Consider the following 72,089-nt stretch of genomic DNA (forward strand, 5'->3'; position numbering starts at 1 on the left):
AAGGGGTGCTCACCTAGCTATTGGCCATTGGGCTTTACCCCAACAACCTCTTAGTTATAGGCTAATGCACCTTTGCCAAAATTTCCCTAGTCCTTCATGTCAAATGTTTCATGTAATCTTTTGTTTAGTGTATCCGCATCCACATGAATCATACTCATAAGGCTACTATCCATGATTGACTTCCTAGCAATCAACATGTCATCCACATGAATCACAATCATAAGGCTACTATACATAGCCTTCCTATAGTACAAACAATAATCAATCTCACTTCTAATATACCTTAAAAAGACTAAGTAATAAGCTTTTATGTAGCTTACACACTAACTATTCCTTACCTTTCACGAAAAACCCTTAGTAAATTTCCATGCAAGAAAGGCAACTTTACATGCATTTGAACAAGCTCCATCTCTTCCTTGGAACCAATACAGGTACTATATGAAGGGTGGTCATCTTGGATACTAGTGAGAAGATCTCATCAAAGTTAATCCTCTTCTCCTATTTGAATTTCTTGGCCACTAATATTGCCTTGAACTTAGGTAATGCATCAACTAGAGATAATTTCAACTTAAAGACTCGCTTGCATGGTAGTGTGCACATTTGCCCTTAGGAAATGAAACTAACTCCCAAGTATCATTTTTTACCAAAGAATCCATCTTTGACTACATAGTCATCTTCCACTTATGAGTAACATCCCTAATCCTAGCATTAACACAACAAGAAGACCCATCGTAATCTATTAACCATGGCATCTGCATGTATCTAGTGATTTAGAAAGCCATGTAGACCATTGTCAACTCGTCAACAAGAGCTTGTAGCTATCTTGCTTATTCATGTCATAGAACATGAGGTTTTCTATGCCTATGGAACTCCCACCTCAACATTAGTTGGCTATCCAATCCTTGCATCATGTGGAATAGGCTGTACATATAGCTAATGTGATGGCTATCAATCCTCCTAGAACATGACCATGCGGATCTCAAGGTTTCAATGGGATGTTTATGCATAGTATTCTCATAAAAAATGACATTGTGGTTGCATACTACCTTCTTAGACTCAAGATCCTATAAGCAATAGCTCATTTCTTTTGACTTTCGATATTGAAGAAAGATACGTTCTTTGGACTTAGAATCAAGTTTACTCTACTTGTCTCGAGGTAGATGCATGCTCCACTACTAATGATATGAAAATTATCATAACTAGGACTATTTCTAGACTATAATTCCATTGGGATTTTGCTATCAAATAGCTTAGTAGGAGACCTATTAATTAAGCACATTGCCATCTTTACAACTTTGCCCAAACCCCATTAGTGCAACTACATTGGAAAGCATGCTACAAACCATTTCCAAAATGATATTGTTCAACTTTCTAGCCACTTCATTTTAAGTAGGCTTTTCAAGATTTGTCAAATCTCTTTTAATACCATGGCTTGCACAAAAGTTTGCAAAGGCATGAGCAATGTATTTACCACTGTTGTCACTTCTTAAGCACTTAAGCTTTTTGGTTAATTGATTTTCTACAAATGCCAATAACTTTTGAAATGTATATAGCACATCTCTTTTCTTATAAATAGGGTAAGCCCAAACATTTGGCGTTGTGTCATCTATAAAAATGACAATATATGAAGCTCCATCTAATGAGATTGTGGACATAGGCCCACAAAATCAGAGTGAACCAAGTCTAAGCACTCAAACTTTTTGCCTAATTGATTTTCTAGAAATGCCAATAACTTTTGGAATGCATATAGTACATCATTCTTCTTATAAAAAGGGTAAGCCCAAACATTCGTCATGTCGTCATCTATAAAAAGGACAAAATATAAAGCTCTATCTAATGAGACTGTGGGCATAAGCCCACACAAATCACAATGAACCAAGTCCAAGCATTCTAATCTTCTAGTATCATTACCTCTCTTATATGAAAATTTAGCTTTTTGCCAAAAAGACAACGCTCACAAAAACCACAATCATAAAATGACAAACATGGAAGATAATTCAAATGGCACAAAGCTTTCATTCTAGTAACTAACATGTGCCTTAAACAATCATGCCATAAAGAAGCGTATGAACTTTTAGCAATAGTTACAACATTTTCTTTAACCCTAGATACATGCAAATGATACAAAGTACTAGATTTAGGCCCTTTGGTCTTCCATTTGTAGTAATCCTTCTTTATATGCCTTTTCTTAGTATGAAATAAGCATTCCATATTTTTATTTTTATTGCTACTAAACTTACTTTCTAACTTACCTCTCTCACATGACAGCTTCCCCTAGCATTTTACCTTTCTCTTACAACAAGTGCACTAGAGTTCTTTAGACCTACATTATTTTTTATATTCATCTCCATGGTGAGTAAACTACTCTCAACATTAGCACTCATAAGACCACCTTCAAGTGTAGAGCTACTACCGGTTGTCTTGAACATCCATTAGGTAGTGAGATAAATGTATATTCCATATACCAACAATGCCACATGCATAGATTATCGAGATGGATGTATTCTCATCTCCCAGCATCATAAGTAGCGAACCACTCTTTATGCGGAGTGACATGGAATGATGCTTTTGAGTCCAAAAGCCAATTTTGTGACATGCATTATCTATGGTAACTAACAATGCATCATCAAAAGAGAATATGTATTATCTTTGCCTTGCCCTTCTTTTCTTTTTTGCTATAATCCTCATTATGCTTTTTGCTCGCCCTTTCTTAGTATAAAATAAGCATTTTAGATTTTTCTTACAACCAAACTTACTTTTTGACTTACCTCTCTCATGAGAGCCCCCCCTAGCATTTGACCTTTCTCTTATAATGAGTGCATTAGGGTTCTTTATATCTTTACTATTCTTTCTATTCATCTCCATGGTGACTAAACTGCTCTCAACATTAGCACTCATAAGACCATCTGCAACAAGTGTAGAGTTACTAACAGTCATCTTGAAAGCATCCCAACTCTCAAGCAAGGTGATCAACAACAAGAACATAGCCTTAACTGAATCATAAAATTGACCTTGTATGATGTCAATCGGTTAACTAGTATACGTATGAAGCAACCCTTTCTTTCTCATAGAAGTCACAAAGTTTCTTCCATATACCATATGTACCACTTGTTGTGTACTTTACATTAAAGAAAACAAAAATTGAGAGATCAACATGATAATGAGATGTGCCAACTCATCCTTTTCTTCATGTACATCTATACACATGCCCTTATGCTTAGCATTGTTGCATTTGATTAGCTTTACCTGCTTCTTTTCGACTAGTACATTATGGATTTGCTCTTCACAATAAGAGAAATTGGTATCACACAAAATTTCAATATTAAATTATGCATTTTTAGAAGTAGATGAGGAAGCCATAGCGATTGCAATATGGTCCACACCAAAATACCAAGACATGCCATATTGTAAGCTCAAAAGAGACCAAGCAGTTTGAGTGTTCTGCAAAACTAAACAATGGCTATACCAACCTCAAATGGCCCAAAACTAATGAATTATAGTGTTCAAGCACTCCCAAAACATATGAATTTTGTGCAAATATCACTATTTTTTGGACTATTTTCCAAGCATTAAATAGCCACCCAAAACCAAATGTATACAAATTGCCTTTACAAATCCAATGCAACTAGCATAATCAGTATAGTATGAGCATGATATAACAAAAACATATCCCCAAGATGATCAAATTATCGATGTCAATGTCAATATGAAAGCCAAGAAGATGCTTCGGATATACTCCAATGTGAATGGGACTTAAGTTGAGTTGGATTAAGCCTTAGGGCTTAAAGACTTAGGAGAAAAAGCCTTAACCTTAAAAAAAAGGGGGTGGGAAATGACCATAGGATACAAGTGCAAAAAAACAACATCCTCTTCTTTTGATGAGTCGATTTTTGCTCTAGGAAATGACTCTTGGCACTGGTCAGCTTGAAAGAGAACCTCAAGCTCTACATAATGAGCCACAAAAGTCATTCTTTCTTCTCTTCTCTTCTCTTGATTATAAATACATAAGAAAGCCCTCACTTGTAAGCAAGCCCCTTACTTGAGAAAGCTTTATGCTTGTGGGAAGTAGACCCATTACTTACAAATGACAAGCTGCCCTTGCTTAATTAGGTCCTCTACTTGCATACATCAAAACCATGTACCAAAATCTCATTCTAAGCATTCAAAGGCAATGAATTTTGCATCAACTCTAGCCACTAATAACTACCTAAATAGTGCTAAAATGGGCTATTGTAGCCCACAAATTGAGCCTCAATAGCTCCTCAATTTGAAGTACTTGTTTGCCTTAGATGTAGAGCTTGTTGATGAGAATAGTGCCTATATTAAGATGTGAAAGCACAAATGTCATATAAGAATCTTGAATACTCGATCTTTGTGATGGAGCTCCATTGCTCACGCTCCTTGCTTCAAGCCAAACACAAGCTCCCATGAATGTTGCTTTGATACTAGTTGAGAGGAAAGCAATGGTGGGATAAGAGATAGAAGTTATGGAGTGCTAGAGGGTTGAGAGAGAGAGAGAGAGAGAGAGAGAGAGAGAGAGAGAGAGAGAGAGAGAGAGAGAGAGAGAGAGATTTTTGTGGGTATAATGAATGGTACTCTTATTCTTTGTTATCTTTACTTATATATGAGTATTAAAGGGAAATTTTGGACTCACTTTTGGGCCTTATATGAATTACCATATCATCATCCTATTAAAAAAGGGGCTCATAGATAACTATATCTGCTATGCCTCAAAAACTATATCATCTAATATATAATTGAATGAGAAGATTCTAATGCACCAACCTCCAACAAATTTGGAGTTTATATGGTCAATCGATGGCCTCTCAACCAAAAAGTAATCTCAAAAGTCTCATAATAGTAGCCTTGCCCTCATTTGTCCGTATGGAATATTCCCTAGAGTTCCAATGAGCTTAAAAGATCCAACAAGAAGTCCAAATTTTTCTAATGTGACTATATAATGTGTACTTATTGAAGAGTATCCTCGACTATTGGCCATTGGTCTTTACCCTAATAGAAATGAATGATACATTTGCCCTTATGCATACAAATACCAAATTTGAAGGAATGCAAACTCCAAGAAGTTTATCATAGGGCACATGTTTATAGGAGGTGTAGCTTCATAGATTTGGATTGTAACCATGTATAGCTTCTTCTACCATTGAGGTCAATTATGTTATTGCCATTGAGGTATGCAACAAAGGTATATGGCATACTTGTTTAGTGGGAGATTTTGGCATTATAGGAGAGGTGGCCATTTTGCATAGTCATGGTCAACATACCATCTAATTGGCAAATAATCCTATCTTTCATGCAAATATAAATTACATTGAGGTGAATTACAACTTCGTCATCGAGTGCTTAACAACAAGTGAATTTAGCTTATCAAGATTCGCACAAATGACGACCTTATAGATTTACTCATGAAGAGCTTACTTTGAATGCCTTGCACATTGCAAAATGCTGATGGGCATCGGTCAATATCTTCACTAGTTTCTATCTCTTTAAGGCACATTGGCCTTCAAGTGGGAGGTTGTTATGGGAAAGGCTAATGGCAAGAAGTTGAGCTACCACCCCTTGTATATATGCACATTATATATTCATGTATGAGTGAAACTAATGAAGAATAAGGATATCTTAGCACCCACATAAACCTTGGTCAGATCTCTCTCTCGCTCTCTTATGCTTGTCACTCCTCATCCTATCAATAGAGTCACCTTTATCCACACGTTCTCTATCTAATTGTTTACACAAGAACACGAGCCTCATTTTTTCCTTGATACAAACATCCAAGTGTTCTCGTGCTTCTTTAGTTGTATTGAATGAGCAAATATGTGGGTCCATGGTATTTGAATAGATAACGTAGTTAAAGCATGAGCCCTACATCTTTGCATCCCAATGGATCTTCTTAGTAATTGGTGATGGTACTTTAGTATCAACCATAGTGGGACTTTTATCTCCCACATCCTCAACATCACCTGTTTCTAATATATCTTGAGCTTTCATAGCCACAATAAGATGTATATCAATTCCTTGCACAATGTTTCAAAACTCTTCTGCAACCAACACATGATGTATCAGATAAGCACATTGTGAATAGTTGGTTTCATCCAACTTGTCTTCAATAGCCAACATATGGAATACATAATTGTTGCTAGTCATGGCTATTGATTGCCCTTGATGCTTAAGTTGCTTGTATAAAGGAAAATCTTCATAAAAGCAACTTATTCAATATAGCACAACACATAGTAAATTGTAAAAGCCCTTACTTGTAGAAATGATCATTATATAAAAATTTGCACAAAAGAATGGATATATCCTATATAGTACTGATTGTAGTGCCAATGGACCATGAAATGGACATGAACAAAAAATAATTGATGCCATCTAGCCCTAGGGGCTTGAAAACTTGTCCTAATCAAAGGAGATGAAGTGGAACGTGTTGATGACTCTAAGAGGTCGAAGCTTGCTTTAATGCCACTTATTGAACTTAGGGCTTCAAGAATACAAGTGCATACATACACACATACCTTAGAGAAAAAGAAGCTTGAGAGCACACAACACAAAGTATATTGAGTAATATTAAAGTATATTACTTATAAGACTAAGCTTACCTTAAGTGAATGTGCATATATACAAAGCAACAATGAATAAATCTCTTAGTGAGCCAAAAAAAGTGCCATGGTTGTATGTATGCATATATCTTGAATAACATATACATGTGGAAACTTTAGTTGACACATTCAATTTAGACCTTCCAAACCCAAACATAATTATGTGAAGCAATATGCACAATTTAGACCTACACACGTGCATAGCCCTATATTCTCCAAACACCCATGTCAAATATCTCAATTGTGTATAAAAACACATACATGCTCCTTCTAAGTATTATTGGAGTTTCATGAATGTGCAAAAACAAAAGGATGCTTACATGTGGAATATGTATGCTTGACAACACCTTATCATTTAGACAATGGCTTAGGGTGTGAAGCACACTTCGTTGTCTTAACACCACACAAAGCTAGCATAGACTAGGTGCGAATTCTTCACTACAACTCATAGACATTTATAATGCCCAATTAATTTTTATGTGTTAGAACTTTTAGGCATAGAAAATGCCTCGAGTAATTTATGACACATCTATATGAATTTTAGAGATCTTAAGTTGTTTCTATTATTTCAATTAAAATATTAAAGGTAAGAAGAAATTGTGCATGTATATTCGGTTTATTTTGTATGTTTAAAAAAAAGGCTATTATAATTAATGTGTTAGATGATGAGAAATAAGACATGATGGTGTGTATAGCATGATATTGTGGCCAAAAAGAAGTCTATGTGTAGAACATCTACATCTAACATTATTTTTACTGACTTTTGCTATGCATGCGTGACATAGAGTAAGGCTATGCCCAAGTAAATTTTACTTACATAAGTTTGCATGGTCAAGTTGAATAATGTGTGGTTGGTTTATTTGACCTCTCTTAACTTTGAGTAAGAACTTTAGGGAGTTCATGGAGTACCTCTAAAAACGGTGCTATTCCATGATCTTGCTGAAGTAAAAAACCATCGCAATCATTGATTGGTAGTATGTCCCTCCCCCCGGCGGCTCTTTCTCACATCAAACACCCTCTCTCTTCTTATTAGCATAGGTGAGGTCCTAGCCTGATCAAAGTATAGGTGGTCTTAGTGCTTGCACTCCCATTTTGATTCGCCTAAGTTCAAAAATGACTTAGGGGACTTGGATGTGGTGTACACCTCTTATCGAAGCCTGTGTAATGCTAGTAGGGCCAAGGCATGTAAGGGTACAGCCATGCAAAGACTTGCCGGATATTTGAGATGTGGAATAAGTCAAGTTTCTATTGTGTGGCATCATTTTTCTCTAGTACTACTAAAATCATAGCTACCTTTACTTCTTTCAAGTGCAGTTAGTAACTCAACGTGTGGGAGGACTCCAATGCCTAGTAAGCTCTAGTCACTACCAACAAGCGAGGGGATCCGATAATCAAAGAGCGACAAATGCAGGTGCCAAGCCTTGCTTTTATCGCTTTGAGTTTTGATCTTCTTATTGGCGAACGCGATCCTACTGCCTTTGTCATTATCAGTCCGGGGGGCGTCCGACGTCCGAGTTTTCTTGTGCGCGACTATGGCTTCGCCGCCGGCGCAGCAGCTGCAGCAACAACAGCAGCCTGAGAAGCCTAAGAAGGTCAATTTGTTGGATCACTACTCCTTGAAACGCGCCCTCGATGATACTGCCACTGAGGTATTTTTGCCCCTTCAGTTTTTTCCTGCAGTCGAAACACAGAGAGAGAGAGCGCTTTGTGTTTGAGCTATGTACTCTCCCTGGTGCTGCTCCTTTACTAGATCCCGTTCCTTTACAAGATCAACATCCAGTATGCCTGCGCATCACTATACGTGAATCCATATTCATCACGGTGGTTTTGTATTCAAGCAGGAGAATGCGTGTGCTGATATCTCCGCTTCGTTGGTTTCTATTCTCTGCGTTATTTGCAGGTGATAATGGCAAAAGGGTACTCTGAAAACTTCATCATTAGCAATGTCAAGATGGGAATCGGTCTGCTTACATGTGTGCTAGCCCTTGTGGCCCAATTCTATCCAAAGAAACTCCCATCGAACAAGGACGTGATTATATTATGTATCATCATATATCCTTGAGTAGATAAACTCAGGTTCCAGTTCTTATTAAGGGTGCTCCAGAGGTAGTTATTCCTTGACATGCGTACATATTTTCTGTTGAATATCTTGTTACAGTACGTGATGTTTGTGAAGGAGAAGAATCACATCTTGTTTACCCATCCCCTTCAAGTAAGTCAAGATTTTGATTGGATGCTGTGTCGTGTGGCCTTTGGTGTACAACTTGCAAAATATAGCGACTTTTCAAAATGGTTCGTTTTTGCAATATATAGGGTTCCTTCAGCAGTACAGGATTGGCTGTGTCTTCCAAGTTCCCTCGTTACTCTGATATTTATACGCTAGAGATAGCGAGTGCAGATCCCAAGTCAGTATCTGCAAATCCACCTGTTGAGCTTACCAAGAGTGTCACTCAGTGGTAAAGTTATTCAAACCTAACTTTTCTCATAGAAGTATATGTCGTTTTATATTCTTTTACTCTTCATAAAATCACAATTTCTTGTTTAAGTTTTGCACGACTAATCTAGAACACATCTTTTGAGTGGCATGCAAAATTTATTCTAGCTCAAAAATATTTGAAATTAGATTGCAACTTCAATAAGTTGTCTTGCTTGAAAGAATTAGGTTCTCTAGTTTAGTGCCTACAGGCTGCATCGTTCAGTTCTTTAGCATCAATCTCAAGGAGGTAGAGCAATGTATTTTTTTGGGGAACTTTTCGATGGAGATACTTTTAAAAATGGTCTAGGTGGACCCATTGTTTTTGGTTCAAGGTGGCCACTTTCTTCACATTCAATTCTCATAGAACATCTTGAAATGGAGTTAAAAGGATTTGAGAATTAAGGATTGGCTGACAGATTGAGAGTGTGTTAGAGTTCCAGATGTCCTTTCTAGGTTTTGGTTGAGGTTCACAAACAAAAGATGAACTCGGAAGAAGATAGAGAGATGCATGTCTGCTATGTAGTTAAAAACTGGCGTCCACACTTGTAAAGGGCAGCAATTAACTTAACTTGTAAAGCACTTAACCACAATTTTAGCAATATATCACTTCACTAAGGGGCAGCAGGAATGCTCTTGTTGACAGACGGGACACATATTGGCCCCAAAGCTTGGCACCTTTTGTGATATTCCTTCAAGCTTACTAGAACCATTCACATGGAATACAAAGTAACTGATTTCCTTAGTTTCAGTTACTCTTCAGCAAACTGCTCTTGTATCTGCTCCACTCAAATCAGTCTAGCCTTGCTAGCTCTCTATATCATGATTCACAAGATGCTCTCACCAACTGCGCTTAAGAATCCTTAGAACTGGCCAGATCTTCCATGAAAGCTTTGAATTTTGCATAATCTCCTCAAGATACACTTGTATGCAGACCAAGGCCATTAGCATTGGCAAACTTTGTGCCCTTTGGAGAGAGAAAGTGCTGCACACGTGACACAGCCTGTACACAACCCTAGACAGCGAGTCTACAGTGAATAGAGAGGCTTCAAGTTGTCATTAGTGCCAGATACTTCCACTCAGCCCTGCACGATACCGTCCAATCTAGATCTTAGTGCAAGCATAAGGAATACAACTTGTTCTTTGCAACAAATTGCAGTGGAAAAGAGAGAGAAAGCTGGTGATGCATGCATGACAGTATGTGTGCTGTCTCAGCTGCTATTACTGCTCTGAAACCTGCTGCCTTGGCTCTAGATGCTGTTGTCTCCTCTTCAAACTGCCATGACATCCTTCAGTTTGTCACAGCAGGCTGAGAATTGCTTTAAGCAGCCTTTTCTTTTTACATTCTTAGCTTTTTCCTCATTTGAACACAAGAAAAACATAGTTTGATATTTAAATGATTAAATTGGGTGTCCTGGCCCAAACTTTGGCTTCTTACTCAAATTTTATAATTTTAACCAAACTTTTGCATTAAGGTTCAAAAAGCCCCAATCATTTAGATGCGCATTGTGCAGTTATGCATTACACAATTAATCAACTGTCTGACTCTCAACGATTAAATCTTTGTCATTAATGGACTTGCCCATGTTCACACAACTTAGGCAATGCCTTACTTGCCCAAAGAGCTAGAAGTCAATCACATGTTAATCTTGAGCTTAGAAAAGCACATCTTGGTGATATATCTTGCTCTTGAAAAATTTCAAGCATCCTTGATTTGCATGTAAGTGCGACCAAAAGGCATTTGAAATCGCAACACATTGGCCACTATTGCTGCCATTTACTTGTCAATACATGTATTCCCACCACAATGATGAATAAATTGCAAGGTATAGTGAGGCGTGAGAACTGTCACATATAGTATTGCATATGAATTTTTATACTTGGGATCCAAATAAGCATCCATACACTATTGTCAAACTCAAGTGTGTATATTACTCATCATAGTGTGAGTGTGCAATGGAAAGGAACGGAGACGCACAGGCAAAAGAACAAAGAGAGGTTGCAAGAAAAGAAAAATGAAATCTGCATTGAACAAGAAAGATTGCTGATACAAACAGGAAAGTGGAAGGGGATTGATCAATTTGTGCACGCAGCCCACAATGTTAGTGAGGGCACCAGATTAGGCTGGTGACAATGGCAGTACCAAGCATGGAGGGGGCGGAGTGTGCATTTGCCAAGGAGGACAGAAGATTGGAGAGGAGGAATGACTGCCAAGTGGGGGGGGGGGTTATTAGAAGTGGAGCAGCGGTGGAAGCATAAACATGTGCTGAAATAAACTGCTGAAACACAAGACAAAAAGAGAAAAGAAAAGAACACGATACAGATGAGAACTTCGATGTATGCACGAGAAATGGAATCCATATATCTGAACACGAGACAGTCGCATACAACAGTGAGTCACTGGTTGCGTGGGCACTGGCACTGGCACTGGTTGTGGCTCCTCTCTCCACAGAGTCTGCAGATGGTGAAGATGATGATGATCCTGACTGAGGAGGAGCATTGAGTATAAATAGGCTGAAAAAGTGGGGAGCAATAATGCTGGTCGGACAGCATTAATGCTGGTCGACTGGTGCGTAAAAATGCCCCAATGGCATAAAATGCCACACCAGAAAAAACCTAAAATACCTAATAAAAATGCCCAGCCCAGATCAAGCTCAGACTCACACATGAGTTGACAAATACTCTGCTAACAGGGGTTGGCTATATATAGCCATAAATGCCCAAAATTGTTCAACTTGCACATGTAAGCGCCATAAATGTTGGTTGACCAACATTTAATGCTGGTTGTACTATAGAAAATGCTAGATAAAATACCAGGTGACCATAGAAAAATCCTGATTGGTAGAGACAATGCTCGACAAGTAGAGGGAGAGTGGAAAAAGTAGAAATTGATCTAAAAATGCACACATGAAGCCAGCAATTAAAGGAAATGCTTAGAAAGGCATGCTCAAATAGAGCTTTCTCCTCCATCAAAACACACAGAGATGTTAGAGCTCCTAATGTCCTCGTATGATTCAGACTGAGGCTCATAGGCAGGAGATGACAATGCATGACAATCATGACTGCTAACACCCTCTCTTAGATCCTGGATGTGGCGAAAGGCCAAAGAAGAAACAAATCCTGGGGTGGCAAGGGGAATGCTAATGCCGATGAAGTCGGTTGATGTAGACTTTCGATGAAGAAGCTCCTCACATGATCTTGGGAAACCCCCTCTGAAATAGTAGGAGCCAGGAAATCCACAATAGCATCATTGATATCGTCCCTCTTTGAAAGGGATCGGGGGGTACAAGGGAACCATCGGAGGAGAGGATGGGGATGGGAAGAAACTTGTGGAATAGATGGCACATAAGCGGGAATGGGTGTAGCAATATACTGCCTCAGAAGGCCTTACATCATAGAAGGGGAATGGAGCCTGTAAAGCCCGCTCTCCTACCAACTTGTCAATAAGATAGCTCCTATAAAAGAATCCTCTATAACAATGGCATGCTTGGTGAAAATCACACGGGTGCCAAGCCTTGGAGGGAAATAAAAAGAGAGGAGTGGAAAGCCTAAGTCTGACCGAAACATGTAGGGCTTTTGAAAGGGAGCATGATGTGTGGTCAAGCAATAACTGGCAAAGTGGCAACACCACTATTAGGTATCGATACAATGTCACCAATAGTGATTGAATCCTCAAATGGACAGAGAGCTTGTAACAAATCATCTTGGGGAGTCATATGACTCGAAGCACCATTGTCCACTAACCAAGGTTGCTCAGAAGACTTGGCAGTCACATGAAAGAAGGCTCCTCCTCCAATGCATGAATATAAAGGAACATTGACTCATGGGTAACAGCGGGTGTAGATGTAGTAGAAGTCTCCGATGTAGATCCACCCTTTGCTCCCGAACGAAGGTGAGGGTACTTCTTTCAACATTTTTGCCTAGAATGTGTCCACTTTTCACAATGTGGGCACTTCGGCTTCCCTGAATTTGAGTCAGAGCCCGAAGAACTTTCTTGCTTCTTAGCCTTTGACTTCTTTTTTTGCTTCCCTCGGGATCCTGCAACAAAGGCGTTAGTGGAGTCGGATCTACTAGCATTGACCTCTTTGAGGCGCTCGTCATACTCCAAGACAAGCAGTGATTAACTCCTCCCATAGGAGTGTCTCATGGATTTCCCATAGGAGGGTAAGTCGGCGGAGGAGTTTGTATCTTGCTTCTTTTTCTTCTTCTTCCTTGAAGTTGCTAAAACTTTGTAATCCTTGCGTAAATGTTCCTTCTTATTACAGTGATAACACTGGGCCTTTGATTTTGTCTTCCTATCACCCCTATTTGAAGCTGCAAATGTCTCATTGGAGCCACCATATTGAGGTGGAAGCCTCCCTTGTAACCACAAAGATGCCTCGTGCTCAAGCAACATCGAGGACATATGTGTAGAGCTCACTGGGGTTGATGATGTTTGGGCTTGCAAAGCATTGGCTACTCCATTAAACTCCAGAGGCAGCTTGTAGAGCACAATCCCCACAAGATGAGCCTTTGGAAGGGTGGACTGCATGTGATGAAGTTGATCATGTACTTGTGTAACATGAAGTAAGAAGGACTGGATAGTATCATGCGGCTTAAACTTCATTTGCAGGAGTTGTCGATAGAGGGTAACTACATGCATAGTCGAGGGAGCCTTGTACAACATCTGAAGCTTTGACTAGATCGTTGAGGCGGTCTTGTAGGTGACATAAGAAAAACCTCTTTAGAGATACATTGAAGAAGAGCAGAATATGCACGGGCATCATTGGAATCCCATGTAAGCACAACTTCCTTGTGGTTGTCCTCGTCAAAGAGGAGTGGGTCATTGAGGATGCTCAATAGCTCCAAAAACAATGTACTGCAATTGCTTGTGCACAAACCAGGTAATCAGGGTCGTGAAATTTGTCATTAGTGGAACAATAGGGAGAGTGAAAGCAAAGTACAGCACGAATTGCACTAAACGGAGCTCACACGCAATGAAGAAAGAAGTTGATCACAAAAAAGATTGCTGTATAAGGAAAAATCAAACTACACAAGGGAAAATCAATCAAAATCAGCAAGAGCAACTGGAAAACACTATCATCCATCTTGTAGGAGATGAGAAAACCGAAAATGTAGGTGTAGAATGTCAGAACACAAGTTGCCACAGCATTAGATGCAGTAAACACAGGTTTTGCTGATGAAAACGTAGGTTTTGCTGATGAAAACACAGGCAATAGATAGGCTGATGGACAATAAATTGATGTCGTCTAAAGTTTTTATCATCATAAACAAAGCTTCACCTAGGCTGAAAAAAGTAGAGAGCAGACAAAGATGATCGGCAATCAAAAGTAGACATCAACATGAATGTAGATCATGAAATTTGATACCATGTCAAAAGTGGATGTAGCAATGGAAGTGTCACGGGGACATGAAATTTTGAGATGCTTTAATCTTGTTGATAACATTCGATTAAGTTATTAATCAAATGTGCAAGGTTGTTTAGCACGTGATGCACATGGTAGTTATTTCATGGTAATAGGTCAAGGACTGATGCAGTGGGTGTAAAAACCAAAAGTTGTGATAAGTTATGCCGACTGGGCTTTCGAGGTTAGCTGGTGTCAGTTTTGACACTAGGATAGCTATTTGGCCAATAAGTGTTGGTGGTGATGCTAGGGACTAGTATTAATTAATGAATTAATGCCGGTTTAAGGGTCAATAGAGGTTGGGGATCACTCCAGGTTGCAAATGGCCTAGCCAATTTAATTATGGATGGGCACATTTAATTTTGGGCAGGGTCAGAAGGGTTGAAATTAATTTTTAGGATTATTTAATTTTGAAAACTAATTAAATGGTTGGGTAATGTTGAAAAATGAGTTTAGAGGGTTGCCACTTGGCAAAAATGCCCATGCAAAGTGAGAAAACGTTTTTGGGGATTGGGTCTCAACCATTCAGTTACTTTTACAGCTTGAGAGAGAGAGAGAGAGAGAGAGAGAGAGAGAGAGAGAGAGAGAGAGCTGTTGGTTCATTTTCTGATTAGAGAACAACAATTTGCTGCCAACCATCAGTACATTTCAGGGGCTGGCAACAACATTGCTGATCAAGCGATAGCATTTTGGGGGTGTCTAGCAATAGGTGATTGCATTGAATGCAGGCTGGGGTAGGCAACATGCAGAATTTAGGGTTTTCTTGTGAAGGAAATCAGATTTCTTTCTCATCTTGAATTTCTCTCACCTTCTCCAACCCATTCTTAGGAGATCTTAGCATTTCTCAACCATTTTGACAAGATCTCAGCCACACTGCTGTAAATCCTAAATGTGTGCAGAAATTAGAGTGTAGCAACCACCTTGGGACCTGTGCCAATTGGTGAAGGCATTGTACATTGAATTCTACATCTGAAATTTTTGTAATTGTCAAGGAATTCAGATGCTAGCCCATTCATTGTAATTTGGGGCAACATTTGGCCAATTGGTGGTTTCATTTTTGCAAATCCTGGGTGGAAAATCAAGGGGCAATTGGCTAGAATTGATTGTTGATTGTTGCTACAACAAAGAGGCTTTTTGGAACAGCAAAAGAGATTGTGAATCTCAGCTTGTACTCATTCCATTAGCAATCAAGGTAAAGAAATATAGAAAGGGGTGCTAGTTTTGGGGCCGACAAGGTATCCAATGTCAGAGATTATTAAGGTAAATTGTACATTACAATTTATGTTTATTTACTGATTGTTGTAATTAAGTGCTTGTGATGGTCCGGCCCTTGGATATCCGCTCGGGACCCCGTCTAGGCCCCGGGGCAGTGCTAGACCCTTCCCCCAACTTTGGCATTTTGACCTCTCATTACGTCACGGGACGCGACACGACACATAACACACACTCGAGATTGCACAAGGGCCCATCTTGGGGGTATTACGTCATATTCATGGCAAAAAGATATGTACAAAGTAGCTGGAGCATAGCAAGGGACTTTGTCACGGTGAGTGGGTGGAGCTATCAACGCGCTGCGGCAGGATGCCAACACCGTGGGTGAGGGAGCTACAAGAGGTACTTCCTCATACACATCTCCCCTTGAAAAAACTCGATGACGACATCGAGTAGAGAGGCACAACTTACTGGCCTTTGCAAAACAGCTTTTGACTCAAACTCATATTTATCGTCGGGGGTCTTAACACGCCTCACTATCAAGGCGGCTAGTGTCTACCCGCTAGTGCCATGCTCATTGACTCTTTACAACTATGAAACATGGACTGTTGCATACTTCTTGCATTCCACCCACTGACTCTATTTACAACTGTGGAATGGAATGGGACTTGGGCAGAATTTGTGAAAGAGACTTTATTGGGCACATCAACCCATCCACCTGCTAACCAAATTTACAAGCACATAATGGAGGGTAACCGAGTCGAAGACACGTTGTGCACCCATGCTCCAACTTGGGCCAAGCAGCTTGAGCGCGCAGAACTGCTTGTGGACTAAGGGCTTAACACACAGCTTTCACTTTGAATGCCAAGCCCATAATGCAAGGGTCCAGGCAATGACACCTCGCAGGAGAAGGCCCTCTTTGGCTACATCTTGCAATTTGCTGCCGATGAAGAGAGTGTAAGAGGTGTGTTTTGCCTTGAACGCACCTCCTCTTGAAAAGAGCTGGACCTTCATCATCCAAATCTTCGATGACACGCGCCCTTGAGTCTTCTTGCCCTTCTTGGCTTGAATCTTCGATGACGCGCCGTTCCTTCTAGCTTTTCTTTGAGTGCCCTTGGAGGCACGAATTTGGCTTGAAGCACTTGTTGAAGAAGACCACTTGACCTGCTGGGATGCAGCATGCCGTTTGGCCCTTTGTGCGAGGTCCATTTCACTCGCGTCTAGAATCCTTCCCCGTGTTGCAGCACACACCTTGGAACAGATTTGGGGAAGTCTTCTGTTGGGTTGAGCTGCACGGGGAGCACGTGTGACAGGAGCGAACCGTACGACACACCTGGAAGCTGCATGCCGCTTAGCCTGCCGCGCGAGATCCATGTCTCCCGCATCAAATGCCCTCACCCTCGTTGAAGCACACCCCTTTGAAAGGATAGGATGAGAGCACCGACCCTGGTTGAACTAGAGAGTTGGAGCGCCTGGACAGCTCATGATGACTTGATGGGTTGCATCAAACTGCCGCGCCTGTAGAGTGAGGGCCACTTCCCTCGCTGCGATCACCTTTGGGCCTCTATTGCCCAGATCTAACTGTATCATGCGCAAGAAAAGAAGGCAGGCTCTAGATCTATCCGTACATGCCACGCCCACTTGAAATGTCAGGCCCTTAGTGACTGGATCAATCTCTACGAAGAACATGGAAGCCGTTCGGGTCCATTTCATAGCGTTGAACCTTTTGGCTTGCATCACGAGGGTCATGTCCCCTGCCGTAGTCACGTCGAATTGGCCCTGCACGGCTTGAAAAGACAAGAAGGCTCCCATTTGTTCAAGCAACTCTCGGTGAGGGGCCACCACGCCTCGCTTTGCTTCAGAAATGGGCCTGTGCATGCCCGGATTCGTCTTGTCAGCCCGAATGAGAGCTAAGCCTTCACACCTCGCCCTCTCCTTCATCGCTTGCTCCTTGATGAGCCGGATTTGCATGGAACTCTTTGGAGTGTGAAGCCTCCTTGCTTCCCCCTTGGTTCCATCTAGTAGTCTTTCGGCCACATTGACTTCGCCAAGACGGTTGCATCCCTTAGGCCCAGAGACCAGAATGGGCTTGATTGCTCACACGGGCTTCCCTGACTCCTGCACCTTCCTGAAACTCACCTTCATGCTAAGCGCGGGTCCGATGTTGTTCCCTAACTCAGCCACTTGGGTTCGATTCTTGAAGGCCCACTTGCCATGGTTGGACTGCACTTGGAGTTTCCCGACACTCCCAATCTTGATGCCACGTGAGGGTTTGTTACCCTTGGAATTGGCCTTTGCTCCACACGCTTGCTCGTTGCATGAGGGCTTTGCACCCTCTGAATCAGCCATTGAAGCACAAGTTAACTCCTCCTCGGTTTCGTAGTAGTAGGACCTTACTTTCTTGCGAAAGCTAACCCGTTGTCACCTACTAGCCAATTCAGATTCAAGGGGCATCAGATTCGACAGATTTGTCTCCTCCTTTGCCCTGCGAACAGAGAGTTGGTTCACAAGTTTCCAAAATTTTCTCCTCTTCCTCTCACCTCTTCCTTCCTCTCCAACACACTTCCTCCTTTCCTTTGCACCACTTCCTTCCACACCAACTCTCCTCTTCCTCTCCTTTACCCAACATGCAACCATTCGTTTACCCTCCCGGCGCAAGGAGCCTTCCTTAACACACCCGGCCATTCGTTTACCCTTGCGGCTCACGAGCTCCTCAACACTCCCGGCCATTCGTTTACCCTCGCGGCTCACGAGTTCCTCCTCACCTTTCTCCCCAAAACCGGCCGTTCTTTTATACTTGCGTTTCACGAGTTCTTCACAATGGTTGCCCGTTTGTTTATCCTCCCGGCGCAAGGAGTCTTCGTCAATATCATTCTTCATCTTCATATCCGCATCAGAAAAAACACAAGGTCCCAGTTCGTTTATGCTTGCTGGGCCGTACGAACCTTCACCTCCTCTACTCCAACACAACTCACTTCAGCATCAATACATGGCAAAAAACAAGGTCCCAGTTCGTTTATGCTTGCTGGGCCGGACGAGCCTTCCTTCACCTCCTCATCAACACTACTCAAAAAATCCTCTATACAACCCAACTCCTCATCTAGCTCAATGCCACACTTCAACTCATCATCAACACATGGTAAAATACAAGGTCCCAGTTCGTTTATGCTTGCTAGGCCGGACGAGCCTTCCTCCACCTTCTCCACTCCACTCCAACACAGCTCAACTCCGCATCATACCTCAACACTTCATCTTCTTCTAGTTCAGCACCCTTCATCTCAACATCACTCCTCACCTCAACCTCAGTACATGGTAAAATACAAGGTCCAAGTTCATTTATGCTCGTTGGGCTGGACGAGCCTTCCTTCACCTCCTCCACTCCAACGCAACACACTTGAGCATCTATACATGGTAAAATGCATGGTCCCAGTTCGTTTATGCTCGTTGGGCCGGACGAGCCTTCCTTCTCCTCTTCCACTCCAACACAACTCACTTCAGCATCAGTGTAACCGGCCTGTTCACTGGAAAGGGCGGTAGTGTACAACTAAAATATATAAATGCTTTCACCCAATTCACAGTCGCCCACTTTACCTGAACTTAAAGACACAGAATCAAGAAGAAATACAGGAAGCTAGAATGCTTCTATTGCCATACAGACACCCTGTTGGCCCCTAAGTTAGGCGCCCCTTGCGGTATTTCTTTATTAAAAAAAAAAAAGAGAAAGTACAATGGGCTGTCTTTCACCTATTCTGGGTGAAATTTGGCAGCATAACAGTACAATTACTGACCCAAATCAAGTTGACCAGGAGGGGAAACTCTACCCAAGTCTGAAACTTCTGGTTGGAGTGCAGAATTGACCATTTCAGCCTGCTGTCGATACTGGCTCAGACCTGTTTTGAAACCAGTTTTCAGCTCATATTGTTCCCTGTTCTGTTCTGCATCATTTGTGCCAAGTGCCCCTTGATTCTGACATCAATTGGGCTCTGAAATAACCTCTGAACAGTCCAGAAACAGTACTGATTTAGTGCTGTTTCAGACACTTGCTTGGTGAGGCTACCACCCTCACCTGTTCCTGCTTGTGGGCAGCAAACAACTGCTCCTGTTCCTGGAGAAAGGAGGCTCTTGCCTCATGCAAAAACAGCATATTCCCACACAACTGTACATGAATCAGAAGAAAGGCCCTCAACTGAGGCATATCCATAACTATTAGGGAAAGAGAGAGAGAGAGAGTAGGGAGCCAGCTCAACCCTCTGTGCATCATAAACAAGGTAGGCAAGCTCTCAATAGCCCTCCATCTGCAACAATCCATTCTCCCCTTTCACAAATGAGCCCCTCCAGCCCAAAAACTGCACGCCAGCCCCTCTTTAAAGAGGTAAGTGCACAAATCTGTGCCAAATGGCAGCACTGCAAGGTGTTTCCCGTTCTAGCCTTCCGGTCTAAAATTCTCCATGGTCGGTGCAAAATTTAACCTCGGCACAGACCAGAGGATTAATCCTCGTGCAAAAACGAAGATAATGATGCGAACAGATTCTGGGGTCCAAAAATAGTAACTCCCTAAATTTTAGGAGTTGCTTCCATTGCATCTCCACTAGTCTTCTAACCATCTTTGCAGACTATGGCTACATCCAAATTTGTAATGTAGCTCAACTGAAAGTGAATTTCCATTGATGATCCCACATGGACTAATCTCTTGAAGATTTGTCCATCTTCACTTTGAACTAGTCTCTTCCAGGCTAGTTCTTCAACACACTTGTCCGTATACACGTTCACAAGTCTCTTCCAGGCTTGTCAATCTACAGTGCCATCAGTCTCTTCCAGACTTGTACTGGACCTTAACTGTCTAGTCTTGACTCACTAGACATTCCTGTCGATTTCACATACTGGCCATGCAACTCAGGCGTTTAGATTTCAAGAGGGATCCTTCCAAGAAGAAAAACCAAATAAAGTATGTAATAAAGAAATCAACAAAAAAGGTAATAGTTGTCACAGTCTTGTGACATACCTCCCTCTCGAAATCGCAAATGTCCTCGTTTGCATGAATGTCATACATGCTATCAGTCAACATTGTGTACTGAACACAATGTTAACACATGTATGTTCTGACTGTGAAACATGGCAGACTATCATCATGTGACTCCACATCACTGTTTCTAGATATAGTGGCCGGTACACCACAATGATATCCCCATAGTGGCAGATTCTCATTTGATGACTCCACATCACCCTGACTAGAGATCTAGTGGCCGGTACATCAAAATGATATCCCCACTGAGTCAATTTAGAGAATACATGCCCGATCGAGTAACCATTGTTACAACATGTATTCAATTCAATAGAAGTAAAAACGGTATTCTTGCAAGCAATACTTACTTCTTTAGCACTGAGAAAACCATATGAACACAATAAGTGTTAACCTGTACAAAATCTGTTTCTGTACATAATTTCTTTCTTAAGCAATTGTCACTTTGACAATCTATTTCAGCTTAGAGATACAAGGGGTCAAGGTTCAAGGTAAAGTTCCAACACATTAGGTGACTCTGCAAGTTCACCTTCATCCATCCACTTAGCATCTATAGCTGGATAGTTCTTGAACTTAACCAAATACCTTCTAGCAACCTTGCCTTTCACTTTCCTTTCCTTGTGTGCCAGTACATGTTCTGGAACAAGAATTTCATCAAGTTTCTCAACTTCGGGCTGTTCCTCAGCTGGCATATCTTTTGGCACATCACCCACGTAAGGTCTAAGAAGACTTACATGGAAAGCATTATGAATCTTTCAATTGTCAGGCAATTTCAGCCTATAGCTGACATCACTAATCTTCTCTGTTACTTGAAAAGGCCCATAGTATCGCATACTAAGCTTAGTGAAAAGACTTTCCTTGCCTTTCCGCTTCTTTAAGCGTGCCTTTTCAAACCGCAACAGTACCCAATCACCAAGTGAAAATAACAATTCACGACGGTGATGATCAACAGCTTTCTTTTGCTTTGCCTGAGTCCTTTCAAGGGCATGCTTAACTTTCTGATACATTTCACCCATACTCTGCACATACTGATCTGCCTAAAAGATCTTATCTTTTGTATGCAAAATGGGAGGAACCTTTTTACCACCTTCAACAATTTCAAAAGGGGCTTTGCCTGTTGACGAATGCATAGTATTATTGTATGCATACTCAACCAAAGGCAAATACTACTCCCACTTTGACTTATGCTCTGACACATAGCACTTAAGCAGATCCAAGACAGTAGAATTTGCCTCTTCTGATTGTCCATCAGTCTGTGGATGAAATGACGATGAGAACTTAAGTGTTGTGCCCGTATTCTCAAATATGCCTCTCCAGAATAGACTTGTCATCCGTGGATCACGGTCATTGATAATAGACTGTGGCATACCATGATAAACAAACGTGCCATCTGATCTGGTTTTATCTTCTTCCTGACAGGAATGAAATGAGCCTGTTTGCTAAACCTGCAAATAATAGTCCATATCCCATCATTTCCTGTCTGTGTCCTTGGAAGATCAAAGATAAAATCCATAGCTATGCTTTCCCATGGTTTATCTGGAATAGGCAATGGCTGTAAAAGCCCTGGTGCTTTTTGCTTGTCAAACTTGATCTTCTGGCAAATCAAACACTGCCGCACAAAAGCATCCACGTCTCTTCTCAAAGTAGGCCAATAAAAGAATGTCTCTACTGCTTTGACTGTTGCATCAATACCACGATGCCCTGCATACGGTGGAGAATGACTCTCTGTCATAATTTTCCGTCTCAATGGCATAGTCACACATAGTCTACCATGCATCGACATGAAACCATCCTTGAGAAGATAATGCTCATGATGTTGTCCATTGACAAGCTGATTAAAGATCCTTGCAAAATTTTCATCATCAGCATACTGTTCCTTCATATCATCAAGCTCATGATGATAAGGAATTGACACAGCTGAAATTTGTGGCTTCCTTGACAAAGCATCAGCCACAACATTCTTTTTGCCTTCCACATGCACAATCTGAAAATGGAACATTGACAAAAAGTTTGCCCAACGCATATGCTTTTCTTACAGCTTAGTCTGAGTTAAGAAATAACGCAATGTCTAATGATCTGTCTGGACAACAAAATCTGCCCCAAGTAGGTAGTGTTTCCAGCAAGAAAGCGCATGAATCACAGCCAGCAATTCTTTCTCATAGACCTGTATAGTCTTCTCTGGCCCTCGCAAGATTCTGCTTCCATAAGCCACTACCCGGCCTTCTTGCATTAGCACTGCACCAATGCTATTGCCACAGGCATCACACTGGACAACAAATGACTTCCTGAGATCTGGCAGAATGATCACTGGACTAGAAGTCATCTTTTCTTTAAGAAGATTAAAAGCTGAAATCTCTTTCTGTGTCCATTGGAAAGAGACTCCTTTCTTCTATAAAGCATGTAAAGGTGAATTAATCTCTGCAAAATCGCGAATGAACCTCCTGTAGTAAGAACACAAACCCAAGAAGCTTTTAACATCATGGACAGTCTTCAAATCTGGCCATGTTCTAATTGCTTCAACCTTAGCAGGATCCATTTGGACACCATCCTTTGACACTATGTGCCCCAGGAACTGGATTTCTTCCAAGAAGAACTCACTCTTCTTGCCATTGATAAGCAACCTATTACTGCAAAGCTCATCAAAGACTGCTTTCAAGCGTTCTCTATGCTCCTGTTCATTCTTTGAAAAGACAATCATGTCATCAAAGAATGTACCAACAAACTGCTGGTATGGACGAAAAATCCTGTCCATCATTCGATTAAACGTAGCAGGAGCATTAGTAAGTCCAAATGGCATTACCAAGAACTCATAGAGACAAACGTGGTCCTAAATGCAGTCTTATGCACATCCTCTTGCTTAATCCTGATCTGATGGTATCCACTCTTCAAATCTATCCTGCTGAAAATTGACGCTCCTTCCAAACGGTCAAGGATGTCGTCAATTCTTGGAATGGGGAACCTGTTCTTGATGGTACTCTTGTTCAATGCTCGATAATCTATGCACATGCGCCAAGAGCCATCCTTCTTTTGCACTAAGAGCACTGGTGAGCAAAAGGGAGATGAACTTGGCTGAAGCAGCCCTTTTTCTAACAGCTCATTCACCTGGCTCAATATCTCTTTTTGTTGGGCTACACTAACCCTATACGGAGGTCTATTTGGTGGGCTACTGCCTGGCACCAAATCTATTGCATGATCCTCAGACCTCTTTGGTGGCAACTGTGACGGTAATGAGTCAGAAAAACAATCACTGAACTGAGACAAGAAAGCAGACCTGTCTCTATCTAACATAGATAAATTTGACTCATCATTATCCTTGACATCACGTGCAACAATCAAGTACGCAGAAAGATGATTCTTTATTACAGATGTAATGGTAGAAGTCGATACAACAGGTATAGACTCTCCTTTAAGCTTCACATCAAGCACACGAGTCTTTCCCCTATGTTTCAAAGTCAGTGTCTTGTTAAAGGCATCCATCACACCATGCTTTTTGAACATCCATGGCATTTCCAACAAGACATCACAGCCTTCAAGTGGCATGATATAAAATTCTTCTGCATCAACATAAGACGGTACATGAAGACGCAGCTTTCCAAGAATGGGTGTCACAGACTTTGAGTGGCCAGGACATGCCAACCTGCCTCTGCTGTGTAGCCCATCTCATCTGCTGTGATGCCCAAAGTAGAAGCCAACTCTGGTGAGATAAAGTTTGCCTTAGCTCCAGGATCAAAGAAAATGAGTACATGTTGATCCCTAACTTTACCCCAAGCTCTGCAGAGCTCATTAGCATCCGAGTGTGGGTTGTCTCCCAGCATATTTGGCACTAAACCTGCTGAAGGTTTGGGCTTCTTTCCTTTCCTGTCCTCTTTATCATCATCAGCTGATCTCTTATTCTTGTCCGGACAGTTAGACGCAATATGACCAGTCTGCTCACAGATAAAGCATTTCCTCTCAGGCATTAAAGCCTTTCTCTCTTCAAGAGACTTGCGCACAAAAGGTTTCTTCTGGTCCTTTGACTGATGTCCAAAGAACTTGGCTGGCTTCTTCTTGAACTACCAAGGTTTACCTGTGCTTTGAGAAATCTGAGAAACCTGTTTACCAAATGGCTTCTTTGCTGAAAATTTTTCAGATTTGTCCTGTTTAATGCTGCCCCCAAAACCACTTGACTGTCCCAACAATAATGCATTTCCTGTGGTAGTATTCTCAATTAACTGAGTCAAAGTGGTAACCTTTGTCTTTGTACAATAATTCCGGAGTTCCTTGGGCAGCCCGCAGCAATATTTCTCTATCTGCTCGGTCAATGGCACAACCCTGTAAGAAGTGACTGGAAGTAAGGCCTCCCAAAACTCCTTGTCATAGTCTTCCAGATCCTTGCATTTAGATGCATCCAAATTGTGCCAAGCTGACATAACATCGATCTCAAATTCATTGGTCAACCAAGCAGAAGCAAATACTTGCTTGAAGTAAGTCCAAGTGGCAGGAGCCTGTTCTTGCATCAACAGTGTACTCCACCACTGACTAGCATTGTCCTTGAGAAAGATAGCAACTTTCCGAACCTTAGAAGGCTCTGTAAAGTTCCCTCCTGCAAATGCGGCATCAAACTGCTGTAAGAAAGAGAGAGCCTTAGTCCTATCTTCAAATCCTCGAAAGATGTCAAACCGCATGGCTGCACCACCTTCCTTGTATGGCTTTGGCTTCTCATGAGCCATCAAAGGATCCGTAGGATATGCCTGTAACATAGAAACACTAACTGGTGGCATAGGAGTTGGCGGACCACTGACTACAGGGCTTGTAGACACAATACTTGCTTGCTGATTTTGATAACCAGCCATACCAAAAGTGCCTTGTGGCATGCCAAAACTGCCCTGAACACTCTGAAATCCAGGCTGCATGCCTATATTGCCATACATGGGGTTTGGCATAAAACCCTGTGCACCCCCAAACACTGTTCCTGGTACATAAATCTGGTTTCCAGGCGCATAACCAGCCATACTCTGAAATACAGATCCACCTCCAAAGTACGCAGGATGTACAGAGGTCGGTGGGAAAACCTGTGGTAAAGCATGAAAACTGTTTTCCTGTCCATTTAAACCAACATTTGACTGCTGTAAAGTGGCAGGCTGAACTAGCAATGCCTGTGTAACTAGTGTTTCCGCCACCTGTTCCTGGACAGTGGGAACCAATTTTGGAGTCTCCATTGACTCCGCAAGCTGCCTTGGTGTTTCCACTGAATCTGCAGCATGCTTACCCTTATCCTGGACCTCTACTGGATCCGAAACCTTTGCAGGTTGCCCAACTTGCTGTAAAGGAAGGGAGGGCTGCAAAAATGCCAAAAACCTTGGATTCTGCATCACTTGAGTAAACATACTCACAGCAGCAACTAACTGAGTCTTGAAAATGTCTTCATCCATAGAAGAAGCCGTAAGAACTTGTGGCTCAACCATAACAGGAGGAGTAACGAACTGTGGAGGTCTAGAAGACTCTCCCACCTCATGAACAACAGGGATCTTCTGTGATGAAGACGCTTCCTCTCTGGTGTCTTCCTTTCTATCAGCCATAATGCACAATTTTGTGTCTTACACCCAAACAAACCCTGGCTCACTCTTTAGGGAAAAAGTGATTCGATCCCAGCAATGGAACCATGTAACCGACCTGTTCACTGGAAAGGGCGGTAGTGTACAACTAAAATATATAAATGCTTTCACCCAATTCACAGTCGCCCACTTTACTTGAACTTAAAGACACAGAATCAAGAAGAAATACAGGAAGCTAGAATGCTCCTGTTGCCATACAGACACCCTGTTGGCCCCTAAGTTAGGCGCCCCTTGTGGTATTTCTTTATTTAAAAAAAAAAAAGAGAAAGTACAATGGGCTGTCTTTCACCTATTCTGGGTGAAATTTGGCAGCATAACAATACAATTACTGACCCAAATCAAGTTGACATGCTGTGGATACTGGTTCAGACCTGTTTTGAAACCTGTTTTCAGCTCATATTGTTCCCTGTTCTGTTCTATATCATCTGTGCCAAGTGCCCCTTGATTCTGACATCAATTGGGCTCTGAAATAACCTTTGAACAGTCGAGAAATAGTATTGATTTAGTGCTGTTTCAAACACTTGCTTGGTGAGGTTACCACCCTCACCTGTTCTTGCTTGTGGGCAGCAAACAACTGCTCCTGTTTCTGGAGAAAGGAGGCTCTTGCCTCATGCAAAAACAACATATTCCCACACAACTGTACATGAATCAGAAGAAAGGCCCTCAACTGAGGCATATCCATAACTGTTAAGGAAAGAGAGAGAGAGAGTAGGGAGCTAGCTCAACCCTCTGTGCATCATAAACAAGGTAGGCAAGCTCTCAACAGCCCTCCATCTGCAACAATCCATTCTCCCCTTTCATAAATGAGCCCCTCCAGCCCAAAAACTGCACGCCAGCTCCTCTTTAAAGAGGTAAGTGCACAAATCTGTGCCAAATGGCAGCACTGCAAGGTGTTTCCCGTTCTAGCCTTCCGGTCTAAAATTCTCCATGGTCGGTGCAAAATTTAACCTCGGCACAGACCAGAGGATTAATCCTCATGCAAAAACAAAGATAATGACGCGAACAGATTCTGGGGTCCAAAAATAGTAACTCCCTAAATTTTAGGAGTTGCTTCCTTTGCATCCCCACTAGTCTTCTAACCATCTTTGCAGACTATGCTACATCCAAATTTGTAATGTAGCTCAACTGAAAGTGAATTTCCATTGATGATCCCACATGGACTAATCTCTTGAAGATTTGTCCATCTTCACTTTGAACTAGTCTCTTCCAGGCTAGTTCTTCAACACACTTGTCCGTATACACGTTCACAAGTCTCTTCCAGGCTTGTCAATCTACAGTGCCATCAGTCTCTTCCAAACTTGTACTGGACCTTAACTGTCCAATCTTGACTCACTAGACATTCCTGTCGGTTTCACATACTGGCCATGCAACTCAGGCGTTTAGATTTCAAGAGGGATCCTTCCAAAAAGAAAAACCAAATAAAGTATGTAATAAAGAAATCAACAAAAAAGGTAATAGTTGTCACAGTCTTGTGACAATCAAACTTCACCTTAACATCCACACATGGTAAAATACAAGGCTCCAGTTCATTTATGCTCGTTGGGCTGAACGAGCCTTCACCTCTTCCACTCCAGCACACCTCAACTCAACACGTTTTGCTTCCACTTCAACATGCAACACTTCCTTCTTCATCATCTTTTTCATCTCAGCCTTTCGCACACCACTTTTCACCTCAACCTCAACACAAGACTTCAACTCATCATACTTTTTCAACTTTACATGGTCACAAGGAAAGACATGTGGTCCCAGTTCGCTTATGCTCGCTGGGCCGGACGAGCCATCTTTCTTCTCTCCCTTCACTTCCCCTTCTACCTTTTCCAAAACATGGAGCACATTACCCCGCAACACACTAGAAACACATGATTTGGACTTAGCCTCTTTGGCTTCATCCATCTCCACAACTACCACCCTATCCACAACACACTTCTTCTTATCAACAACCTCAAACAAAACTTTCTTCTTTAACTTTCTCTCCTCCACCACATTTCTTCTCATCACCAGATCGGCATCTTGCTTCTTCACCACACCCTTCTCATCAACACAAGTCTTTTTCAAACAAGGGCCGGTGCCTTTGCCATAACCTGCATTGCATCCTTCTCCTTCCCACTATCGATGCTCTTTTTTACCACACCCTTAGCCTTGGCATCCAACGCCACACCATGCTGCTTCAACCCTTTCTGCATAATTTTCATTAGACACAAATTGGGCCTTCATTGCCCGTTCCCTTTCTCCCTTATCCTCATCCTCACTCCCATCATCATCTCCATCTTTAGCTTCGGAGCTCGAACTCGGCTCTTTACACTTTGAGGGCACGGGCCGCCGCAGCGACGCATCAACAAGACTAGATTTCTTCATCTCACTATCACTTTTTTTCTTCTCCACTCCTTTCTCTCCAACCACATCACTCCTACTTCCCTTTCCCACCTCAACTTCTTTCTTTAACCTCGGCATCCCACCAGTAGCAACCGACGCATCAAAATCCAAAGCAATTTTTCTTTTCAATTGACTTTTAACAAAGCATCCCAGTCTCCCTTTCTCGTCGTCTTCTCTCTCCACTCCTCAATCTCTTCATTCACACCCTTCAACTTCATCTTTAACTCATCTTGCCTCTCTTCAATCACCCTTATTTTCTTTTCCAGCTCAAATCGAATTTGGGGTGGGGCACTTTCCCTGTTTTTTCCATACCTCAACTTTTCCACCAAACCTTGCAGATCATACTCTAGTTCATAAAAATCATCTAAAAGGCTTAAAAAAAAAAAAAAAAAATCCTCCGCAGCATCAATTCTTGACTTTTGGCAAGGTCCTCCTCAAAGCTTTCTCAACATGCCTCAGCCCAGGCTTCCCAACACGGGGGTTTGCACACGCCACCTGCGAAGGCGGCTTTGATATCAAATGTGATGGTCCGGCCCTTGGATACCCGCTTGGGACCCCGTCTAGGCCTCAGGGCAGCGCCAGACCCTTCCCCCAACTTTGGCATTTTGACCCCTCAACACATCACGGGGCACCCCAACACGTCATGGAATGCGACACGACACATAATACGCACTCGAGATTGCACAAGGGCCCATCTTGGGGGCATCACATCATATTCATGGCAAAAAGATATGTACAAGGTAGCCGGAGCACAGCAAGGGACTTTGTCACGGTGGGTGGGTGGAGCTATCAACGCGCTGCGACATGACGCCAACACCGTGGGTGAGGGAGCTACAAGAGGTACTCCCTCATAGTGCTTAATCAAGGAATTACCACCCACTCCAAAAAGGAAGGCTGGTTTCATGGTTCCCGTGGGATACCACTCAAACCTTTGATTTGGTGGGCTTGAGGCTCCTGATTGCAAGCCAAAGCTTTGTGCAAGTGCTGATTTTTTCTCTCAACTAATAAATTACAGCAGTATATCTTCATACAGTGAGATGAATCAAGCAATGATGATGCCTCTCAGTATGAAGTTTGAGCATTCATATGGGAATGAAGGAAATGCAATGCTTTACCTTGGATAAGGCTCAAACCATGGAGAGCAAGTTGAAAATGTTGCTGTTGGGCAAGATGTAAGGCCTTCAAGGCATAATGAGATTGATGACTAGCAAAGTGAAGAGGAATTTGATGACCAGTTCAAGAATTGGATGAGGGCAGTAGCAAATCTCTTTGCTAAATTGGCAAAGGATGGACCGTCAGGCTACATTGGGGTATAACCCACACTTCTACGATTAACTCTTAAAATACTAGAGGACTCGGTGAAATCCCCCCTTGAACAGGCCGCTCTTGTGCACCACTGAAGGACTCAAACTTCATTGCTCTTCCACCCTCATCATAGTCTTTTGCTGCCCCTTTGGGTGTCAAGTTTATTTATGGCAAAACCAACACCAAATGGAGCATTTCTATGAACAACACTCATTCCTTGAGCCCGATAAGCATTCAGGGGCGCAGATGCATTATGCAACCACTTTCTTGAAAGAGAATGCATTGTAGTGGTGGTCCATTCTTTTGATGCAAGGTTGCACTGTCAACGTGGGTACAATTCAAGCAAATGTTTGCATTGAATTGGTTGACAAGTACCTTTGAGGTGGACATCATGACAGCTTGGAATAACTTGGATGGTAAAGAATGTAAGAATTGGGAGCAATGTAATAAGAAGAAGAGGATGAGATGGGACCCATGGGGAAGTTGGAATGGCATGCAAAGGCCTTGCAAAGCTTGTCACACCACTCATTGGAAAGCTTCGATTACATATATAGGGATATGTGGACAACGAAGAGTTCTTCATTGCTCCACTTGAGGGGTGTGATGTATTGCTTGGTATGCCATGGTGTCACCGTATGCATGCAATGATTGATTCTTGTGCAAAAAAGATCACTATTCAGCATAAGGGAAAAACACTCACACTTGATGTAAAGTTGAAAGATGAATCTATCCTTGTTGTATTTGTAGCTGCCATTTCTTAAGTAATGAAAAATCATCTTTTAGTGTTCTTGGTTTTTACTAAGGATAAAGATGATAGTGAGAATGGTGAGAATGTTGGGAACATGTCTAAGTTAGAGAAGGATCGCATGTCATTTCTGAAAATGTATGCTAATTGCTTCTCTCAATCACTTTTAGGGCAGCTATTACTTGAAAGGTCAGAAGATCATGGCATAGATCTTATCCCTGGAAGTAGCTTACCTAATAAACCACCCTACAAAGTCAGTGCAGTCCAATAGGAGGAGATTATGAATCAAGTGAATGACCTGTTAGAAAAAGGGTTGAATCAGTCCAACTCATCTCCCTTTTTTTCTCCATTGCTTTTGGTGTAGAAAAAGGATGGTTCATGGCATATGTGCATTGATTATGGTACTCTGAACAAGATTATAATAAAGAATTGCTTTCCGATTCCTCAAATCAATGATGTTATGGATAAATTGCAAGGGGTAGCCATATTCGACTGTATAGATTTAAAAAGTGGGTGTCATTAGATATGCATTAGATCGGAGGATGTGTCCAAGACAGCTTTTAGAACATCTTTTGGGCTACATGAGTTTCTTGTCATGCCTTTTGGGCTTACCGATGCTCTTGTCACTTTTAATCGGATGATGGATCGCATCTTCAGGCCACATAGAAGATTTGTGGGCACCATCTTTGACGATATGATTGTCTACTCAAGGAATGAGACAGAGTATAGAAGACACTTAGACATTGTGTTTAATGAACCGTGTAAGCATAGGTTGGTTATCAATGACAAGAAAAGTGAATTCTTTTTGCATGAAATTCACTTTTTGGAGCATATTGTATTTGACTGATTGCATTCGCATGGACCTTGCAAGGGTTGAGACAATACGATCATGGTCACCATTGAGTCTGGATGTACTAAGAAGAAGATTTCAAAGAAAGAGACTTTTTGAGAGACGTCTATGCATGTTTATCATAAATATAATGACATAATGCTGAAAATCAGCATAACAAAGACAAGGCAAGTAACCCAAATGAGAAAGCACTTTCATTCCTGTTTGGCTCATGTGTCCCAACCGGCCATTTTTGGATACAATGACGAGTGTACTACTTTAGGTTTTTAGATAGATATATATATGTAAGTACAAGTGCTAAGGGTGTGTTCACACCTGAGTACATTTAAAGGCACGAGGGCCTTTATTCCCAATAGATGGCTTTGGCAAAGAAAAATGATGCTAAAAGAGACTTCAAGCTTGGAGAGGAGCATCATGTTTGACGGTTTCTATAGTAAGAGAGATTCAAAAGGCTGTGTCTTTTATTAGACAGTTTAATGTTGCTTTTGGTGGTGAGGATTATATAGAAAAATAAAAAATTAGAATGGTTAAAATATATGTGAAGGATGTCGCTTTGAATTGGTGTCTCAAAGCTGTTTAAGAGGTAATGGAATCCAAGTCTTGGAGAGAGTTTAAGGAGATGTTCAACAAGAAGTATCTGCCTTCATCTTTTGAAACCTATGTGTAGCAAGAATGGAATGAGCTGAACCAAAGCCATGGAGACAATGTTGAAACATATTTCAACATGTTTACAATTGTTTCTTTTAAATTTACATCTCTTAACGAAGTTCCTTTCAATATGGAGATGAAAAAGTTTATCCATGGATTACATTTGACGATATGGTGAGCTATCAAAATGACAAAGCCTGATACATTGGAAGCAGCCCAAGATGAAGTTGAAGGTGCATATGCCATGGATGCTTGGTAAAGCTTCAAAAGAAGAACCACAAAGGAAGAATATCAATATGTTTGACCAAAAGAAGTGACATAAACAAGAATCAAAGCTTAAGGATGGAGGTACATCACCTTTGCTATCCAAAAAGAAGTATGAGTAATTAGTAGAATATACAAAAGAAGGACGATGTTTTTCTTGTGGAGAAAAAGGACACATGGTTGGTCATTATCCTAATAAGGCAAAGAAGAAAAACCAACTCCTTTCTTTAGCCCCAAAAGATGCCTCAGGCAAATGCTGTACCTAAGAAATCCCTGCAACAAGATGAAACTCCGTCAGAGAAAAGAATGCTTTTTATGGCTTGGGATAAGATTGCTAATCAACTTGTTCTCATTCATTTTTATACGGGGACTACATGTCCATATATCCATCCTCGGATTGTCAAAGCTCTATATCTACCAAAGAAGAGGTTTGGAACACTAGAATTCTCAGGTGCTACTTTTCGAGGAATGCAATCTAAAGTTACTCCCATTCTTTGAAAACTACGAATTGAGATAGGAGATAATGTAGATCATGAGAGTTTTGTCATGGGAGATCTTGGTCATTGTGATGTTATATTAGGAATACCTTGGCATAGAAGAATAGATTCAGCCATCGATTGGAATCAAAATAAGTTTAGATTCTCTTATGGGGTTTGTTACGAGGACGTGAAAATTTGATGCTTTGCTTATGTTTAATTGACATTTGATTAAAGGATTAATCAAATGTGCAATTAAAAGATGCACATGTGGGATGTAAGCTACTTTTTCACAGTTGAAGGCCGGAGGACCCTGTGAAAAAGATGGGTGTCAAAGGCAAAAGTTGTAACAAGTTACACTTGTTAGATTTTAGGTGAATTTTGGTGTCAGTTTGCCCCTAGGACCATTAATTGGCCATTAAGTGTCAGTGGTGACACTAGGGATGAGGCATTAATTAATGGATTAATGCATGTCCAAGGGTCGCATGGGACCACTTTGGGTTGCAAATGGCCTAGCCAACTAAATTTTGGATGGGCAAGGTCAATTTTTGGGCATGGATTAAGGGTTGAATTAATTTTCAAAATTAATTAATTCTGAAAATTAATTAAATGATTGGAAATTGTTGAAAATGGATTAAGAAAGCTGCCACTTGGCAAAACTTTCCCGTGCAAGTGGGAAAAAGGCTAAATAGGGCTGAAGGGAGAGGGAAATCTCGTTTTTTCATTTTGGAGCTGTTGGAAAGAGGTGTTGGACTCTTGCTGCCAGCTTTTGGGGCTATTTCCCAGTCATTGGAGACCATTTTGGTGATGGAGATTGCATATTCTTGACCTTGGGAAGCTGACAATTGCTGCTGATGCACTTTCTCCTGAAGATCACAGTCTCTGATGCTCCTATTGTTGTTGATGCATCCGTTTGGGGCTGGTACAGTAGGGTAGCAACTGATTTTGATCAGTTCTTTGCGACAAATCTTAGAATTTTCTCTCTCTACAGCATTCTCTCATCTCCTTCAGCCTATGCTCAGCCATTCTCAGCAATTCTTAGCCATTTGGAGGAGACCTCAGCCATTTCTGGTGGGCTGATCTGTAATTTTTGCAGTAAACCCTAATTTACAGTAGAAATTAGGGTTTACTAGCCACCTTGGGTTCCGTGCCAGAGATTGAAGGCTCAAGGGATTGAAATCAGCCGTTGATAATTGAAGACTATCAAGGGATTTCAGGAGCCAGTCCATCTCGAATTGATTTGGGGCAGCATTTGGCCAGCCAAGGGTCAAATTGGAGAAGAAGTCTTGGGTGAATCGAGGGGCAAATGACCCAAAAGGTTTGCTGGTCATTTATGACAGCAAGAGCATTTGGTTAGCAGGAGGAGATTGAAGAATCTCGAGTTGTACTCCTTCCAATTGAATGAAAGATAAAGAAATACCACAAGGGGCGCCAATTTTGGGGCCAACAAGGTGTCTACTGTCCAAGAATGTTATGGTAAAGTGTGTATTTCATTTTATGTGCATTCATTTATTGCTGTAATTAACTCTTAAATCAGGTTAACACCACCCATTCCAAGAAGGAAGGCTGGTTTCAGGGTTAAAATGTATCTATTGATGTGGGAGTGGGAGGCAACTCTATTCCCATCTTATCCCATGTGCAAATTTGTAAAGCAATGAAAAAGTCTATTTCCTCGCACTTGATTTTTTGTCAAAGATTCTAACAAAGAGTCTAAAATTGAAGAGTCCATCTCATATATAAACGAGGATCGAATGAGTTTTTTAAAGAAGTATGAAGATTGCTTTGCAAACACTAAAGATGAGTTACCATCAGAGAAGTCAAAAGATCATCATGTTGATCTCATTCTCGGGAGCTCACCTCCAAATAAGCCACCCTATCGCATGAGTCCAATACAACAAGAGGAGATTATGAAGCAAGTGAATGAGCTCTTGGAGAAGGGTCTAATAAGACTCAGTTTCTCACTTTTTTGCTCTCCAGTTCTCTTAGTGTAGAATAAAGATGAATCTTGGCGCATGTGTGTGGACTACAGAGGCTCTCAACAAAATATTAATTTGGAATGGGTTTTCTATTTCAAGAATTGATGATATCTTGGATAGATCCAAAGTATTTAGCCAGATTGACTTGAAGAGTAGTTACCATTAGATAAGAATTGCTTATTAAGATATTCATAAAACAGCATTCAAAACAACTTTTGGTTTGTATAAGTTTCTTTTGCTACCATTTGGTCTCACTAATGCTCCTGTAACCTTTTATGGAATAATAGAAAGAATCCTTAGAGCACATTGGAAGTTTATAGGGACTTTCTTTGATGATATTTTGTTTCATTCAAAAGATGAAAAAGAGCATAAGCAATACTTAAAAATAGTGTTTCAAGAACTCTACAAACACAAACTTTATGTGAACAGCAAGAAGAGTGAACTTTTTTTAAAAGAGATTAACTACTTGGGCCATATTGTATCCAAAGATGGGATTCGGATGGATCTAGAAAAAGTGAAGGCTATTGTAGAATGACAAGAATTGACTGGTATTAATGAAGTTCGAAGTTTCTTGGTGTTATGCTCTTATTATAGGAGATTCATTAAATGGTTTGCAATGGTTGTTGGACCATTGAAGAAAGTAGTGGTATTTTGGTGGACCAAACTAGAGAAGGAAGCTTTTGAAGCTCTAAAGTTCTATATCAGCAAAGGACTTGTTTTGATTAGATCTAATTTGTCAAAACCTTTCTTTGTGGAATGTGATGTGGTAGGATGCAGCTGTTGCTCTGCTACAACAGCTTGTAGATGTAAAGATTTGAAGAAAATCAATCATTTACTGTTGTTTCCTTGTCTCAACAGCTTGTAGAAGCTATCACTTGTTATTGAATGGTCTTCTTTGTCCTTGGCTGCCTCAGAAGGTCCTCTCATGGCTGCAAATCAGACCAGCAGTATCTCCTCTCTCTCTCTTGTAAGCTGAATACACTAAAAATGCCTCTCTCCAACCTTTAAAGACGTTTTTCAGTCTTGCATGGGTATTTTTGACAAGTGATAGCCTTTGCAAATGCTTTTTTCAATATTATCAATAATTAAATATTAATTTTCAGTTTTTAAATACTGAAAAAATAATCTAATAATTATTTCGGTGCCCTGAAAAATAATCATGGCCAATAATTAAATTGGATAGGCAACTTTTATTCTCGAGTGTCTCTAAGCTATCTTTGACCATCAGATTGGCGTTAGGTATCATTAAATGCCACTTCTCTAGTGTTACCAATTGACACTTATGGCCAAATGAATGACCTAGGCCAACATTGGCACCAGATATCACCAAGTACTTGTGCGGCATAACTTATAGCAACTTTTGCCTTGACATTCCGTGATTTTCTTGGGTCTCGGGCTCGTAAATTTACTATAACCCCAATTGCACCTCACATGTGCAACATTTACTTAATCATGTGATTAAAAATTAATCCACATGTTAAGTGAGGTTTTAAAAATACATGTCCTCATGACAATTCTCGTTGAGATAGACCACGGGTTTACACTTGAGGATGCATAACTTTTTGATGCTTCTTTTTATTAGCAAGCTGTTGGCTGTTTATTGTATTTGTGTAATAAATGGTCGAATATTCAATTTCGCACGCTTTATGCGTAGCCTTGGTACTACACATTGACCAGTAGTTGAATGTGCCTTTTGTTATCTCAAAGGCACTCAAACATTGGGCCTTTTCTATCCTCTATAGGCACTACTCTTTACTTGCGTGTATTTACAGGCAGTGATTGGGCTGGTTGTTTGGACACAAGGATGTCTACTAGTGGCAATTGTTTTGTGCTTGGTTATTCATGCATTTCTTGGTTGAGCAAGAGGCAATCTAGAGTGGCCACATCTAGTTGTGAAGCTTTATCATTATGTTAGAGAGAGGCTCCATGCATGGGAGATTGGCTTGGTTTATGTTCCTAGACAAGACAACTTGGTAGATGTGTTTACAAAAGCTCTCTCTAGAGAGGTTTGAAGCTTTTCGCAAGGCTCTCAGATTGATACCGTTTGGGGATTGATGTGCCTATTCCCTATATACATTCATTTCATTCACTTGAGGGGGGTTTGTTACACTTGTCGTGTTCCTCCTATATTCTGGTGTGAACGCTCCCTTATCTCATAGGCACTTTTTATCTTCTAGCTGGAGGGGTTTTTTCCGTGTGAACACCCATGAGTGGGTGTGGTACTTAGTATCTTAGGGACCGTACTTTCATTCATTTTCACGCAGTGGATGTGACCTTTCAGCACACTCCTCGTGTTCACTTGTTCTTTGTGAGAGAGTGAGAGAGAGAGAGAGAGAGAGAGTGTGTGTGTGCTACTGAATCATAACCTAACAGAAGGCAAGCCAATGCATTATTTGTTTTGTGAGGAAATAGAATTTGAAAGCTGTGGAAGAATCCACATTCCTCACAAATTTGCTCTCTCAATCTTGTTCTCAACCTTGTTCTTGTTCCATAGCTGCTGTTGCTCCTCATGGGCATTTGCCTTCTTCCCCTCATTATGCTTTTACTTACCCTTTGCTTTGATCTATGCATCAATAGATTAGTTGGGCTGACCAGTGCCGGAAAATGAAGTGCTGAATACTGCTATACCAGCAGACATGAGTAACTATGAAGGCTTCTAACATGAGAAACATAGGACCTGATTGCAATGGTCCCACAAACAACAAGCCATTGAAGCTTCAATCATCAATGGTGAGGGTAGGCACTGTGCTTGACAAGTCTGAAATAAGCAAATGCAGCTCCTTGCTGCCACAAAAGACCTGAATGCTGCTGGCAGCTGCACCAACAAACATGATCGACTGTGATGATATCTGGTGCAAGAAATGCATGCCCAGTTTTCTATGCTCCCATGAAAATCAAGTGGTCATCTTCCGCGGAGCTTCAATTGTGAGTATGGGAACAATGCCCTGAAAACATGATCGAAACAGAGGCACATCAGGAGTGCGGATTGTGAAGAGAGGAGGTATATGAAAGGTGGGCTGCATGAGAGAAATTGACAAGGAAGCATCCTTTTGTGATGGGTTGTGTGCCAATCTGATGATCCAGAAGTAGAGACTGAAGTAGTTCAGACAAGCGTTTTGCACAAAAGTTGCACCACACAAGAAGGATGTTCAAGGTTGTGGAGAAGATTAATGATGCAGCACACACGCTTGAGTTACCTTCAAAGCTGCAAGATGCTCTTGGTCTTCTGGGTTAGCAACTTGATGCTACCATGGTTCCATCCCTTCTTCCACACTAGACCATGGAAGCCAGAGCTTGTGGATTATGGAGGTCTTCAGCAGGTCTTGATTTGAGAGCAGCTCTAGAACAAATGTGGGTCATGGCTGTGTGTGCTTCAGTACTTTGATTGAAGGTCATGGCTATCCAGTTCGAGATGTTGTGTGGCTTGTGGATAAGTTTTACTGCCTCGGTTGTGGTGGAGCAAGAGGCCATGCCTAGGGACAGCAGCAGTTTTACGGGTGAGAGTGTGATCCACACCTGCCGCCTACAGCAGGAAAGCACATTGTGGAGATAGTGGCTTGTGGATAAGTTTTACTGCCTCTCTTGTGGTGGAGCAAGAGGCCATGCCTAGGGACAGCAGCAGTTTTATGGGTGAGTGTGATCCACACCCACCTACAGCAGGAAAGCCCATCATGGAGATAGTGATTTGTGACAGCAGAAGAATCCAGGTGAGCAGAACAGTTGGAGTGATTGTACTAGTGAGACTCAAGACCGATGGGCAGTACAGCAACATGCGGGTAGCAGTCAGGTCAGGCTTGTCTGACTATCATTGTGTAAATTCAAGTCTCTCTTTTACAAACCCAGCTCTGTATTTGTTCTGTTCTATAGATCCAACACTTGGAACTTTTCTTATTAATACTCATGCAGCTTTAGAATTCTCTTCCTCAATAAACTTATCTTAACCACATCAAATTTGTTTTGTTTGCTTTTATACTGCATTGCAGGCTCCAATGCTTAGCATTGTATGTTGGCAGCTTAACAATGATTTTGAAAGTTTAAATTATAAAATTTGAATAAGAAAAGAACAATCTCAATCACATTGGCACACCAATTCGAGGTTCTGGGGAAAAACAAGCATTGCGTCAACTGCGTGTTTTGATTAGCTGAATGTAGAAATTGAATTCTTAGACAGAGTGACACATTTTTCTGTAAAAAAGAGATGGAGAAAAGAGTTTTACTTGTTAGACATGTCATTTGAAAATCCTTTTCTTTTGTTTCTATGAAGGGAGATGGAGAAAGAGATTTACTTTTATTACATGTCATTCATAAACAATTTTCTGTCATCTCTTTTTATGTTCATTCAAAGTGTGAAATGAGGAAAGCTTCATGTTCTCACATCTGTGTGTTCGACAGGTTCACTACAGATGGCTATCTAGTGGAGAATGTATTTCGTAGGGAAGTGGAAGTTTTACTGGAAGAATACTCCAAAGAATCTAGGAAAGCCAAGTAGGCCTTTCTTAGGAAGTTACAGCTGTTTCCATTATAGTGAATGGGGAATAAATTGGGTATGGATTCCACAACCTCAGATAGAGAACTCTTTTGTTTCCCTTCATATGTCATTCTGCTATTATTTAACCCTCGATTAATTCAATCTTAAGAGGGCCACGAACAGCCCAGGCCCTGTATGGACAATCTTTGAGCAAATTCACTCATCTGAGCAGAATGATGAGTGCCTACACCTGCAATTTTTACTTTGTAGACAAATGAACAATGATGTTTAGTCTGGTTTATATACCCTTGGTTGGTGACATTTTTGCTTGCTTTGAAGAGGATTTGAACTAAAAACTGCTACACAGATCCCAGAATTTCAAGGAACTGCAGCAGTTTTTGTTTTATGTACTAACAAACAGAATTCAGTTAAACTGAATATTGTAGAATGAGTATGTAAAAGTTTATTGCTGTTAATGGGAAAATTCTCACTTGCAATGTTTACTTGAAAAACGATTTGAACCTTGTACTCATGCCTCAACACAAATATTTGTGACAATTGTGGCGTAGTTTTGTTTTCTTTGGATCACAAGGGCCCCTCAAAATTGCTCCTGCAATCTGACACTTCTAGCTGAAGGATGGGATTCGTGTGGTAGAATATCTGGACCTCTGTGTGCAGTTGGCATGGTATGCAACATATAGAATGGGTTCTTTTTCTCCTAATATACTTAAACTTGATCCATCTTCTGTTATTAGTAATGGTTAGCACATCTTCAGCCATTTTGATTGATAAATCACACTCAGAATTCCTGTGGAGATACTTTTAGAAAAGAAAGCGTTTTCATTAATAGGCTATGGTGATGCCTCTTGTAATACTAAGCACCAATGAATATAGTGTACATTTGACACCCTTTTGTTTCTGTTACATGCCTACATTCTTATGGTTACCTCGTGTTTAGAGGCCTAATGGGTTCTTTTATTAGAATTAAGTGCAAATTCTTGTGATGGGATCATCGGTATAAGCTGTTGATGACAATAGAGAGAATGTGTAAGAGACTTTATAGGCAAAGGACAACTTCATGTTGAGAACGGCTAATGTGAGAAGTTGAAAATAATAATGCTACGGTATCAATTGCAGTCACATGCATATGCTTGATTAAGCTAGACATTTGAAGTTCCAGATCCATAAAAGGGGTGAGATGGCAGACGGCAGCTCTCAATTGAGAGTACACAGTAGATAGTAGAGAGAGTGAGAGTGAAGACAACTCTCAACTCACGGTGCAAGTCTCAAGTGTATAAGTGAAAGTACAAAGTATAAGGTGTGTTCACACTTCGAAGGTTTAAATAATGGTAAGAGATCGAATCGTGTAATATAAACACACAAAATAGAGAACAATGTAGTTGGGGAAAAAACGTATTGTAAGGAAATTAAAAAGTGTCCTAGTGAAATCGGCCTTTCATGGATGGGTGGTAATTTTGTGTTTACAACTTAGTTACAACAGTAACATTTAATATCAAATCGAGAAATGTAAAATAATTTACAATCTTGGAGAATGGATATCTTGTTGGTCTTGAAATTGGCGTCCCTTTTGGTATTTTTAAAACTTAATTGAAAAAGTTGATGTATAATGATGTTCTCTTAATTTTTTTTGGAATTTTAATTTTCCTTGCTATTCAAAATGACAAGTAAGTCTTCAATTTGATTTGTCTCTTGATTCGGGTAGTCAATTGGTTTTCACTCGCTTTGATAAAGATGAAAAATGTCCCAAATTCATTCATTTGTTGGTTCGTCTACTTGAATTTGATTGAAACAACTTTAACTTTGTTGAATCCAAGTCTCGAGCTTTCAATTTTTGGTATGCTTTTCGATGCTTTTGTTAAATCTTAATTTTTGTTACATATTAAGATTTACAATAGAGAAATCAAAAATTTCTCAGTAATTGTTACTGTTGCTGCTCTATCTCAATAACTTGTAGATGCAAAGAACTAAAGAAAATAAATCATTTATTATTGTTGCATTGTTTCAACAGTCTGTAGATAGATGTCATCTATTATTGATTGGTCTTCTTCTACCCTTGGTTACCTTTGAAGATTCTCTAAAGGTAGTTGCAAAACAAACCATCATCTTTTCTCTCTCTCTCTCTTGCATGTTGAATATACTCAAATGCCTCTCTCTAATCTCTAAAGATGTATTTTAGTCTTGTATGGACAGTTTCGACAAGTGGTAACTTTTTCAAATGGTTTTTTTAGCATTTTTATAATTACATATTAATTTTTAGATTTTAAATATTAAAATTTAATTTAATAATTATTTTGGTGTCTTAAAAAACAATATGATTGGCTAATAATTAAATTGGTTAGGTAACTTTCATTCTGGAGTGTCTATGCGTTATGTTTGACCATTAGATTGGCGTTAGATATCATTAAACGTCTCTTCTCTAGTATTACCAATTGACACTTAATGGCCAAACGAATGACCTAGACCATCAATTGACACCAGATATGACCAAGTATTTGTGCGGTATAATTGATAGTAACTTTTGTCTTGACATCCTGTGATTTCTTTGGGTCATAAATTTTCTCGGATCCTGGGCTCATAAATTTACTCTAACCTTAGCTACATGCAAAACGGAATGATAATATAGTATAACCAAGTATAAACCATGGCTAAAATATCAATGGTATCATAACATATGGTGTTGTCCATGGAACCAAATGTAAATAATTGAAGATTGAGCAAAATTTGATCGTGAACTGATTACTTATTGATATGAGAACTCATCACAAAGTGTTGCAAATGTGATTCCAAATTGATCACAAACTCATTGCAAAAACTGACTAGTAATCAATGCAAAAACTAATTCCAAAAGTGACTATAAACAATTCTCAAGCTGATAAAAAAATTGAGCTGAAACTGATCAGAATTTATCTCAAAACTGAGTCAAAATTCATGCCAAATTGATCATATGAAAAAGTATAATTCAAGTGCACGTGTGAAACTGATACTCATCTGCATATATCTCACAATGAGTAGTACACTAAGTAGTGATCTCATGGCAAACATACTATCAGCGCAATACCTTGGATACATGCTGAATACATATGAGATCCACTACATATGAGAGTTGTCCATAACAATTGGAGGAGTGGATGTGTTACCTCCCCCTTAAGCATCGTGCAATACCCCAGTGCTTTGCTAAACCTGATGGAGCCTGAACTAAAGTTGGTTGTAACTCAAAGGCATCTAGGTAAAGCTGCAACATCTGAGGATGGTTTGCCAAGTCATCCTCTTCCATCCATTTAGCGTCCATTGATGAATAATTCTGAAATTTCACCTAGTATCTCTTGGAAACTTTACCTTTGATCTTTCTTTCCTTATGTGTCAAAATCTGTTGGGGTGCCAAAATCTCATCTACTACCTCAACCTCAAGCTGAATTTCAATAGGCATATCCTTTGGCACATCACCGTGAAAAGGCCTCAACAAACTAACATGAAAGGCATTGTGTATCCGCCAATGTGGAGGTAATTTTAGCCGATATGCCACATCATTGATCTTCTCCAACACTTGGAAGGGTCCATAGTATCTCATAATCAACTTCAAATACAATCTTTCTCAGTTGAGAGTAAAAATCAGCACTAGCACAAAGCTTTGGCTTGCAATTAGGTGCCTCGGGCCCACCAAATCAAGGGATTGAGTTGTAGTCTCAGTGATGAAACCATGAAATCAGCCTTCCTTCCATGGATGGGTGGTAATTCCCTGATTACAACTTAGTTACAATAGTAACATTTAATACAAAACTGATAAATGCAAAATAACTTATAATTTTGAACAATGGACATCTTGTTGGCCTTGAAATCGGCGCCCCTTTCGGTATTTCTTCAACTTAATTGAAGAGGGATCATCTACATAAAAACAAATGACCAACAAGGACCCCCCTCTTTGTATACATAAAGAGTAGACTTTGATGGGCTATCAAGGAACCCTTGGCTAAGTAAAAAGGTATCAAATTTTTCATACCAAGCTCATGGAGCTTGCTTCAAACCATGCAAAGCCTTTTTGAGCTTGTATGCTAAGCCTTCACATCCCTCAATTACAAAGCCAATGGGTTGCTGCACATACGCTTCTTCTCGAAGTTTCCCATATAAACATGTAGTTTTAATATTAAGCTATTGCACAATCCAACCATAATGGGTAGCCAAAGCAACTATACACCGAATGTAGTCATATCGGATGTAGGAGCAAAAGTCTTCTCATAATCAATGCCCTTCTTTTGCATGTAGCCCTTTGCCACAAGCCTAGCTTTGTACTTATCAATGAATCCATTCACTTTTCTTTTTAGCTTATAGACCCATTTAGTACCAATGGCTTTCTTTCCAACACACAATGTCACTAAATCCCATGTTTAATTTTTTATGATAGAATCAAATTCACTTTTCTTTTTAGCTTATAGACCTATTTAGTACCAATGGCTTTCTTTCCAACACACAATGTCACTAAATCCCATGTTTGATTTTTCATGATAGAATCAAATTCAACTTGCATTGTTGCCATCCAATGCACACTCTATTGTGTATCCTCAAAACAATTAGGCTCCTCATCATCAAGTGTGTGTGCTGCCATAACAAACTCCATTGTATTAGCATGATCATGCAGACGTGCTTGTCTTCTAGTATGACCAGCAACCAAGAGGAGAATCCAAATGACTATCTTTCACCTAGCCTCGTGATTATGTATATGCTCTTGATGAACCTCAAATTCAACATCTTGTTGAATATTTAGGCTAGCCATAGGTTGAATTTCTGCATTGCCTAGTGGAACAACTGGTTGAACATTTTGTTCATTCACTGAAACTCTATTTGTATCACTAAAAGAAATGGCCAGCACCTCTCCAAATACATACATTTGCAACATGATATGTGTCAAAACCACCAAGGGATAATTCTGATTTTTCATCAAAAATCACATCCCTACTAACACAGACTTTCTTGGAAACAGGATCATATAGTTTGTAACCTTTGCTCTCACTGTTGCACCCTAAAAAAATGCATTTGACAGTTGTCTGGTCCAACTTCTTTCTCAATATTTTGGGAATATGAGAATATATAAGTTACCTAAAAGTACGAATGTGGCCAACTGAAGGTTTTCGGCTATTCCAAGCCTCAAAAGGCCTGACATTTTTCAATGCCTTGGTACTAGGGCACCTGTTCAAAACGTGACAAGCACATAGAATTGCTTCCATCCAAAAGTCATGTGGCAGATTCTTAGCTTTCAACATACATTTGGCCATCTCCATGACCGATTCTTCCTTTTTGCAACCCTATTCTGATATGGAGTATATGTAGCAGTATACTGATGGGCAACGCCTTTCTGTTTTAAAAAATTATTAAGCAAATAAGACTTGTATTCCCCCCTTGGTTTGAATGGAGAGTCTTAATGTTACACCTAGATTGATTTTCCACAAGTGTAACAAAAGCTAAAAATGCATTATACACCCTCAAGCTTTTTCACCAATGAGTAGACCCAACAAAAACGAATAAACTCATAAATGAAGGTGATGGAATAATAACATCCACCCAATGACTTTGTCTCTGCATAGGTCCCCATACATGCGAATGCACAATCTGTAACATGGCTGTTGCCTTAAAAGAAACATCACAAGGAAAAGAGAATCGATACATTTTTTCCAAAATGCATCCCTCACAAATATGCTTAGGAGGTCTCTCCAAGAGAGGTAAACCATCTAGCATCCGAGTACATTGCATAAGCATCAAAGTTCCATAGTTAACATGCCCCATGCGAGCATGCCATAACTCTTCTTGTGATATAGTAGGAGTAATAGTAGATGCCAAATAGACCGACTAATCAATTGAATAAGCATCTAACTCATAGAGTCCATGATATAATGTGCTAGTCAATACCAAAGTCAAGAATTCCTTATCCCTGACCATGCATTTGTCATCATCAAATGTGACTTGCATACCACACTTTGCTAAAGAAGAAGTGGCGAAAAAATTCTTCTTTATCCTTGGCACATATAATGCATCCTGCAAACAGAGGGTGGAGCCATCAATGGCTTTCAAGACAATCTCCCCAACACCTCTAACATGGTAAGATGCATTGTTTGCACATTGCACAGATTTGCGAATAGGAGCTGCAATAGTAGAGGTAAACAAATCCCTGTAGGATGTAATGTGCTTAGAAGCATCATTATCAAAGAACCAAGTGCTATTGTCCTTAGTAGAGTTGAATGCTCTATGAGCCCAAGAAGAATCATAACTGCAAGTATAAAAATGGTAGTCATGGTTAACAACAAAAGACATGGAATTGGTAGCAGTAGAAGGTGCATCAGGAACAGACACCCTTGACTCCTTCTCCTTAGCAATGCACTTCTTATGTTCCGTGATGTAGTAACCTAGCTTCTTACAATAATGGCACATGCCCTTCTTGGCTTGCGTGTGCCCTACTTCTTATTGCTTTGCGAAGTACGTAAACTTCCAGAACTTTGCAAAGCATTTCTAGATTTGTTGCCCTTGTACTTTTGTCTTGCCATAAAAGCCTGCTCAGAGGCTACAACATCCACTCCACTATTCTTTCTTGTTTGCTCTTCTTCTAGGGGAAAACTAAATAACTAAAGAAAGGTAAGTGGCTGCGGGGAAATTCTCATGGTGAGATTTAAGCCCGTATGAAAGGACAAATAAGAGGATGGCAAGGAATTCAAAGTAGTAGAGATCATATGTGCATCTAAATAATACTCATCTACATTCATTAACTACTCATGCAAGTCCTAAATTTTGTTAAGATGATCCCACATGGCATCATCTTTGTCCATCTTCACATCCTCAAGCTCTTTTTTTAAGAAATAGATGTGTGTCTCATTTTTTCTAGCAAATTTCTGCTCAAGTGTGAGCTATACTACTGGTGAAGAAGTGGTAGCTTGTAGGTGGCATCATGGATCGTTGAAATGCCAATGCAATTAGTGACAATGCTTGGGCATCTCGAGTGTCCCAATCCTTCTCTGCAGCAGTTCTTTGGGGAAGTGACTAGAGCTGGACTTTGACCACGTCCTCCTTGGGGACGTGTTGCAGGAGCCACAACTCTAGGACATACTTCTTCACCAGTAGCATACGGACTTCTTCACCACTAACATACTACCAAAGATTTATAAAAATGAGCACATTCTTCATTATGAAGGACCATAGAGAATAGTTATTGCCGTCCAATCTATCCTCTTTAGATACATATGTGAATACATTACTCTGTCCTTGATTGGCCATGATAAATGTCATTGTTCCAAAAAACACATGGTGATTCTATACAAGAGGCATGACTTGAAGCTTTATGATATATTTGGGTCAGACCTTTCATTTTTTTAGTCATCTAATGAATGAAATCCAATTTCGGCAACAAAACAAGATCAAGTTCATGAGCTTATTTTCTTAGATTGAAACAAGCGTGCCCTCGGAGAGTACCAAAGGCTATTTGAGTAATCAATGCTTTAGTGTTCGCAAGATCTTCTAGCATCGAGGACAATGTTTCTTCCACAAGAAAAGAATGAGTTTAGGATTTGACAGTTAAGATGGTATGAGAATTGGTTTAAACTTTAAACTAGATATCATGATACATGGAATAAAGATTAAGACAATACAATGAATAGTATAATTTAAAAAATAGAATGTTAGCTATCTCGTAGTTTTATTCAAAAAGATTGGGGTGAGAAGGGTTCAACTCCATTTTCTTTGGATGCAAGACTCAAACTTAAATAATAATTTACGTGCTATCGTTGGCTTCACACATACTAAGAAAATCACTAGCACTATTCGAAGGGCACCTTTCTATCCTTTACAAGCAAAGTAAATGTATTGAACACCATCCTTACATCTTCAACTATGTACATGGCCTCAATATTCGCATTTAGTAAGACATTGTGGAACCATGTGGAAATTTTGTTCAAACAATTCCTTCAGTCAAAGAATGAGAGGAAGGGCTTTCCCCAAGTTAGCGAGAATCTCCTCACGAGTGACTAGTTTAATGGAGGGGTGGAACTACAGTCTCTCTTGGACAAATCTGATAAGATATACTTCTAATACATGAAGCAAATGGATGGAAAGTAGCCATGGTCTGTGCTACTCAATGCATGGATCATTGAATCAACCTCCAAAAGCAAGGTATGGGTTGGCATAGCTTGGCCGGATGTAGTTTGCAATTACCACTAGTTAATCAAGCTACCACAATTTGAGATGGCATAGGCTATGGTAAGATCTTGTTAGAAAATCATTGCCCAAGATAATTGGTCAACTACTAGGAACAAGAATAGGGATGCTGCCTCGAGCAGGAACAAGTGGTATTTGCATATGATCCAACAATGGCTCACATATCAAGTAATTATGGCCTAGCTAGGAAGTTGCATGCCAAAGGGTTGAGAACTTGGGAGGATGTTTGGGACAAGGAGGATCAACAATTGCTACCCTCTAGACACATTGACGTTGGAATATAACCTCTTTGAGAGAGCAACAATGGTTGCAACACAATCATTAGTGCAAGAGAGTAGATTGGCCCATCTCGATCATTTCTAAATTGGATTCCCTCCTAAACTCACTCCTAGAGCCCTGCTAGAAAGTTCCTAGCAATCTACAAACACCAAAAATATTTCATCCCCCTATCCCCTATAGTCCCTCTTGGTCTTTGTGAGAAGTGGAGGAGACACTATCCCATGGCTAGGATGATCATATGAGGCACAAACTAAAGCAATGTGGAAAGCAACACCATCCTATAGAATTAATTTCTTGAGATGAAGGATAATGATCAGGAATCTTTCCCTAAGGGATGATCTGGTAAATAAGTTCAATATCAGTCCCATGTGTCTACTTTGTAGAAAGGCGAAAGAATTAGGAGATGGCTCAAAGAAGCTAACTTAAGGTTTGATTTTGGAATGGCATCAACCCAATTTAAAGTTTAATTTTGATACGTGGGTCTAACATATACACGTTGAGTCTTTTCTTAAATATTAAAATTTTATGGATTTTTTATTTGTATATCCTTAATATGATATTTTACTTTGGGTGTTACTTTGATCATCTAAAGTAAGTACATTGCAAAAAATTTATAGGTTCTATGGGTAAATGTAAAGCTCATCAATGTTAACTATCATTATGTGCGACTTTTGGACAAGCTTTTGTATTACCATCATCATCAATACATGTCAAGGAAATTTCATTATACCAAAATAAAGAAATTATTATTGAAGATGGTATTGTTATAGAAAGTGAGCCTATCAAGGAAAATAAAAAGAAAAAAGATGGGTACATCCATAGTTTTATTCCTTAATGGAAAATTGTATATCCATGGGTGTATCCAACTATTGTTGAGGAAGGCAATGAGTGTGTTAAATGTAAACTTTTACAAAATTTAATTTCATACACCATTTTCTAGGATGGGCAAGAAAACCATTCAAAAAAAATCTCTTAAGGTTTATCAGAATTCTAAGGCCCACAAACAAGCCAAAAAGGAACTAAGTAGAACGAAAAGCACCACCAAAGATTATTGAGAAACATTTTGGTTTAATGGTTGATGCTTTTAAAATTCCAATGGTAAGTGTTATTCAAATTATGTGGAATATTGTGCAACATAATATGCCTTTGGATTCATTTGAAAGTGCATATAAATTTCACATTTCCATATATGTTAGATGCCTAAACATTAGCTAGGTTCAAACTTGTATGTCAAATGAGGTTTATGTGATCAGATGGTAAAAAGGTTACCTTTGTGGATCTAGCCTTTGGGTTAGATAGAGTAGTTATGCTAGTAGCAACTAGAGGAAAATGCATTGAGTTGCGAGGTGTGGGAGTTATCAGGAAGCTCCTATTTTGGGGTCCAAGGGCTGCGAATTTAGCCCTTAGCTAGGGAGACTCACTAGCCGCCCTAGTAGCTGGGGGATCTCACTAGGAAAGATTCGTCATATTGTCAGACAGGATGACCAAACTACCTTCCCGAGCTATAAAAGAAAGACCCCTCCAAAGCCATCATCAATCTATCTTTCACCAAGTCAAAGTTCTTCATACTAGCCTTAAGATTTTCTCCTATCATCTACATGGATTGCCATCTAAACTTCACAATGGAAGTGCATAGGTAGACATAGCTATCTTTATGTTAGCTCACTTGAAATTAAAGCAGTTTCTAGTTTTCTCATATTTTTTTTGTATTCTTTAATCCTTGCTCAGATTCTATCCATTGTGCCATGTAAGTTTTACATAGTATCAGAACCCAGAGAGCTCTAAGAAGTCAAGAATACATTAGAGACAAGGGCTTCAATAGCAAAGAGGAGAAATGTCATCTACTGCATCAAATAGTTGCGTTGGTGCATCAAGTGGCAGTGTTGCTATAGTGACAATTCAAACACACTAAGGATTCGTCCACCAACCTTCAAAGAAGGCAAGTTAGATGGTACAAACTACACTTTGTGGAAGTTTAAAATTACAACTATCCTTGATTCTTATGAGCTTCTAGAGATGGTACTTGGGGCTAAACCAGAAACCCAAACTACCCTCAACCCATCAAATTCGAGTGTTATAATTCCTCCAAATGCAGATCTCCTATGGACTTGGAAACAAAGGAACATAGATGTAGTGTGTACCTTAGTTATAAGCTATTCTGACAGTATTTTGACCTTGATTCAGCATATAACCAAGGCATCAAAGGCTTGGAATATATTGAGGAGTCGGTATGAAATACGAAATCAAACAAGGATTCAAAACCTAGAGAATCAACTAGCAGTAGAGAAGTTTGCTAAAGGAGAGAAAATTGAAGCATTCATCACTTGGATCAAGATTTTATGTGATCAGATGGCAGGCACACTAGGATAAAAAAGACTAGTGAAGGAGCTAGCTTAGAGTTTCTTCTGATTTTTCCACCAAAGTTTGATGGACTAGTAACTATTATAAACTCTTAGGTGAGACCCCAAGCTTTGGCATCTAAGGAATTTTGTGCACTACTAGTGGAGGAGTTGCAGGTGTTAAAGACTGAGAAGGTAGCAACAGTGGAGATACCACATTCTCCGCCAATGTGAAAGGCAAAGGTGGTTTCTCTACAACAACGGTGACAAAAAGAAGAAGGTGGGTGAAAAAAAGTTTCAAGGTTAGTGCTTCTAGTGCAAGAAGAAAGGATATGCAATTGCAAATCATTGTGTCAAGAAGGCAGATAAAAAGAGTAGCACCGTGAACACTAAAGAGAAGAAGACAACCAATACGGCTGAAGTAGAGTTAGAGTTATTCATGGAAACCATTCAGAACATGCATTTCTCGACACATAAGAAATTTCTACCACTGACTCATGGATATTGGATAGTAGTGCCTCCCATCACATAACCAACAAGAAAGTTCTATATAGTTCTACGAAGCCTTTGCAAGAATCCATCACTATTATGATTGGAAATTATATAAAATGCCTTGGTGAGTGCACATATACTATTTCTTTTATTGTTGTAAATGGTGAACTCAAAAATCTTTCAAATGTGTTGTATATTCCAAAGATTAAGAGAAATATGTTGTCAATTTCTTCTATAACTAATCTTGGCCATGAGGTGAGGTCCATCAAGACAACTATAAAAATTATCAGTAGTGCTAACAAAATTCTCAGTAAAGGAGAAAGAAGTAACAATCTATATGAGCTAAGTGCTCTTATAGCCACCACACTAGTGTGGGCACAAGTAAACTTTGGCATGAAAGATTTGGTCACATTGATTTTGCAATGTTAAAGGAGATGTATAAGCAAGATATGGTTTCTCACCTACCTATAGTAAATAACTAAATGAAAGAACCATGCGAAGCTTGTATGATAGGTAAGCAATAGAGGAAGGCATTTCCATAAGAAACCAAGAACAGAGCAAAGGCACCTCTCGAGTTAGTGTATGCTAACTTGTGCAGTAAGATGCATGCACAAGCCTTGGGGAGATCTTCATATTTTATGTTGATCATTGATGTGACTACAGTAAAAAGATATGGATGTACTTATTGAGAATGAAAGTGGGCAAAGTGTGAAGAAATTTAGAACAAATGACAAAGTAGAAAGTTCAACTCAAAGGACTTTAAGGACTTTTGCAAGAGCAAAGGGATTAAATGTCAATTGATTAAGCCTCATTCACCCCAGCAAAATGACATTGTCGAACTCCAAAATTGCATCATTGTGGAAATGGCAAGGTGCATCCTTAAGTGCAAGGTATTGTCTAACTAGTTTTGCGTAGAAGTAAATGTATCAAGTAACTTGGAAGCACTTGCTGATAAAGCATGGAGAGTAGCTATGCAAGTTGAGTATGACAACACAATGAAGAATGATCCTTGGGAGCTAGTGGATTAGCTTGAAAAGAGAAAGATTATTGGCACCAAGTGGATCTTAAAGGTAAAGTACAAGGCTGACTGAAGCTTAGAAAGGTACAAAAACAAATTAATTACACAGGGATTTTCAAAGGTTCAAGGATTTAATTTTCAAGAATCGTTCACTCCAACTACTAGAATGACCACTATTTGCCCAGTACCTACGGTTGCCACTATTTGCCCAGTACCTACAGTGCATGTACTACCTACTATTGGAATCAATGTTCTTGAATAGTGACCTCAAGGAGGAGGTGTACGTGGCTTAGCCACTAGGGTTTGAGGTCCCCCCCATTCTAAGGATAAAGTTTATAAGCTAAAGAAGACATTGTATGGGCTAAAACAAGCCCCTAGAGCATGGTACCACCAGATAGATAAATCATTTTTAGGATTGAATTTCAAAAGATGTGTCTCAGATACTAACTTGTATGTTTACAGGGATGGTGAAAAGTCTATAGTGATTGTTCTATATGTGAACGACCTTCTTATTACATGTGACTATGAAGATATGATCTATTAGACTTGAAAGGCTTTGAACTCTGAGTTTGAAATGACAAACTTGGGCTTGTTGCACTATTGTTTGGGGATTAAAGTCTTGACAAAATCTTCATATCTCAAAAGAAGTATGCATGGGAGATCCTAAAAGCATTTGGCATGACTAAATGTAAGGAGTTAGGACACCTATGAAGATCAATGTGAAGTTATCCATTGAGGATATATTAGCACTAGCAGACATTGGTACTTTAATGTGTATTTACTTTGAAAAGTATATCTCCTTAAAATTATAAAAAAAACCTATCAAAAGAGTTGCCCTTTGATTAAGAAGAGTACACTCAATTATAGCCAGGCTTCAAAAAGAAAAAACTAAGAGACCTAACCTTCAAGGCCAAGGCTTGGCATCATATATTGAAACTTCTTCTTGTTCAAAAGTAGCCTCGAGGGGTTCACTATATATATCTCCTCTATATTACATTCATTTAAGGCCTATTTACAAATATCCTTATCAGTGAAATTTTCTTGAATAAAACACAATGCTTTTTTATTCAATCTATAAGTAACCCCTTTATATGACACCCTTTTGTATGTATGTATGTATGTATATATATATATATATATATATATATATATATATATATATATATATATATATATATATATATATATATATATATATATATAGAATTCTTAAAACCCCTTATTTTGAACTCACATGATTCATACATATATTGATGAGTGATCCCCTTGAGGAAGCAGCTTGCAACCCTGACAAATGTATGGTAGAGGCAAATGATGAGGAGATGTTGAGTTGTCTCAAGGTTAGTGACTTGGAGTGAAAGTTGGATCATATAATTTATAAGTGCTACTAACACAATCCCAGCCCTCCCAATGGATGACTCATGCCTAAGCCTATCGACTTAGGCACTAGACTTGTCAAGTTGAGATAACCCCTCTCCACGCATGTGAAACAAAAGGCCACACATAGTAAATCTCCTTGGAAATAGGCATGTTAAATAGGGAGCAAGCCTAAATTTGAGGGAAGAGAGAGTTGAGTAGAGTAGACAGGATTGAAAAAGGAGAGAGATCACTTGATACCTATAAATGCATACCACATCAGCATTACTTCAACAACAAGTGAAGAGAGTATAAACCATTTTCAAAGGTACTCTGTTCATCACTAGAATAAGTTATATTTTTTATGGAGGGAATGTTAAATAAATTTAAAGTATATAGGCCACACGAGCAATTTTATCAACTTAGTTGACTCATGCAGATCAATTGACCTACATGTGTCTTGTCTCTAAAAGGCTAGTCGTGGATTAGACCCAAACATGGGTCATAAATGTGGTGACCTGCAGCATCAAGAAGCTTGAAAAGATGCATTGTTATTATATTTCTCTATAGGGTGTATCAAAACACCATTATATGTAGAACAATAGTTGAAGAGCTTCATGAACTATTTTTTACCTATCTTTGTTCATGGCACACGAGAGGTATTAAAAAAAGGGCATAGAAAAGGCTATAGTGCAATAACTACAATAAGGGAAGACTCATCAATAGGTGCATGCTAATAGTTGTTTTTTGGAAGATCAATCGAGGGATATTTGAACTCTAGTTCTTGAAATACACATTTGAAAACCACACATACCAAATACAAGAAATCAAAGATAGTAGATGTTAAGGAATGATATATGGACATGCCAAGGTGAGTATCAACTAATACATGATCTTTAGCTCATCATAAATACTTCAGACTTCAAGGGTAGACAACCATAGAGAAACTTAGTCCATTACCACGAGGTAAGACTTGGAAACACCTTTCTTGCAATACTAAATAAGAAACCACTTATGCCATGGCTACCAATCAGACCAAAAGCATCCAAAGAGTTTCTATAATACGTACAACTAGAGTTCCTCCTTTTGGATTCTATTTCCAGGAAGTAAGATCTAGAAACAACATCATCAGATAATGAAATTGTTTCTTTTATATTTAGGGGGGCCATCTTGCACCATTGTACATTGTAGGAGAAGTAGTGGATCTTAGGAACCCATGCACCACAAAGATCCCATGCACATGAAAGAAAAGTGTGGATACATGAAAGTACAATAGACTAAATGTTGAGCATGGTTGCACTTCACTCCATACCCTCAACTTTTTGTCTTAAAACAAAGGTAAGGAAATACCAAGAAATATCCAAATTAAATCAATCCATTGATAGACTAATCATTGAACATACGTGTGTGATACAAGAGTCTATTTGAAAGCTATTGAGAATTATAAGACTATACAAGCCAGTCCAAAAATGTAAGGCCAAAGTATCACAATAACTTCACAAAATTGGTCAAAAGAGTCTCGTACAAGTGAAGATATAGAGGGATTGCTACATACAAAACTGGCCAAGATGTTGACTAGTGAGGACTAATACAAACCATCCTATGTTGTAGGTATTAATGGAACAACCTGGTTGCCATCCCTTTCACTATAGCTAGACAAATATCAAGATACCTTTGTTTGTGTAGCCTAAGTGAAAACTATGGAGAGCTCAACCTTTGCTCTAGTTCTCAAACATATGTGATTGATGGCATTGGGTATCATCCTTAGGTGCGCTAAATATGGTCTAGAGGAAGGAAGGGAAGTTAGAGCCCATGTGCCAAAAACATACACTGGATAGGGCAGATGAGGATGGATCACCAAGGCACCATATCCTTGCTTTGTAAGATAGTGAAGATAATAGCCTTATTGTTCATATTGGAAAGGTAATCAGGTAAAGAGATGTCCACACATGATTGTTCCTAATATTGAGGTTGATTACACACCAAATGACAAATTCCCACCAACCTCTGCCCAAAGTGTGGGCATGCAATTTTGGAAACTAGGTGCGTACATGGGCACAAAGTCTTTAGACACCAAAAGGACACGTTTTGCAAAAAAATTAAAAATAGTATGTTTCTTATTTTTTTGATTGGCTAAAAATGCAAAAAGTGCATCCTCATCCATCACTTTACACATTGGGTAGGGGAGACTCCCCCTTCCAAAAGTGGGCGGGGAGTTCACCTATTTAGCAGGTGAATAACAGGTCATGTCCTCTCCAATGTGTAAAGAACTATATATATGCAACCTCTAAAGTAGTACTTTGATTGGTTAACACTTGCAAATTGGGTGTCCGCCATTTGGTGTGTAACTAGCCTAATCAAAAAAATTTACGTTTCTTACTTTTTTGATTCTACGTGTAGTATAAACACTAGACCACACCTTTCTGTTCAATTTCCCCATTGGAGAAGAAAGTGCCATGAATCCCAACACATGATAAAAGGGATTGTTTACTGTTGTAACATATAGGCCTATTAAATGCAACAACCCCATTAAACAAAGACATAATAGGCCTCGTATTGAACTTCAACCCCAATAAGCTAACTCTCTAAGCTCACCCACAGGAAGGGCTAGTTTAACCATCCCAAAACATCTATTCTAGGATCAATTTCTTTTTAAACACCAAATTAAAGGCCTCCACATGATGAACTTTTGTGGTTTAATCATGTTGGCAACGATGAACGTAACTTTTCATCATGCTAATCGGAGGGAGGTTAGTTTAACTGTAAAGTAGGTACCACATCAATAAAGCGATTAACGTGGTGATTCTTTTCTAGTCATAGTTGCTCATGTGTGAGAGCTCTCATGCATTTAGCTCATGAAGCCTTCTAACTTGGAGCCTTTCACCAATACCATGACTAGGTACATATAGTAAGTAGTGTTCTAGATATGCCTATTATTAATAGCAAGGTAGATACATACCCTAACTTATTATCAATAGTAGAGGAGAATAGGCCCTAACTTATTATCAATAGTAGAGAACATGTTTAGTTGTGATGCTATATATGTATCACTATCTATGTGAGTGGCACATCTATACTGCCCTCACCTCTCATGAATATAGGCTGTCTAGTCATTAAATTGAACAAGATCTAAATAGTCTTGTTGATTCGAGTTTTTCTCGGCTTGATTTTGATATGAATGAAACTATTTTCAATATGAGTGTTGTATTTTGAAAATATTTCTGACTATGCTTTGTAATTCAAGGGAAGTCTAGGAGGGGAAACTCGAACTAATTCCTACAGAGACTTGAAAGAATTCAACTCTAGCATATTGACGATACTCCAAATCAATCAATGAGAAAAAAGAGAGATTTCATTTGATTCTACAAAATGCTCCGGTTCTTGCGTAACATGGCTCAATTCACAAGTAATCCGTTGAGATTATGCACTTCTTTTCGTTCCAAATGCAATTGGTAATTCCAATTATCTCACTTAGATAAATGACCCACACACACTCCCCTTCCAAAATAAAATAGTATACCTAAAACTAGGGTCAATTTGATCAAGTTTATATTGAAAATATTGGTGTTCAAACTGAAGCTTGTAGCTAGAGTGCAACCACTTGAAAAATTAGTCATATTGCCTATACTTCCCATGTTTTCTACCCTCCTAAAAGGCTATAAGTAAGTTCCAATCTAGCTTGGAGTGCAATTGTTTTTTTTACAGGAAATAGGAAGTTTCAAAAAACAATGCAAAGAAAGTATTCCATTGAGGATAGACCACTGGTTTGTGGTCTCATCCCCACCAACCTCATTGGTGCTCCCAAAATGTTAAAATGCAAGCTCTCAAAAACATAGGGTTTTGGGAAGGGGGGAGGAATTTTAAAAAGTCTGAACCAATCAATGATATTGAATGATCATCTTCTGTTCGATGTTTTCCCGGAGTGAAAAACAATTAGGAGGAGACATTTTTTCTTTTGAATAAAACAAAATCAAATGAAGGGATTTGCAAACAGTAGTGCTAGAGCGACAACCAATCCATAAATTGTAAGGGCTTCCAAAAAAGCCAAACTCAAGATTAAAGTACCTCGAATCTTACCTTCTGCCTTTGGTTGTCTTGCAATACCTTCTACTACTTGGCTAGCAGCAGTTCCTTGATTGACACTAGGACCGATGGAAGGGAGGCCTACATCTAATCCGGTGGAAAAGACAGAAGTAGTAGAAACCAATGGATTTGTATTATTATCCTCCTATTTTTTAATTTTGGTGAACACGGTTCATCAGGATGGGAACCTTTTCTCGTATTTTCTTACAATTTCTTCTTTTTTCTATAGAAGAAAGAAAAAGGAAATGAAAAAAAGCATGGCATACAAATTCAATATTACTTTGCATTTCTATAGAACAAGGGGGTGGGCTAATCTAGAATTTGAATCAGGTGGGACTTGAATTTTCATTATGTTATCTTATAGGCATTGATGAAACTTAGTATCATTGATTTTCACACAAACAAACAATGAGCCCCTATTTTCAATTCGAGTAAATAAAATTTGCTAAAGAAGTCTATAGTATTAATCCTCCTTTTTTTTGTTTTTGCAACTATTGTACCTTAGGAAAAACTAGGACCAATGAGAAACTAGGACTGCTTTGTAAAATTAGGAGTTCCTGTTTTTTCCATGACTAGTCAGCTTTGATTAGGCAATTTTGATTGAACAACTCTTATCGGATAAGCTAGAGCAAGAAGGTAAAAAAGAGATAAGGAATAGAAGAATAAGAAAATGAAAAATAAAATGAGAAGAGGTGGGGTGTTGTTGCATCATTATATTGACAAAAATTACTTTTTGCTATTGCAATGACATTGTGTGGATGATCGAGGTAGTGGTCCATAATCCATCTAGTGACGACCTTCCATGGATTCCCCTATATAAGCTGTAGCCGGAGTAGCAAAAATTACAGCTTGGATAGCACTAATAAATAGTCCTAGAAGCATCATGGGGATGGGTACAATCAGAGGGACCGATGAAACGAGAATAGCTACTACTAATTCATAGCCAATATATTTCAAAATAAGCAAAAATTGAGTGATAGGGGTTTAGTAAAATCTTCCAATATATTAATAGGTAGTGGTATTGGAGTCGGTTGGATGAACTTACCAAAGTACCTGATACCTCTTTTGTGTAGGCTAGAATAGAAATATGCAACTGATGTCAGCAAGGCTAACGCAACAATTGTGTTGATATCGTTTCGTAGGTGCAACCAACTCTCCATGGGGTAGTTGAATGATTCACCAAGGAAGCAAAGTGCCTGACTAGTTCGATACAAAAATAAATAGACATATGGTTCTAATGAATGGTATCCAAGGTTGATATTCCTCTTCTCCCATTTGAGTCCTAGTCAAATCTCTAATAAATTCAAAGATATACTTGATAAAATTCTGAGTACCAGTCGGTATCATTTGCAGATCATGAGTAGTTGTAATGGATAGACCCAACAAGATGACATTCACTATCCAAGAGGTTATGAGAACCTGCGCATAGACTTGAAAATGCCCTATTTGCCAATAGAAATGTTAACCCACCTCCATGCTCGATATTTGGTACAAGTCGTCAATCCTATTAACTAACAATTGCTCAATATACATATTAATCCCTCTTTTTCACAATGTGACTTATATATACACTTTGATACAAAGTGTTGCGAGATTGAGTTGGAAAAAGAAATTCTATAGATTCTACCCATGAGTTCTCTTGAGTACTTGTTCCAATCGGAACAACTCACCAAGAATAACATTCTCTTTTAATCCCTTTAACCAGTTGATTCGACCTCAGAGAGTAGCTTTTGCTAGTACATGAGTAGTCTCTTGAAAACTTGCATTCGATTAAAAACTAGTGGTATTAAGAGATGCTTTTGTCATTCCCAATAGAATAGGTTTATACAGAATATATTTTTTTAATAGATGGTTCATTTGTTGTGCTTGTGACAACTCAACGAGCTCCTCGGGTAGAAAAATAATAGTTATTGCATCTTTTAACAATACCACCTTTGATGTCAATTGTCGAAAGATAACTTCTATGTGTTTATCAGATATTTGTACACCTTGTGAACCATAAACCTTTTGAATTTGTTTGATTAAAACCAATTGGTAGTGTTCCATACTTGCACTGGTACCTACGAAGTGACCCCAAAGGTTCCCAATTGATGTAATGACACCTTAGTTCCATCTTTCAAAAAAAATTTCAGTTACGGTCGAAAAAGAAGAAATCAAATGAGATTCCAACAACTATTCTCAATCTTGGGCGAACCCTGATTGATATCCCCAGATCTCAATCTATCATATCGTAACATTATTAATGTATCACCCTTACCAATGAAATCTTTGAGATATTTATGAACAGTTGCTCCTCGGGTAGATAAGTAAGGCTTGGCATGCCTAACCCATAGATATTTTTTGTTTATAGCTAGAACTTTGCTCTATTGGTGACAACTATTCTCTTCATAGTAGATACACCCATTTTCACAATTAAGAGACTGATTTTTACTGGTGTGGTTTCTATAAAAGTAATGCCATCCAACAAAAAGTAAATTGCTTTATCAAATAAGTTAATTTCTATAAAACCAATTGAGGGATATTTGACAATTTGTTCATCCTTGTTTGTAAGATACCAATTCATATTTTTTGACACATCCCCTCTGGTTCATTATCAAAATGGGATGGTTTGTTGGATAGTATAGAATTGGCAGAGGGACAATACATACAACTGGGAACATCTATTGAATTACCTAGTACACCCAACTCTCTATTTTCTTTTTTGCACAAGGAATTTGAGAAAAAGACAAAAAAACTCCTAAGATCAATTAAAAAATGGCTTTGAACTGATTGAATACTTGCCCCTTTTTTATTTCTACATGTTCATCATTTTCATAAAGCATGTACATAAAGGATTGGGTCCTTATGCATTCCAATGTTTTAGGCATCTCATGAGGGAAGCTGACCTATGTTGACAAATCACCAGATACTATGTATTCAACAATTGGCTTGATCAAAAGATAAGGTTTATTTTCTGCGGTCCAAGACTAACACCCCCATTATCAAATACACACATTATTACTTTTGTGTTTTTGGGGTGATAGATATATCCTGGTAAAATCCTTATTTCCATACCATTTTCTATCACTTTTATTTGAACCAGTCCAGATACTTGACTAGTGATGCTATGATATATTTGTGTACCTTCTTCAATGAAGTAGTGGTTTGCTATGAAGAGAGATGAAGGGGGTTCATGAGTAACATATATCTCTTTGGGAACTAGGAAGAAATTATCTCCTCCAATAATTTTGTTTTGCAGTCAAAAAGTGTATGTCGTTTTGTCTCCCAAAACAAATTCCATTTTCCTAATAGGTTCGGGACTTGTATACTGCCATACTTGATGACACCCGAAATGTTGGTTTGGTACTTGTCATTGCCACAAATAGCAATGATCTTGCTTTTGTTATAAATAGTACTAGTACTAGTGATTGAAGATTGAAAGTCATGGGGGATAACTCATCAAAATTTGCTTTCCATTTCAATGATGACATAAATGCACCTACTCTTCCTTCAATTCGATTCACTACAAAATGGGAAAGGGTTGAAGTGAATGTTAAAATATTAGAAAGATTCGTAGAATAATTTGGGTTGGGCCCAAACTCTTGTATCACTTTCTTTTCGTTATGTATTTCCAAATACCTTTTATTGGAAGAAGATTTCCTGCTCATTTTATGAGACTTGGCTTTGACAGATAGATCAATTCTATCTTGGTCCCAATGCGATAAATAACATCCATCAAAAGAATTAGAGGTTCTTGAAAGGACCCACGCGTGACCCACATCACATACAATATGAACTATATTGCCCATGCGATTTTGGGTGTGACGAATGAGCCTACTCCAATGGATCTCTCCCTGTTGGTTTGGATAAATGGATTTTAGAATACATTCCTTGAGAGGAAACTCCTTGTTTTGTACTTTGCAATTATTTGTTGTGACTCAACATACTGATAATTCCGAATCATAAGTAAACTTTGTGCTAGAATAACCAGATGATTCATATGATCCAAACCTTTAATATCAATAATTGATTCATTGTGGCACACATCTAAGCAGGGTGTTCGTGTTGCATATGTGTGTAATAAAGTGAATTTTTGTCAAAATGAATAGTTCCATTAAGTGGAGTTCTTGTATATTCTGCGATATCCCCCATAAATACACCCCCAGTATGAAAGGTTCTTAACATTAGTTGAGTCCCTAGTTCTCCAATTGATTGGCTTGCAATGATGCCTACAGCTTCTCCCAACTCGACTAAGTCGTGGTGGGTGAGACTCCAATCATAATACAACTGACATATCCAAGAAATGGTTCTGCATGTTAAAGGAGATCTCATGTGTATTGATTGATTTGCATAGACCAAACTATTGGCTAGCCCATTACTAATATCCTGGTTATGGACAACAATACATCTCCGATTTGAATAGACATTGTGTGCCAATACATGTCTAATAAGTCCTCATTATGATATCATTCGTATGGATTTCTTTTTTCTGCCAATGAAATCTACCAAAATTCTTTGAATTGTTTCACAATCCTTTTTACACACAATAATGTGTTGAACCACTTTGACAAGCCTACGCATCAGGTACCCAACATTGAATGTTTGTATACTGCCCTATCCATGACTCCCTTGCGGGCCCCATAGCAAGAGATCACATATTTTGTTAAAGATAAACCTTCTCACAAATTTCTTGTGATTGGTAAATCAATTACTTGTCCTCATGGATTTGACATCAGCCCTCTCATTTCGATTAATTGATGTACTTGAAAAGTATTTCCTCGGGCTCTTGAAAAAGACATCATATGAATAAGATTTAGGGGATCAACTATTCTGAAACTTGGATTCATTTCTCGCCTCAATCATTCACTTGCGGGATACCAGGCTTCAATCGATTGACATAACTTCTCTACAGCATGCAAACTCCCATAATGTTGATATTGATTTGAGATGTAAATTTGTTTTTTTGGATCTTGTATGAGCCATCCCTTGGATGACATTGACAAAGGATCATCAATGCCTATAATGAAATAGATGTTTTTGTAGCTTGTGGGAAACCTAAATCTTTGGTTTGGTAAAAAATATTTGCTACATATGTAATTCCAAAATGAACTATTAATTTGTTAATGAGTTGCCTCATTGCAGTCTTATCCATGGTCTTATTGTAAAAAGGCAACTCATCTGGATCCGCCGTTGTGAAAACTTAAACTTTTTCATGAGTAAGTATAATTGATGAACACATCAGATTTATTTGATCAATGCATGTGTTAGAAACTTCCTCGATTCTCATTATTCCCATCTATAAAAAAGTTTTAGAAACTTTTTACAATTTATTGTTACATAGTCAAGCTCGCTAGTTTAAAAAAGATTCAAACGTTCCTTGTGTTGCCTCCCCTAGTTGTTGGTTGAACGAAATACAACCAATAGTTGTAAGAATATATGTGCCAGGTGAATGAACCCCATTGCATTTTTAGATTTGGCAACTGAGATTCAATGGGGAATTCACAATTTCTTGAGCTGATTGGGTACAACTCAATTTTCCATTAGAGCCAGAAAAGACTATGAGAATCTACTTGTTTTGATTGCTTAGCCCTAAGCACGTTGTTATAACTTGTAAAATAGGGTATTTTTAAATAAGATTGCCAATACCCCCCTCGATAAGGGAGTATCTATTTTCATATATCCCTTGTCTATTTTTAATGGTTAGTGCATACAATCCCAAAACCATATCTTGAGTTAGTACAAAGACACTATCTCCCATGCAGGGGATAATAGGTTATCATGTGAAAATATTAGGAGAGCCTCAATCTGAGCCTCTAAAGATAGAGGTACATGTATGGCCATTTGATCCCTGTTAAAATCTACATTGAACCCTCCACAAACTAATGGATGCAAACGAATAGCATGTCCTTCTATCAGAATAGGCTGATACCCTTGTATGCCTAACTCGTGTATCATAGGTGCTCGATTTAGTAATATAGGGTGACCCTAGATGACTTCTTTAGGAACCTTCCATATAATGGGTTCTCCCTTTCTAATCATATACTTGGTGGCTCTTAGGTTGTTATGAGCAATGCACAATCCAATCAATTTATGAATTACAAATACTTGAAAAAGCTCTATTGATAATTCTCGAGGTAATTTGCATTGATGCAACAATGGACCTACCATAATAATGGAACAACCCGAATAATCAACTTGTTTTCTTAGCAAATGCTTGTGGAACTGGCCCTCTTTACCTTCAACTAATTCGGAAAATGATTTGTAAGGCCTATTATTTACATCTTTCATGGGCTACTTGCATATACCATTATCAATGAGGGCATCCATAGCTTCTTGAATAAGTTTTTTTTGACACACCATCAATCCTTCAAGAGAAAATTTGCTTTCAGATAAAAAATCAATAAGTGTATTATTTTGATAGATTATTTTTCTATAAAGCTCATTTGGATCAAATGTAATGGATTCACCTTCGTATAGTTCAACAATAGGTCTCAATCAAGCAGCAACATTGGTAGAAAATCTAGCACCATCCATTCCGATCTTATATGTGTTTGTAAAAAATCTTTGGCCAAATTGATTCGCCCAATCAAAAGATCTTTCGTTCTCCAAATTGTATGATCTTCCCACTCATTTTCACTAGATCTTTGTTTTGCTAACATTTTCCATTATGAGTATGCACGATCCATCAAATCCTGTAGATTAAGGTTGGTCAATCGTTTTTTAGTACCGTCCCTCCAGTGGCTATTTCTCTTCCTCGAATAGTTTTGAAGTTTCGAGTGGAAAAAAGGTGGGAAGAACATTCTTCCAAGGTCATTCCTCATAATTGAATGGCCCTTGCAATCATAATAAAGTGGGTTTTTTTCCCACATGCCTAGCAAGAAAAAGGTCACAATAAACTAGGCTTTTCAATTCCTCAAGAGGTTTAGCTAGAAGATTTGCAACATAATTGGGGATTCTTCTCAAAAACCATACATGTGTTACTGGACATGCCAATTTGATATATCCCATTCGATACCTTCATACCCTAGAATAAGTGAATTCAGCTTTGCATTATTTGCAAAAATTGGAGGATTCTTCCTCATTATCAAAGGATCGGTAGTTTTCGCAAGCACATACTCCAGTCTTTGTGGGGGACAAAATATTCTTTCGCAAAATAAGCCATCTCTTTCTGGTTTATGAGTCTTGTAATGCAATGTGTAAGGTTAATTAACTTGCCCAACAATTGCTCCTTTTGGTAGTTCCCACTCAGCCCACCAACGACAAATCTACATGGAGGAGGCAATTTCAATATGAAGTTGCTCATAATTGGTTTGATGAATCATAATATAAGAATTTCCTATTGGTTCTTGCTAAAAACGTTTCGATTAGATATTTCTACTTTTTCTTACCAAACCTCCTTCGAGTATCAAGTTATGTTCCAAAGTCAAACCCATTGATCACAATTCTTGAACTAGCAATCGAAAAGATTGTGGGGATGTATCGGGCTTAGGCACACATTTTCTAGTCATAATTGCACCAAGTACTTTGTAATGAGCTTGGATATGATCAGATTTAATCATAAGCATTTCTTGTAGTGTGTGAAATACACCGAAACTTTCCATCTCTTTGACTCGTTTTCCTCCACGTCTAGATCTACCTTTAAGAGGTTGTTGTGTAATAGGTGCATAGAGTCCATTGGAAGGAGCATGAAACTTATCATCAATTTGGTGAATCAATTTCATTATGTAAGCCTTTCCAATTGTAACTGGTTGGGTCAAAAGCTTTCGATGTCTAGCCATCAATAAATTGAATTTTTCCAGGATTCTCGGGCTTGAATAGCCATGGATTTTGTGTATGCGTGCTCACCCTACAAAGTTTAGAAAAAACTAATTTTCTAGAGGATCCTTGCTCATACCTTTCATCAAAAGGTGTTACTTTGTAATGGATGAGGAGAAATTCCCTTGCTAGCCCAAGTAAGCATTCAAAATTCTGTCCTACATTCATACGAGAAGGAGCCCCTAAGGCGCTTAATACCTCATCAATCTGTGTACTATTTTGCAAGTGAGGCATATCCCATCTGGATAATATATTTGATACAATGCCTTTGTTGCCATGCCTTCCAACTATCTTATCACCTACTTATATTTGACACTTTTGAAATATATACACATGAATAATTTTTGAATCATTTATAGTGCTATAATCAGGATAGACCAATTTGATGTCAATGACTTGGCCTCTTCCACCAATAGAAACTCTTAAACAGCTCTCTCTTGCATTCACTGAGTGTATGCCAAAAATTTATTGTAATAATTTTCCCTTTGGGGTACGTAATGAACCATCTACTTCTTGAGGCGTTGATTTACCTACCAAAACATCTCCCGCTTCTACCCGGGATCCCAGTTTGACAAGACCATTCCCGTCCAAATAACGAAGTGTGTGACTATCCAGTTGAGGAATTTCCTTGGTTACTTTTTCCATGCCATGATTTGTTGTGTGGACCTCTACTTTGTGCCTCTCAATATGGAAATATGTGTAAATATCGACTTTATTTTCAATCTTCTCAACTTCTCACAAATTAGATTTAAAGAATTCTAGACCATTAAATAGAGGAAGTGTCGAGAAAAATAGTCCAAGGTTCGTAACCCATCACTTTCCTAGGTTGATAGGGGATGTAAGCTTTATGAAGAAAAAGAAGAAGAAGAGGAAAATGATGGCGAGCGAACAAGTCGCCCCCCTTTTTATTTAAAAAAATGGCGCATGATACTCCCAAAATTGGAGATCCTAATTGCATGAAAAAAAAACATGAATTATCCTTGTTTATCACAATAAATAACTCCAGCAATATCCCCTTCTTCTCAGTTTGTCGAGAGGCTTAGATTGAAGCAAGATCATCCGAGAGCTAGGCGAATCAGCCATGGCATCTCTGGCAACCTCTTTGGACCTCAAAGATCAAATTTCCAGCATCAAATTGCATCTTGAAAGCTTCTAGATTGTTGATTTTCCAAGGTACCCTCCATAAAGAGCTCCTCTTCTTGGCCACAACCCTTCTTCTTCTATTTAGCTATAAATACAAGGCATGAGGAGCCATTAGGGGGCAGCATGAACAAGGAGGAGAGGCTCTCCTCAAGAGTATAGAGCAAGAGGGAGTGGGACAAGAGAAGCGCAAGGACGGGAATTCTCATCACAAAGATAAGGAGGATACCTTGCGGGCTCTTGGAATTGAAATCTTCCATCCCTTTTGCTCCACTTCCCTGTGGAATCAAGACTCTTCTTGAATTTTCTAAATTTCTAGTGATCACCATCCCCCATCAATCAAATTCCCATCAATTGAATTGCGATGACCCCAAGCTCTCTTGCCAAAAATATCCTCTATGATTTTGCGATTAAAGATCATGGCCATGAAGAAGAAAGTTATGAAGGTCGTGGAGGTAGGAGCTGCCAATAATGCTATGGACACAATCACTACAAACGGAATGACGACAAGTACTGGGATTACAAATGAAGCTATGAATACCATCAACCAAGCACTCATCATGGATCCCTAGGTACTATATTTTTATAATAAAGACAGCTACCAGGCCATCATCCCATGAATTGGCAACAAAAAGCTACATTCGTAAAATAGGATTTTTTCACTTTCTACATATAATCTTTTAAAGGAATTCTTAGCCGAAAATTCCAAGGGGTAACTTGGGTTTTTACAAGATGTACCAAGGAGAGTACAAGGAAGGTACTATGTCCCTAAAAGACTTAATATTTTTTATTTGTATTGGTCTAATGAAACCTTTGATGGATAATCATGAACACTAATTCTTGATATATAAAAGACCTTGAGATGGAATTGTTAAAAGAATACTTTTCGTAATAAAACTAACCAATATTTTTTTAATTGCAAGCAAAGACCCACGAAACTCCAAGGGAGTTATTCTCAAGAATAGAATTCTTATTTAGATTCAGTCCAAACTAGATCCCAAGGAAGGGAAATTCGAGAAGACTATTGGAAGATATTGCCACTTAAGCTAAGTTTTGCCTTGATATTATTATTGTAACGTACCAGCCCTTGATTATGTGACGGATAACATTTTAGTAGTTGCCTAGAGTTTACCTTCCAGTCATTGCCATCCGTACTCTAACTAGAATGATTGGAGGGGAAGCGCCTTGTCGTTACCCATAGAAGACTCGGACCTGAAGGTTCCTAATTGACCTAACAGTCACCTATCAACAACTAGCTCACATACATAGGTGTCCTTTGAGAGTCTTCTTGTCTAGAAGGAGCGACTGCCATTACCCTTAGTTTATGGAGTACAACACTTTTTTCTAGTAGCAGATTAAGGATTTATGAAATCCCTCGCAGTGCTCTGGCATAGCCGCCGTACCTTTTCCCTAAGATAATTTACAATTTGGGTTCTAAGACCAAATCCTAGGTAAGTCAACGAATTGGACCTTCCTAGAGTTTCTTCCCAGTGTTTGTTTTTGGGAAAACCTCTATGGAAGTCAACAAATCCATCCACCCACTTCTCTCTATGGAAGTTCTTAGTTATCTAATCACTTACCACATTACATGAAACATATAAAAACAACTTCATTAATTAAAAAGAATCCTTTTATGCATAGTTGTTTGTTTGCGTAATTTACTCACGGACATACAATTAGAATAAAACAAATTCATTGATTATATTCCATAATGTGTGTTCTCCCAACCATACACGAGAAAAATTACAATTTGATGTGTTGCCTCATCCATCACATCTTCACGTCACCAATATCAAATCCACCTATAACTAGTATTTTTTGGGTGTTCCAAGTAGAACTTGGGCCACACAGGGGACCAAGTAGTCCTAGGTGCATAAAGGATTTACTAACAAGAGCCCCCCTGGCACCCTATCCATCTCCTACTTAATACGATCCCTATTGGGAGACCTCTTACCATCAGAGCAAAAAACATCCCCTCTTAATATGGGGATTCAACACTTATCCTTGGGGGAGGTATAGGGCTTCTCAATTTTTATATGTTCCAATACTTAATTCAATCAAGATCTAATCTAGAAAATCACAAACAAGATTGATGTCTTTAAGCAATTATGACTTCAATCAATCATGCAACTTTCAAGTGATGATTAATCTAGTAGCAATTGATACTTGAATTTCACATAATGAACTCTTCCCCTTGGAATTTAACTAAGGGTATCTAGATTTTTGGGGTCTCTAACTTCCCAGTTTAAGGTTTATTGTTGTAACCAAGTTTCTTGGCCTTAAGTCAGTTTCTTAAACTTAGAGTTATTTCTTATTTAAAAAAAAAAACTTATATAAGAGCTTCTAGATTAAAACTATATCCTTAGCTAGTTTCTTCAGGGTTTTGTTCTTAGGAAATTCGTCTTGAATTCACTAGTCTTCTTTTCTATGGGGTTAATATTAAAATTCCTCATGTTTTCTCTTGAGTTCTAGGTTTTTATAGTTCCCCTAACAGTTTCTAGCCTATAAGATGTTCTAATAATTTACTAAGTGAATACTCTAAGACCACAGTATTTCTCAAGAGACTTATATTTATTTCTATGAATTTGGATAGAAATTTTTAGAAAAACATGTGGTATCGTGATTGGTAAAGGGTTGTTATCCATGCCCATGACTTTATTAGTGAATCATGTGCTTGCAACTCCAATAGTTGCTTCCATGCTAGTAGGGTCATTTGCGATTTTTGCTTTTGAATTCTTTTTCTTCGAGGCCATGACAAAAATATGATTCGTAGAAGAAAAACATGGTAGTAATATTGGTTGGCAAGGGTATAATACTCTCGATGATAATGATGGTTATTGTAGGATTCAATGATGTAGGTCTTGCAGATGGTTCTTCTTGCCTCGTGGAGAGCAATACTTCTCTCTCTCTAGTAGATGGAATAGGGATGAGAGTAGAGGTATGACTTCTAACCGGATTGATAGAATAGGATAAAGTTCTTCAATGTCTTCTCTTCTCATATTAGAGTAGAAGAGGGTGAGAGACCTTCTGCATATCCCCTTCCTTAGGTTGAATGGAATGATGTCTCTTCATCTCGTGGAATAGATTCTCCTCCTTCTCGATCAACGTCTCATCCTCGTTAAGATTGCTCTTGTTCCCCCTTCCTAGTCATCCCCAAGCCCTCGATTTATAGTTTTTACAGGGGGGTAAAAGAGAGGACACTTGCTTTTTAGCATTTTTCGATGACATCATCGATGACAAAGAGAGAACGCTTTCTTTTAGCACTTCTGATGATATCATTGATGATGCCAGCGAGGGAGCTCCAATTTTGTACTGCAAAGATACAAATTTATGAATCTATGGGCAAGCACCGCATGGCCGTCACTCCAAGGCTTACAACCAAGGCATCAACCAAGGCATAGACCTTAGCATCTTGGCCTTGGCATACTTGGCAATGGGCTACGAAGGTTTCATTGGCGCCATTGGCTGCGTGCAAGAAGCTGCCACTAGCTTGTAGAAAAATCTTCCCGGAGGTCACCCATCCCAATAGTGTCATCACCCAAGTGCACTTAATTGCCAAGTGACTATCCACTAGGCTAGTTCTTTTTTATTGTTCTATACTACAAACATAGTTTTAATAAGCTAGTCTTGGGAGAGTCTTTCAAGTCTTTCTTCCATGAACTGATATATAATACCTCATTAATAATAATAATTTTCTTCATAATGAGAGTTAGTTTCAAAATTAGAGCTAGTATTTGTTTAAAAAAATGTGCAATATAAATCAATTTTCTTTGGAATGTATATACATATTAAAATAAACTAAGTAATGGGGACATTATAATTATTTTTGGAAAGAAAAGATTTGTCTGGGAAATAAATTTGTTAAAAGCTTATGTTTGATGCATGCGAATTAAGATGTTCATGATTGTAAGCTAAGTACTAATCTTTCCTAAAATCATCAGACTAAAAGATGAATGACAGAGTACAGATCGCTGACTGAGGTAGTATTTCAGTGAGCATAGAACGCCGACTGAGGTAGTGTTCTTGATGGCGATGGACCTCCCCAGGGCCAGCGTGAATAAAACCTACTTCAAGGGGTTTTCTTTTTTTCATTGGTAGGAGGATGTGAGGATACCAGGGGGCTCTGGTCATAAACTCAGGCTCTTACGAACTGCCAACTACCACCTTTGGGTTGACATCATTCTAGTTATAATAAGAAACATTGTAAAAATTTATTTTTTAAAGGAACTATTGAGAAGGGATTACTTTGCTCTGTTTTTGTGTCATGAATTAAAGGTGTGTAACAAATTTTTATTAGGAGATAATTCAAAGAAGCTATTTTTATATGTTGAACCTAAGGTGGTAGGTAATTAGGTAATTAAAAAATACTCTCTGAAGGGGAGCGAGAGGATGGGGTCTAGACCTATGACCGGGTCGTCTTGGTAAGTCGAGAGCTTTCATAAGAAGGAATAAAAATCACATTTTTGATGGACCATTAGGGATCAAAAAGCTTGACTTGCATCACTTTAGAACCATGGGCAGAAGGGATCAAAGTGCCACACTCCCCTTTGTCTCCCCTTCTCTTTGAACCTAGCATAATGCTAGCCCCATTTCATTCAGCAATTTTTATAAGGGATGGAAACTCAAACTACTAACACTAATCAACTATTAGTAGTTGATTTAACTAAAAAGACTTAAGTTGATCCTCGTAGGAATGGTCGAAACTTCCACTATGGGGTAGACTCAAGTGAGCCTAGTTAGCAAACTCTAAGGGTTTTCATAAAAAAAAATCCAAGATGCCATTTTCTAGGACATCTCTTGATGGGTGGCTAAGAATGTACGGCCAAAAGAAGCAACTCGGGCGGGCACGTTACATATCTTCATAGACTAAATGCTCACTTATTAGTACTGCAACTTCAAAATTGTATCCTTCCCATGGCATATAGGCTACCAAAATGTTTTTGGTGCATACAAATATTATTATTAGAATGATCATAGACCTTCAATTGAATATCAGCAACATTTCTTTCATGGCTGGAAAAGAATACAACTCTTTTGCCATCAACATATTTTATTTTTTCATATTGTTTGGATACAGCTACACTTCTGAATCTAAAGCTACTTGACCTTCTAACCTAGTACCTATAATGCACCTTTTAGGCCTAGAAAGTGGAACAACTTGTTGTTGTGTGGTGGACCCCTTCAATGCATGATTTGCATCATTATGCTCAATAAAAGGAATAAGAGAAGCTCCAATTGAAAAATGTTGTAGGGGATGCACACTGTGAAAACAGGATTTTTCCCACATAACAGTTAGAAATTCTTGTCGATAATGAATCGGTACAAGTTCTTTTTCTTGGGTCCTCCATTTTGACATTAATAAAATTCTAGTTGTCATTTCGTAAGAATCATCTGCACCAACTGATAATTCAACTATTTCTTCCTCTTCATGAGATTTAGACATTTGGAGCAAAGGGCTTTACACAAGGACCCCAAATCACTCACTTCTGCAAAAATGGCCAAGGATGAAATAAGTCCAACATTCATACCTTTGGATGTTTCTATGGGGCAAATGCATTTGTGGTGGGGGCTGAAATGAATATCTCGGGCCTGAAAAGTAATTGTTTGATGTGTTAATCCCCCAAGAGGAGCTAGAGCACTTAATCATCGTTTATGAACCATTTCAACTAATGGATTGGTTTGATCCAAAAATTGAGAGAGTGGGTGTGTACCAAAGAATTCTTTGAACGTTATTATTAATGGGATAGTTGTTACTAATTCTCTGGGAGGTACTGAATGTTTACACCTAACAGCTTTACGAATGTTTTGTCGAATAGAACTCTCCAAGCAACTCAAAGCTAATTTGAGTCATTCTTGTAAAAGATCCACTATAGATCGAACACTCGATTTTTTAAATGGTCTATATTGTCAAGAGACTGCTTGTTCCATAAGTTATTTCAATCAAGTGATCTGCA

At 39.1% G+C, this 72,089-nt stretch overlaps 1 protein-coding gene across 1 annotated transcript; it reads left to right on the forward strand.

Moving 5' to 3' along the window:
• Nucleotides 1-8,014: 8,014 nt before the first annotated feature.
• Nucleotides 8,015-39,897, forward strand: LOC148018571 (Microsomal signal peptidase 25 kDa subunit (SPC25)). The gene is made up of 5 exons (XM_087661609.1): nucleotides 8,015-8,263; nucleotides 8,515-8,666; nucleotides 8,745-8,826; nucleotides 8,928-9,070; nucleotides 39,348-39,897. Exons 1-5 carry the CDS (start codon nucleotides 8,147-8,149, stop codon nucleotides 39,442-39,444), a joined length of 591 nt encoding a protein of 196 aa, XP_087517735.1. The 5' UTR covers nucleotides 8,015-8,146; the 3' UTR covers nucleotides 39,445-39,897.
• Nucleotides 39,898-72,089: the final 32,192 nt, after the last annotated feature.

This window comes from Lygodium microphyllum, chromosome 21, assembly GCF_053477565.2.
Source record: "Lygodium microphyllum isolate KBCC chromosome 21, Lygodium_microphyllum_v1.1.10, whole genome shotgun sequence".
NCBI classification, from domain to species: domain Eukaryota; kingdom Viridiplantae; phylum Streptophyta; class Polypodiopsida; order Schizaeales; family Lygodiaceae; genus Lygodium; species Lygodium microphyllum.

Excerpts from the sequence above, each read along its gene's own strand:
- LOC148018571 (XM_087661609.1), top strand. The coding sequence starts at position 8,147 with ATGGCTTCGCCGCCGGCGCAGCAGCTGCAGCAACAACAGCAGCCTGAG. Across the intron at positions 8,264-8,514 it reads TCGATGATACTGCCACTGAG|GTGATAATGGCAAAAGGGTA; the intron begins GTATTTTTGCCC and ends CGTTATTTGCAG. Across the intron at positions 9,071-39,347 it reads ACCAAGAGTGTCACTCAGTG|GTTCACTACAGATGGCTATC; the intron begins GTAAAGTTATTC and ends TGTGTTCGACAG.